Source organism: Ovis aries, chromosome X (assembly GCF_016772045.2).
Source record: "Ovis aries strain OAR_USU_Benz2616 breed Rambouillet chromosome X, ARS-UI_Ramb_v3.0, whole genome shotgun sequence".
Lineage (NCBI taxonomy): Eukaryota > Metazoa > Chordata > Mammalia > Artiodactyla > Bovidae > Ovis > Ovis aries.
The window spans coordinates 43,052,837-43,124,925 of NC_056080.1; the positions used below are offsets into that span (position 1 = coordinate 43,052,837).

The window sequence follows — 72,089 nt, forward strand, 5'->3', positions numbered from 1 at the left end:
TCGTGATCATTGATGGCTCATTGTCACATGGAGGTAAGGAGCAATCAGACCCCATACACTGAAATCAAAACTCTTGTGTTTCCAGAGGATTAATGCTATACTATTAAACTACGCACTGGAAACACACGAGTATTTAACACAAGTATTTAACATCTTAGTACTCTAATCCTCAGTACAACATTCCAGAAGCAAAACCTGATGAAGATGAAGATAAGGAAGAGGAATAAAGGGAAGAAGGAGAAAGTTTAAATAAAATAAATTGGTTGAATAAAAGAAGTCCATGGGAAAAGGGAAATTCATATTGTCATGGTTGGATTTTCTCCAAAATGTTCCCAGATTTAAAACTACAGCTGTACTACACGAAACAGAATGAAATTAGAACACCATGTGACTCAGATGGTAAAGCGTCTGCCTACAATGCGGGAGACCTGGGTTCGATCCTTGGGTCAGGAAGATCCCTTGAAGAAGGAAATGGCAGCCCACTCCAGTACTCTTGCCTGAAAAACTCCACAGACTGTCTGCTGAGGAGCCTGGTAGTCTACAGTCCATGGAGTCACAAAGAGTTGGACACGACTGAGAGACTTTCACTTAACCCCACACACAAAAATAAACTCAAAATAGATTAAAGGCCTAAATGTAAGGTTTGATACTATAAAACTCCTAGAGAAAAACATTAGGCAGACCACTCTTAGACATAAAGCACAGCAAGATCTTTTTCGATCCACTGCCTAGAAAATGAAAACAAAAGCAAAAATAAATAAACAGGACTTAATTAAACTTAAAAGCTTTTGCACAGCAAAGGATATCATAAACAAAACTAAAACAATGGGAGGAAATATTTGCAAATGAAGCAACCGACCAGGGATTAATCTCCAAACTATACAAACAGCTCATGCAGCTCATATCATAAAAACAAAAAACCCAGTCAAAAAATGGACAAATCTAAATAGACATTTCACCAAGAAGACATACAGATGGCCAACAAATGCATGAAAAGATACTCAACATCACTCTTTATTAGTGAAATTTAAATAGAAACTACAATGAGGTATCACCTAACAGTGGTCATAATGACCATCATCGAAAATCTACAAACAATAAATGCTAGAGGTGTGGAAAAAAGGGAGCCCTCTTGCACTGTTGGTGGGAATGTAAATTGGTACAGTCACTATGGAGAACAGTATGGAGGCTCCTTAAAAAACTAAAAATAGAGCCACCATATGATCCAACAAGGGCTTCACAGGTGGCACTAGTGGTAAAGAACCCACCTGCCAATTCAGGAGACATAAGCTACACAGCTTCGATTCCTGGGTTGGGAAGATCCCCTGGAGGAGGACATGGTAATCCATTCCAGTATTCTTGCCTAAAGAATCCCATGGACAGAAGAGCCTGGTGGGTTATAGTTCATAGGGTCTCAAAGGGTCAGACACTACTGAAGTGACTTAGCATGCATGCACATTAGGTCCAGTTATTCCACTCATGGGTATACAACTGGAGAAAATCATAATTTGAAAGTATGCATGCACCCCAATGTTCATGGCAGCACTATTTACAATATCCAGGACACAGAAGCAATGTAAATGGCCATCAAGAGAGGAATGGATAAAGAAGATGTGGTACATATATACAATGAAACATTACTCAGCCTTAAAAAGGGATGAAATAACACCATTTGTAGGGACATGGATGGACCTAGAGACTGTCATACAAATTGAAGTAAGTTAGACAGAGAAAGACAAATATCATATAATTTCACTTATATGTAGAATCTAGAAAAACGATACAGATGAACTTATTTGCAAAACAGAAATAAAGTCATAGATATAGAAAACAAACTTATGGTTTATCAAGGAGGGAAGGGGGTGGGATAAACTGGGAGATTAAGACTGACATATAAACACCACTGTGTATAAAACAGATGACTAATGAGAACCTACTGTATAGCACTCTACTAAGTAGAATTCTACTACTTGGTGCTCTGTGGTGACCTAAAGGGAAAGGAATCTTTAAAAGAGAGGATATATGTATATGTATAACTGATTCACTTTCCTGTACAGCAGAAACCAACACAACATTGTAAGGCAACTATACTTAAACAAAAATTAATAAAGAAATTAGAAATATAGAGAATGGCCCCCCAAAACCCAACAGCTGTAAAACCCCTATAGTTATTGACATAAATTTACTTTTAAAATGATTTTTTTTTTAATGAGCTCAATAGAAATAGCTAAAAAGAGAATGGTAAAAGTGAAACAAATCAACAAAATATGGAAATCCATTTTAAAGATGCCAGAGGCAAGATTTGGGTGCTGAAAAATAATGGAAGTATGCAAGCATACTACAGAACAACAAAGCTCTTGTCAGTTTCCTGACTCCTTATGGTAATTATCCTGAAAGGTCAGAGAAGAATTCTCCTGACTATGCAAGCTAAGACAATAAATGCTGTATTAAAGGCAGTAGAGGGCGCTGGAGAACAATAGGTTTGTGTCTGCAGGTCCTGGATAGGGCAGAGTAGGCCATAGGAGCTCACCCCTCTGGACTCTTCCTCCCTCCCTGCCTAGGAAATCTGAAAAAAGCCTGGTGGATTTGCTTGCTAGCTTCATTTCTGCAGCCTTCAGTCCCCACCATCCACCTCCCCTGGCAGTTGGGCCCCTTTCCTCTACACTTTGATGGCAAGTCTCTGACCAAGGTCACCAAAGACTCCCCATAATGCCACTAAATCCTCTAGTCTTCACACAGTCCTTGGCTGGATGATGCACTGCTGGCTACCCCCTGGATCTTCGCCAACTCCCACTTCCTCAACTCCTTCTTTCCTGATTTTGCCTCAGCATCTCTGACAGAAACCACTCAGATGTCTCCAGCAGGGCCTGTTTTCTACTTGCCCCTTAAATGTGGGTGGTTCTAGGGTCCTCTGAAAGGTTTGCTTATTCTCATGGCTTCCACTGCCATTTCTGTGCTGACTACTGCTATACCTGTGTCTGGTTTTGGCTTCCATCTTGCCCAGCCCAGCCAAGTGCTTCTAAGGATTTAGCACTCCACCTACTGCAGACTATGCAGGGAAACTTACAAGTAGTCCATTTTACCACCACCTCCAGAATCTAAACACCTAACTCATCTGCAAGTCATGTGTCCCTTCTCTCTCTATTCCTCCTCCCATTATGCCTTCATCTAACCCTTAGGAGATGACAGATGTCACCAATGAAAGAACAACCTTGGTCTTCAGGTATGATCACATCGTTCTACTAGTAAATGTGAAGTGTTCACTCAGATGCTCCCTGCTCTGTGAGTACTACCTTGTCCAGCCAATTTCAAACATCTTTCACTTCCCCACCAGCCTTCCCAAACCTTGCTCTACTTTTTCTTTTTTTCCGTAATACTTACCACCTTCTGGCATACTATACAATTAACTTATTGATTATATGCATTTTTGTTGTCTGTCTCCCAGCTAGAATGAAAGCTACAAAAGGGCAGAAATGTTTGTTTTATTCTCTGGTGTATCCCCAGTGCTTAGTGCTAAACTTTCAATAATTCATTTTTGCATGAATAAGTGAATAAAGCAATAACACAAGAGCAATTCACGAGGCATATGAGAATCAGAAAGAGATACAGGATGCAAATGAGTCCAGAGGATATGGTTCAAAATTCCATCCATTATAGTGTAATAAGCACTAGTAGGGTATTATTAGGGGGTTCCCTTGTGGCTCAGAAAGAATCAACCTGCAATGCAGGAGACCCAGGTTTGATCCCTGGGTCGGGAAGAGGGTATTATCAGTGACTATGCAAAAGAGAATAATCACTGAGCTTAAAAATGGCCCCAGCTAGTATATTAGATGAATATTTTCAAGTCAGAAATACAATGCTGTATTGTATGTTTAGATCCTGAAATTTGTGTGGTTTGTTAAATCCCACATGTCAGGTAACATGGTAGACAAAAGCTGATCACAAGAAGGAGGCTTTCCCAATAGTTTCCTGCTTCACCTTAAGTGGAGTGTCCAGGGTATATTAGTCATGTGTTGTTTTTTTTTTAATTTTCTGTATTTTATGATGCTTTGGCATCTTGGGACCTTGTGGACTTAGAGGAGGACTACTTCCTCCCCTAGGTTTAGTTAATTCCTAAAAATAGCAAACAACTTCCCGCAAACCAACCAATCCTAAGTCTATACCCTCCATCTACCTCTTTTTATCAGGATCCTGCCTCCCAAGACAATATCCCTCTGCCCTAAATCACTCCAGGGCTAGGTACCAGAAAACCAGGGACCATTCTCATGGCCCAGAGCCTGTCAAAATTATTCACACTATTCAAGCCTGCTCTGTTTGCCTACTCTGCCTCACTCATTCCTTTTCACAAAAACTGCACTAAAGGCTCTTGCTTACATTTCCCCCTGACTCTTTTTGCCTCCTGACCGACTCTGGTGCTTCCCCATGTGGCCCTGAATTGTGTGGAGTGCTTCCTCATTCTAGGAATCTGTAAGAACTTATTCTTTCATGGCAGTCATTTCCATGTCTGTGCGTCTTACCATAATTTAATAAAAGAAATCCCAGGAATGTTTTAAAATACAGGGCCTGTGACGCTTCTGGTCAGACTTTTACAACCCAGAATTTTTGACTAAGAAACCTCAGCTAAACTGAACTGGCAAATGTATTCCATTTGCTTAACTAAGTAACACAAGGAAGGTATTAAAAACAAGAACACTTTGGGAACGTTCTGTTTGGACAAGTGTACTGACAAATGTTGAAGGCTTGTGTTGCTCCAAATGGGCTTCTTTTCTTTTTTTAAGATCTTTGAAATGCTTAAGAGAATTTGATCCACTAAATGTTAGGAAAGTTTTTCACATTAGATTTGTAAATCTGCCTTTGTAGCTGTGAGAGAACCAAATGCATTAACTTTGTAAATATAGTTTGAAACACCTAAGATCATTCAATTAATTCAAGTTGAAACTGATGCTAAATATTGAGGAAAATTTGGTTTGTCAAATTTATGAAATAAGAGCATATTAATCAAATAACCAATTAAAGTGATGGTTTTTTTCTTACACAGAAATCACTTAGGTTATAAATATAGCTTATATGTTGAGCTTAAAAGCTGAAAAGTAATGGTTTTTATATTTATTATGTTGATAAATTAAATAGTAAGACACAAGTAACTGTAAGAATATTTTTCTGTGCATGAAAGCTCTTTGCAAAGAAAAGTCACTAACACTTAAAATTTTTCAAAGGCTTCACAAGGCACCTAAAATCAAGTCTAAAATCCTTAGCACAGTGCAAAGTACCAGAGGCAAGTCAGCCAGTGCATCCCTTTTCTTGTCATCCCTGTGCTCCTTTACCCTCTGCCTCACTTCCCATACCCAGTCTCTGGGGCTGCCTATTGCTGGCTGCCAGCTTCCCTATCCCCATAGGTGCTGGTGTCATCTTAACCTTTCTGTTCACCTGGCTCTTTTGTTCCCTTCCTTCAAGTCTCATCTTGAATGTCTCTTCCAACCAAGCCCCCTCTGAAACAAACACATATGGTACTCTGTATTTTGCAACTAAAATTAGAATTCCCACCTATGGGGACTTCCATGGAGATCCAGTGGTTAAGACTTCAGCTTCCAAAGCAGGCAGTGAGGGTCTGATCCCTGGTTGGTTAGGGAACTAAGATACCATGTGCTGTGCAGTGAGGCAATAAATAAATAAATAAGAAATAAGAATTCCCACCTAAGTGTTAATTTCTGTGTTCTTTCCTGGGCAGGAACAAATTCCCCAGAGTGGTGGTCCCTAATAGGTGTTTTTTAAAGCAATGAGCAAGACTCTTGTCTTCTGCAATTCAACAAGAAGACCACAAGTGACCCTTCAGACCCCCAGGACTAATCCCAACTACTGATGTTTGAGGCAAGACAATGCAAGCCCTCTGCCCCTCATATGACCACCCCTTCCCAATGTCCTCTCTGTCCAGTCTTTCATTTGAGTGCAACCTTTTGGCCAAATCCCTTCATCTATGAAAGATATGATGATTAGCATGATAATATTCTAAAGAAATGGAACTGGGCCAGTTGTATAGAAAACAAAGAGAAACTTAACTTCTACCTCACTCCATTCACACACACACAAAATTATTTTGGGGTGTATTATAAATTTAAAGGTAAAACCTAGGACTACAAAAGATTCCATAAGAAGGCCTAAGAGGATATTTTCACCACTTTGGAGCAGACAGATTTCATACACAGGACACAGAAAGCCTTAGTCACAAAGGGATGGTGTTGTTGAGTTTATTTAAATCTTTTATTCTGCCATACTGGTAAGCACAATAGGATATACTTGCCAAGCTGATATTTGAAAATTGATATATGATACAGACCCTTTCACTTCTGAAAATCCAAAATCTTAAAAAGCTCATACTTGTTAGCATCACCAGAAATGTATCCTAGTGGATCTTGGAATCAGAGGGAAAAAATAGTTACAAAGCATACCATTCGAATAATTGCTGAAATTTGAGTATGGAGTATATAATTTTACTCAAGTTATGTAAAGTAGTGAAAGTGTTAGTTCCTCAGCCATGTCTGACTCTTTGTGACCCTGTGGACTATAGCCCACCAGGCTCCTCTGTCCATGGAATTTTCCAGGCAAGAATACTGGAGTGTGTTGCCATTCCCTTCTGCAGGAGATTTTCCAAACCAGGGATCAAACCCAGGTCTACCACACTGCAGCAGATTCTTTATGTCTGAGCTACAAGGGAAGCCCCAAGTTATGTAAGAGAATGTCATTATTATGAAATGCATGATGAAATATTTAGGAATATAAGGATATTTACATGTCATTTACATTCAAATGAGTCAGGGGAAAACACATATGAGAAAGAATGAGAAAGAGAGAGACAAGACAGAGATAGAGAGCAAATATGGCAAAATATTAACAACTGAGGAATCTGGATCAACAACATATGAGTGTTCTTTGTACTATTCTTGCAACTCTTTGGTAAGTTAGAGATTTTTTAAAAAATAAAAATATATCAAATTTATTTTAGTATCTAGTTTCATTTTTCAATTAAAGCTATTGGATAGTTTTTTTGTAATTTAAAATTCATTATCAGAGGTGAGGAAAGAATTAATAAGCTTTTAACTATTGATGACAACTGAAATTATTAACCATGCATTTTTAAAAGCCATGTTAGAGTAAAAAGTTCCAGCTATGCTACTTAATGAAGGAACTATCCTTTAACTCTTTATTTCTAATTATAGTCTCATTTTGACAAAATGTACATCTTTTTCATCTAATCAATACTATGCCAAACAAAAATTTTCCAAATGTTGTCTTTCTTTACTATTTGTGAAATTTGACTTAACTGTTACTCTTTAAAAGTTCCTTAAAGGAAATTTGAAATTTTAATTTTCGCCGTGAACCTGTTTGATCAAAAAGGTAAAGCAAAACTGATATTTATATAATCAACAAATTATCTGAAAAAAATTTTAACTACTTCACATTTCTTCTTAGCACAAGTGAGAATAAATTGGTTCCAAGGTACTACAGGTTTGGCATTTTTACTACAAGCTTTAAATCATATTGTTACTATACTCAAATCATCTCTAAGAAAACGGTGGTGTTCACAAGTACAAAAATTATTATATCCAGTAAGTGGTATTCTACACAGTCAAGATAATAAGAGAATTCTTTACAAAATTATATTTTGAAAAATGCAGAATGTCTGATAATTACCAGTATCACAAAAGCTAAAATGAGAAAAATACAGAAAATAGAAGTACTCATTAAATAATATTATTTTGCTTTGAAGAAGCCAGAAATGATTCTATTTGAGGAAATAAGTGATAATGATAAGATGCAATTAATACATCCTATCTCTTTTAAGCCAAAGCCTGCTTTTCACCTCAGGACAATTCTGATTTTTGCATTCCTAATCTCCTTTGTCCAGAACAGGGCCCCATTTTAAGCCATTATTTGAATAGAGTTCATGATCTAAAGCCATTTTTCTCCACAGGATGTTTTCATTTTAGTATTAATACATAAGTTGCAAAAAGGCAAATGACTAAGTCAGTTACAAAGAATTTGTAGCGTAATAAGAGCCAATTTATAGTAACTGTCAACCGACTTCTATACTGAAGCAGAAAAGCTGCTACAGTACAGGTGAGAACTAACATGATTCTTCCATATGCTCAGACTTTGTTTATTAAAAAATACCATCATAAGATCTGAAAAGAAACCTTACTGGGTCCTTCCAAAGCTGAATAATTTTCCAAATGATTTTCCTCTGGTTGCAGAGCCTGTTCATGCCTTCAGTGTTTTTTCAATCATTTAGCTTTTGCAATATTTTTTTGATATTTTTGTTTCTTCTTTTGCTCCTTTTCCCAATCATCTTAGCCAATTTCCAAGAGAATATAGCGCTTGCTAGAAACAATGACATTAGGGCCAAAATAATTGTTGAAAAGAAGTCATATGGGTTTTTTGAAGCCCATTCCACAACATACTCAGCCTAAGCCTTTATATCAACTCTGCAACTCCATGGACTATAACCCGCCAAGCTGTTCTGTCCATGGAATTCTCTAGGCAAGAATACTGGAGTGAGTTGCCACTTCCTACTCCAAGGGATCTTCCCAGCACAGGAATCGAACCTGAATCCCATGCATCTCCTGGATTGGTAGGCGGATTCTTCGCCACTAATGCCACCTGGGATTATTAGCCAATCATAATTTCATATGATCCTTGGTTGGTTGTCTTCTTCTTTAGCTCTACCATAAACTCTGACTGAAGGCTTAAATTCTTTTTTTTTAAATTTCTGTTACTTTCTTTTTTTTTCTTTTTTTAAAATATAAATTTATTTATTTTAATTGGAGGTTGATTACTTTACAATATTGTATTGGTTTTGCCATACATCAACATGAATCTGCCACAGGTATACATGTGTTCCCCGTCCTGAACCCCCCTCCCACCTCCCTCCCCGTACCATCCCTCTGGGTCGCCTCAGTGCACCAGCCTCAAGCATCCAGTATCATGCATCAAACCTGGACTGGCAATTTGTTTCATATATGATATTATACATGTTTCAATGCCATTCTCCCAAATCATCCCACCCTCGCCCTCTCCCACAGAGACCAAAAGACTGTTCTATACATCTGTGTCTCTTTTGCTGTCTCGCATGCAGGGTTATCATTACCATCTTTCTAGATTCCATATATATGCATTAGCATACTGTATTGGTGTTTTTCTTTCTGGCTTACTTCACTCTGTATAATGGGCTCCAGTTTCATCCACCTCATTAGAACTGATTCAAATGTATTCTTTTTAATGGCTGAGTAATATTCCATTGTGTATATGTACCACAGCTTTCTTATCCATTCCTTTGCTGATGGACATCTAGGTTGCTTCCATGTCCTGGCTATTATAAACAGTGCTGCAGTGAACATTGGGGTACACATGTCTCTTTCACTTCTGGTTTCCTTGGTGTGTATGCCCAGCAGTGGGATTGCTGGGTCATAAGGCAGTTCTATTTCAGTTTTTTAAGGAATCTCCGCACTGTTCTCCATAGTGGCTGTACTAGTTTGCATTCCCACCAACACTATGAGAGGGTTCCCTTTTTTCCACACCCTCTCCAGCATTTACTGCTTGTAGACTTTTGGATCACAGCCATTCTGACTGGCGTGAAATGGTACCTCATTGTGGTTTTGATTTGCATTTCTCTGACAATGAGTGATGTTGAGCATCTTTTCACGTGTTTGTTAGCCATCTGTATGTCTTCTTTGGAGAAATGTCTATTTAGTTCTTTGGCCCATTTTTTGATTGGATCGTTTATTTTTCTGGAATCGAGCTGCAGGAGTTGCTTGTATATTTTTGAGATTTGTTCTTTGTCAGTTGCTTCATTTGCTATTATTTTCTCCCATTCTGAAGGCTGTCTTTTCACCTTGCTTAGAGTTTCCTTTGTTGTGCAGAAGCTTTTAATTAGGTCCCATTTGTTTATGTTTGCTTTTATTTCCAATATTCTGGGAGGTGGGTCATAGAGGATCCTGCTGTGATTTATGTCGGAGAGTGTTTTGCCTATGTTCTCCTCTAGGAGTTTTATAGTTTCTGGTCTTATGTTTAGATCTTTAATCCATTTTGAGTTTATTTTTGTGTATGGTGTTAGAAAGTGTTCTAGTTTCATTCTTTTACAAGCGGTTGACCAGTTTATATACTCCAAGACGGAAGCAGGAAGGCAGAAGCAGTGGCCTTCCCAACCCACCCACGGGCCAGTGCTCACCTGGATCCTAGAGTTGTTGTTGTTTTAATTTTAAGAACAACAACAACAACAACAAATTCTTGCTGAAACTGAGTTGAATCCTGTCTCCCAGAGATTTCCATCTCTTTGGATCTAATTCTGTCCCTTCTGTGATCTTTCTGGACAAACATGTTTTTCCACTATAATACCATTTCAGACATCAGAATGATGGTATCATGACTCTCCCAGCTTTTTCTCAGTAGATAATCTGGGTGGAAACTTCACCTCTTTCCTAATCTCTACCCTTCTTTGCTCTGTAGTTGTTCTTTCTCTTCCACTGAGGGCAGATATAAACACACGTACACACACGCAAACACACTCACAAGTGTATATATTAAGTGTGATGTCTTACTTTGGGAACCTCTGTCAGCTCCTACATATGCAGAGCTGTCCATGGAAATGCACAAGGAGTAATTTTCTTCCGTGCATAAAAATCTCAACCGTGTCAAAGGCTTCTCAATGAGACTGTGACACAGCCTGTCACTTACTGCATTGGCAAAGAAAAAGTAGACAGCAAAGCATTGTCTCTTTTGGCAGGACTGTGAGACGAATGGAGTCTCAGGAACTCACAGTGTGTGAAAAAGAGAAATAAGACATAAAAGCCCGCCATAGAAAGGTTGCTATGGTGTGATGTGTTTCCCCCACCCTACCACTCTTTTCAGAGGCAGAAAGAAAAATGAATGATGGTAGATTTCACCAATTCTTTCATAAGTGAATGAATGAGTCTTTCCCAAAGAAAACTGTCTCACAAAATGAATAGCTCCATTACACAAATCTGGTGACACAATCAGACATTAGGAACCAAGATAGCCACAAGTTCTACTCAGTGCACAAAGACACAGATGGATCTGAATTCTGAGGATGTATATTCATATTTAAAGTATTGACTGATGGCATGAATTGCATGAGATCTACCAAGAGTGAAAAGTGAAAGCAAAATTGTTAGTCTATCAGTCGTGTCTGACTCTGTGACCACATGGACTGTAGCCCACCAGGCTCCTCTGTCCATGGAATTTCCCCAGGCAAGAATACTGGAGTGAGTAGCCATTTCCTTCTCCAGGGAATTTTCCCAATCCAGGGATCAAGCTCAGGTCTCCTGCATTATAGGCAGATTCTTTGCTGTCTGAGCCACCAGGGAAGCCCCAAGACCACGAGTGGCTAGCCATTCCCTTCTCTGGGGGAGCTTCCTGACCCACTAATGTGAACCTGGGTCTCCTGCATTATAGGTGATTCTTTACCACCTGAGCCACCCGGTAAGATACATTCAGCATGACCAAAAGCTAGCTATAGCAATGAACGCCTCTGAAATGTATTTTTACCAAGATAGCTCCAAACCTGTTTGCCGGTGTGTTCCCAGGGCTTGGAACAGGAGGTTTGAAATATAGCTAGCTTCTCAAGGTCCTTTCTACCTCTTTGATGCTGAGCACAGAGTTCTTGCAGACTCTGTGTTAAAAGTAGAACATTAGCACCATCTAAAGGCTACATTCCAAATGTCTTGCCAGTGTAAGATATGTTGCCTGAAATAATGTTTATTGTGTATTTTTTTGGGTTCCAAAATCACTGCAGATGGTGATTGCAGCCATGAAGTTAAAAGACGCTTACTCCTCCTTGGAAGGAAAGTTATGACCAACCTAGATAGCATATTGAAAAGCAGAGATATTACTTTGCCAACAAAGGTCCTTCTAGTCAAGGCTATGGTTTTTCCAGTGGTCATGTATGGATGTGAGAGTTGGACTGTAAAGAAAGCTGAGTGCCAAAGAATTGATGCTTTTGAACTGTGGTGTTGGAGAAGACTCTTGAGAATCCCCTGGACTGCAAGGAGATCCAACCAGTCCATCCTGAAAGAGATCAGTTCTGAGTGTTCATTGGAAGGACTGATGCTGAAGCTGAAACTCCAATACTTTGGCCACCTGATGTGAAGAGTTGACTCATTGGAAAAGACCCTGATTCTGGGAGGGATTGGGGGCAGGAGGAGAAGGGGAAGACAGAGGATGAGATGCATGGATGGCATCACCGACTAGGTGGACATGAGTTTGAGTGAACTCCGGGAGTTGGTGATGGACAGGGAGGCCTGGCGTGCTGTGATTCATGGGATCGCAAAGAATTGGACATGACTGAGTGACTGAACTGAACTAAATGCTTTGGAGTATTGACTCTAAAAATTTTTGCCTACCGAGAATGAAGCAGTGGGCCAGTATCACATGCTATGTGTCTGAGATGGTTATATTTCTGGAGAGGTACATGTTGTCTGCAGTGCTTGCCTGTTTGAAAGAGTAGGCCTTTTAAAAATTTTTTATAGAAATATTGATTTACAATGTTGTGTTTCAGGTGTACAACAAAGTGGTTCAGTTATACCTATATGTATAAACACATACATTAATTTTTTTTTACGTTCTCTTCCCTTATAGGTTATTATAAGATATTGAGTAGACTTCTCCATGCTAAACAGTAAGTCTTTGTTGTTTATCTATTTTATATATAGCAGTGTGTACCTGCTAATCCCAAACTCCTAATTTATCCATCTCTCCCCTTCCCAAAAGTAGGTCGTGTTTATCAAAAGCTGTACTGGCTTGCTGTATTGTAGGGACCTGTTATTCCTTAGCTCAAACTGCCAGTGGGTCTAGTCTGAACTTGGCCATTGGTGGGAGGGAGGCGGTTGAGGGGCGGGGGACTGGGCGGTTATGAAATAGCCATTAGCCTGGTAGGAGAGATGGGGCTCCAGGTCTGCTTTGCTGTTTGCTAGGTTTGTGGCTTTAACCTCTCTGATCTTGTTAGGCATAAAGCAAGGTTGCTCCACTAGATTATCCTTAGGGACCTCTCCTTTTTTACCATCAGTGTGGCCCTGCGTTTTGAGACGATGATGTAACCTGGTCCCATACCTCTATTTTATATCATTTTGGGGAGCAAAAGAAAATGATCCCAGAAACTGTCTGTTATGTTAAACCCAGCTGAGTTGTACCCAAATCCTTTGGGTTCAAAGGCAAGGAAAGTCTGACTTAAAGTTTCTTTGGAAAGTTTCCAGGGCCCCAGTAGTAAGCTAGAGTCCCCAGATTCCCTAAAAGTTACTAAGGACCTATTAGAAATCGGAGCTGGTCTTTAAAAGACTTGAGTGGTAGGAGGATTTTACAATAGACTGACCATCTGATACAGTCATCCAATGAAAATGTGACTTCTGAGGGTCAAACCTTGGCAGGTGTGGGGACAGAGAGTGGATGCAGCAAAAAGAAAAATAATTTTAAGCTTAGTAGATAGAGATCTAGGGCTTCCCAGGTGGCGTTAGTGGTAAAGAACCTGCCTGACGATGCAGGAGTCGAAAGAGACGTAGACTCGATCCTTAAGTCAGGAAGGTCCCCTGGAGGAGGGCATGGCAACCCATCCAGTATTCTTGCCTGGAGAATCCCGTGGACAGAGGAGCCTGGTGGGCTACAGTCCAGAGGGTCACACAGAGTCGGACAGGACTGAAGCAACTGAGCACACGCACGTGCAGACAGAGACCTGTGGTTAGTTTGCCTCTGCCCCTTACTGGTCGTGAGACTCCAGGACAAATCACTCAAGCACTCTAAGCTTTGGTTTCCATGTCTGTAAAATGCACCTAACAACCAAGTTGTTGAGAGGATTAAATTAGACACTGTACCCATCTAGTCCAGCCCAATACTGGATGCAGCATAAATATCCCATGAATGATGTCACAAGCTTATTATTTTAAAAGCAGACTCTCCCGTTTAAGGCAACACAGTGAACAAAGAAAGGTTTGAGATTCTTGTGCATTAGCACAAGCCCCAGCAATAGATTTTGAGTCTCAGATCTAAAAATGCTTGCCAGGTTCCTCTGACACACAGCCCGGGTTCATGCTTTTGTCTTTCAAAATGGCCTCTTAGCTCTGTGCTTCTTGAGTGTCTGCCATCGGTTGCACCTTTCCCCTGCACCATCTTGCTTCTGCTTTTAGCACAGGTGGCTTTGCTGTCAGGGTATTTGAAGTCTTCCTTTGATGGCCCTGCAACTAAGCAACTTAATTATGAATGAGCACTCTGCCTAAAAGCCTGTATCGCTCTGCTCTTGTTTTTGTTCAAGTACCCCTGGCATATAGCCAGCGACTCAATACACAAAAGCAAAGGGATGACCGACCCACCCACCCACCACTGAACGACCCCACTCCCTTCCCATCCATCTGCTGCTTGCTGCCTTTGTTAGAAGGGAAGAGAGGAAGAGTGAGCTATGAGGAAAAGATCATGAAAATATAATACATTTTTGTGAAATATATTGATAACATATTAAACCTTTAAAAAAAAGTTCTCAAAATAAATGATGCATTATCAGCAATTCATTCTGTTCTAAGATTGGTCAAAGCAATGAGCTTATTTCTATTTTTAATCACTTATATAAAATATCACCCATGTACAGCTCTTGAAAAGAAGAAAAGGAAACATGAGAAACTCAATAAGTAAAAGTACAAGGTTTCTTTGTGGTGAAAGTACAGGAGAAACTTTATCTTAAGAATAGTTAAGTGTTAGAGCAGGGCTGTGTGTGTGGGGGGGGTGTGTGTGTAGAATATTCATGATATGGGAAGAGATCTTCATAATCTGGTCTACAAAACTGAGTAGAAGAAAGCATAAGTGATGCTCTCTGGATCACACAGCCGGTTGGTGGTGGAGCCAGGAGGGCATTTGGATTTCCTGACTCCTAGATATTATTGAGCAAGGCCATGTGGACAGTAAAGTCTCCAAAATCTCCAAGTAACTGTTGCTCGTGTTATTGTTGCTTTCGAACTGTTACTAAACCAGTTCAACCTCTTTTTTTGTTCCCTCAACCTCTTTGCTCTTATTCTTAGACTTGTCCACTACGTTTGCTCCCTTTTTACACAAAGATTTCAGTACATATATTTCAAAAATAATATATGGCTGGAATTGACATGCACTGTGAATGTAAAATAAGCACCAGATTTCAAAGACTTGATATGACAAAAAGAATGTGAACGATCTTAGTGATAACTTTTCTTGTTGATTACATGTTGAAACAATATTTGGGATAGATTGGATTGAGTAAAATATGTTGTTAAAATTAATTTTACCTGTTTAAAAAAATTTTAGTGTTGCTACTATAGGGTTAAAAATGATTTATGTGGCTCACATTACAGCTTTAATCATGTAGAATTATAACCTTCCAATTTGAATTAGATATTCTCCTCTTTGTTCAAATCCAAGATTTGCAACAAAGGCTTCTGGCTAAGGGTACATGACTACTGTTTTGGCAAAATAGAATTTAATGTAAGAAATAATTGACTTAGGTATATTAAACTGTGCTCATCAATAATTGCACTGTTTGGCGCAGATTATATAAATTATACTCATCCATAGTTGTACTATTCTGGTAAAGTAGAAATTAATGTAAGGCATAAATGATTTAAATGCGTTAATTTGTACTATTTACTATAATCCTCCCTTCCTTGTGGTGGAACATATAGTCCCTGACTCTCTGGTGTCTTTAAATTTAAACGTAACCAAAAATGTTGCCTTCATAAAGTTCTTCCAGCAGGCCACTGGTCAAGACATACCTCAAAATAGGCTCATTAACTCACAGCTGTAAGCTGTTATTAAAGGGTGGGGTGTGAAGCAGAGGGAGAGAAGACAGGCCTTTTGAGAATAACTGAATGATGGGAGGAAGAAAAGGCTGTACCTTACTTCAGAATAAATTAATTTCTCAGAAAAATATTAAAAAGCTTACACATTGTTTTCATCTAAGCCTGATTCATGCAAGGAGGAGGGCAAATAAAATGATCTAATAAGTGTCTTCTGCCACTTGAGTGAATGTAATTTTAAAGCAGAATACGCAAACTAAAAATTAAGCTATAAAATAGAAACCAACTTTGATTTATTTCTACCAATTTAGTATTATAATCTTAAAATGAAAACTTTTTATTGTATAGTAATATAACAGAAAGTCTTAGGAATGCATAAATTTTTCTGGGGAAACATATGGATAAGAATACCATTCAGCTTAGGCAAAGCTCTATTTGAGAAGCTGCAACTTGTTCTAACTCTGAACGCATAATGCAAATGGTTGCTAATACTCATGAGTGCTGCTCAGTGCCAGGTATAGTTCTGGGTTTCTACACATCATGTATCAGCGTACTTAATTGTCATAATAGAACCATGAATTCTATTCACAGACTCATCTGACCTTACAGATATGAAATCCAAGGCACAGAAAGATGGAAAAGTTTGCCCAGAAGTCACATGGCTAGTAAACAGCAGAACAGGGATGTAAGGCAGTCTTGCCTCAGAGTTCATGACCTTAACATACAACGAGCACTCTGAGTTAGTGAGTAAAAGTGGCCAAACGGTTAAAGAAAGTCTTAGAATATTGGTTTCAACAACAATAATGAAGAATTCATTTGTATGGATCATGGAAACCTGCCATGCAAGAAGAATCAAGGATTTAGCATTGGCCAATGGCGTGAGCCTTGGTTGAAAAGTCAGGAGACACAGGATCAGAAACCTCTATAAATAACAGTGGTCCCCAACCTTTTGGCACCAGGGACTGATTTCATGGAAGACAATTTTTCCATGGACCAGGCGGTTGGGGGGAGCAGTAGGAGGGTGGTTTCTGAAAGATTCTTATAAGGAGCATGCAACCTAGATCCCTCGCATGCACAGTTCACTGTAGGGTTTGAGCTCCTATGAGAATCTAATGCTGCCGCTGATCTGACAGGAGATGGAGCTCAACCAATAACAGCCATGAGGAACAGCTATAAATACAAACGAAGCTTCACTCCCTGGCCCATGGCTCTCCTCCTGCTCTGTGGCCAGAGGGAGGGGTGTGAGGGGGAACGATGGGGAGTTGAGGAACCCTGTTCTGTAGAGTGAGACAGTGGGATGACGTGCCCTGCATGTACCTTTATCAGACCAATTATTCTGTTAGTATTATGGTTTCTGAGAGCTTCTTCCAATGACAATTACCTAAAAAGTCATGAATCACAAATGAAGTTGTGCAATTTAATAAGGGCATGTGAAGGAGACTGTCCCAATGCGAAGAGGAAATAATTGGATGCTAGGATTATGGGGAAAACACTGCTGGTGTTGACCAAAATTGAAGAGGACACATTGTTAAGAATTTAGTTATTTAAAACCAAACGCAGGGTTTAGAATATCAGCTTTTACCAGGAAAGATCTTTACCTCTTTAAATTTTTTTTCCACTGCACATATGCATGGACAGTTACTTTAATACACTTTGTGATGATGATGGCAATATTAACTTTAGTGATTGTTTTGAAGATAATGAAGAATTCTCAGATACCAAAGAAAGTCTGAATGATTAGAAACCATAAGAACTTACTCGTACTATCTGTAAAGTGAGGGTAATATTTAACCTCACAGTCTGTTGGAAGGATTAAATGAGATAAAGCAGAGAAAGTGCTAAGCTCAATGTCTGCTTCATTGTGCTCTGCTAATCAAGTTTAAAAATGATGACAGCAACAATGATGATGACAATGACAGGCCACACAAGTCAGACTGCACTAAGGGAGCCATGTCTAACTCTCAACAATTTTAAAATAAAACATTCAGTTTAACATGTATACATAACATGAAAATATTGAAGCTATTCAAAAGATTACAGCCAAATATGACAGGATTTTAAACTCACAAGCTCAGCTTTGGTTTCATATATAATTTGAAATATATTTATTTTCTGCAGAAGCTTATATTCAAATAGCATATTCTCTAAAGTTCTATTGAATCAAACCCCTCATGCTTTGTGTCAACAAGCTCTTTACATTCTGGGATGGAAGTTTGCTAATGAGAACTGAGAGATGCCAACACAAGATGGTTTGGTGGTCATTGTCTTCTGTTTTCAAGTTTCAGAAAAAAAAAAAAAAGGTGTTACAGAATTGCAAAGAACCTCTGGTTTCTTATCCAGGAGATTTTTGTAGTAATTAATTTACCTCATAAGGATGAGATACCATCTGTGCAAGTGCTGTATCATTATAATGTTATTATTGAAAGTCATAGCCCCTTGGTTTAAAAACGGCCTCCTTAAAACCAAGCACACAAGAGCATCTGCTTGTGGATTATCTCTATGTGTCACCAGTGAACTTATTATAGTCATCTCTCACCCTCTCTAGGTTGTACACGTATGAAAATCAAGGCTATGGCTTTTTCACCTCAGTGTCTCCAGCACTTAGATATTGGTACATACGTTGAAGCTGTGCATTTAGAGGAAGTAGAAATATTGATTTGAACCCTAAATATTATGGGCCACCTCAGAAGACAAGATGGCTTAGATGCACTTGCTTCTTTTTCCAGGCCAATAAAATGCGTAGAAGTTATTGTTGCAGGTTTGGTTCCCAAGACTCAGAGGCTGAGATGGAGCTTGTGATGCAAGGTATTTATCAGGGATCATCACAAACACAAAGAGAGAAGCACGCCTGGCCAGAAAGAGAAGTAGAGCTGACATGCCTCAGCCAACCCAGTTGGACAGCTCTGGCTAGAGTTGTCTTTCATCAGAGTAATATAGCCAGGCTCTTATGACTCCACCTACATTAGTCACTGGATGTGAAAGCCACCCCTGGAAAAGCATACCCTTGGGCAAAGTGACTCTGCAGCTGAGGCAGTCTTGGAGAAGACTGACAGCTGAGGCAGCAAATCCTTCCTTAGTGCATGCATGTCCATGTCCACCCTGGTCACCAAATTTTAAACGTTCTGTCTACCATGTGAGAAGATGGCATTAACATGTCTTTAACCAACGAGAAATTTGGAATTACATTCATATTTAAGTTGAAGAATTTACCCGTGTTTTCATAGATTTCTGGTCGATTCTACCAAAATATTTCATAAATATAGTGAAGAGTTCAGGGAAAATTTGATTTGTTGGCATACGATGTCATTTTCACATGAACTATTGTCCTTCAGCAAGTGGTGGCTGGGTACTTGTTGATACATTAAAACAGATGTTATTAAGGTGTTTCAATGGGCAGTCTTTCTGGGATGTAACAATATACCTATGGCAGAGCTTGAGTAGAACCTTTCTGCCCAGATCCAAGCCTTTCCATTATTCTAGTTCCTGAAGGGAATGGGCTTGTCTGTCTACCCAGATATGGCTGTGTCCTGGGGTCATGAATCAGCATCAGCAGGGTATGGCTTCCATTTCTGATCTAAGCCTTCCCAACTACCCATGCATTTGGTGTTTCATCTTGTGTAGCTGTCTTATTCAAGTGTGTATGTTTCAATGGGGCCTGAAAAAGTAACCAAAAGTAAATCTGTATCTTAACTTCTCCAAGGTCACAAGAAAGAAATCAACTTACCCAAACAGTTTCCCAGTCATAACATGTAGGCACCACATTCTACCTAATAGAAAGTCATAGGTTGAGTGGATTAGCAAACACTTGAGTTTAGAAGAAAACCAATTGTTATTTCCTCAAGACCCAAACCAGTTGAATTGTTCTTCATTCTAAGTTTCTGAGGAAAGTTCAGGTGGTTACATGAAGAAAACTAAAGTGATTGGTCTGGGAAATTGAGAACTCGAGAAAATCAGTTCAGTCCATAAACCTCTCCATTATTATTAAATGCTTATAAATTATGAGGGTAAGATCAGCTTACCCTAAAGGAAATCCTTATCCTATCCTAAAGGAAATCCTTATCCTAAAGGAAATCAGCCCTGAATATTCATTGGAAGGACTGATGCTGAAGCTGAAACTCCAATAATTTGGCCACCTGTTGTGAAGAACTGACTCATTGGAAAAGATCCCGATGCTGGGAAAGATTGAAGGCAGGAGGAGAAGGGGACGACAGAGGATGAGATGGTTGGATGGCATCACTGACTCAATGGACATGAGTTTGAGTAAGCTCCGGGAGTTGGTGATGGACAGGGAAGACTGGTGTGCTGCAGTCCATGAGGTTGCAAAAAGTAGGACACAACTGAGTGACTTGAACTGAACTGAAGATCAGCTTATAAGAGGCTTGCCCTTCACCATTGTGGATTATCACACACATTTTAAAGATGTAAGTTGCTAAAATTATAACATAATTTCCCTTTATTCATTCAGAGAAAATGGGGAAGACATTCCTTCGGCATTTCAAGAATGCAGTGTTTTTAACTGATCAATGTTTTCATTTAGTTATCTCTCAATCCTTAGGGATAGACATTAACATATGGCTAAATATGTTTAATTTTTTAAAGATACAGTGCAAATTCCATAGTAACTTACTATCCAATAATGTCTAAATTCTCTCCATTCCCAGGGCTATTTTTAGGTCTTTTGGAAAACTATAACTCTTTTTCCTCTTTCTCAGCCTTGATATGCCCCATTAAATTTTACTCTGTCTCGCTATGCTCTTTTCCAGCCCATTCACCATAGTCAACATCCAAGATCCTGAGAAAAGCAGGATTCCTTTCAGGGGCAATGGGAAGGGAAGAACTCATGGTTGTGGAGAACAGGAAGTCTGGGTTCTAGTCTGAAATCCAAGACTAAGTGTATGACTTTGGGCAAATTCGAGGGTTTCTGCAGGTCTCCATTTGCTCAGAGAGAGGAGGATGGAAACTTTTTAATGGGCTTCCCAATGCCACTGTTCTCTAACGTTCCAAGCATATTCTACTTTTTTCCATGAGGGAAACTTTGACAATAGACCACGTAATAGAATTGGAAGGAAACACTTTCTATGGCTTTCAGAGAATTTGGAAAATATGAGTCATAAAACTGCCCCCATCCAGTCCCACATTGGTAGCAAGAAAATAAAGATTTAGTTTAGGGCATATGACTCTCAAATCAAATTGTTTTCCAAGCCAGGAAGAGATATTTTAAGACTAGAAACACTATTTTCACTTTTTGATTAGTGACATGAAAGAATAGCTATAAATGTGACCAGCAGTTAATACTTTCGTTATCAGTTATGAATTATAACTATTTAACTTTAGGTGTTAAATTTAATTCTTTTTTTATGACAAAATTTCTCCTCTATAACGGTCCAAATCACCACTTCACATTTGCCTTCAGAATGAGGAGAACCTCCAGTTTAGTGGACTGGCTGGCTCTGTCACCATGAAGGTTAAGATCAAGGTCAAGGTTTAATAGTATTAGTCTCATTCTGTTCCAAAGCCACAAATATAAATTTAACCCTGCTGGCTTTCTTAAAAAGTGTGAAATTATGCCAAAAAATGTATAAAACCATCATCACTACAGGAAATGTAATGCATGTGTTAACTGTACTAACAGTGGGATGCACCGTCATCACTGGTGAACCAAGACAGCAAGGTGTCATAGTTGCCTTGGAAGCTGAGTTGCCAGCCTGCGTTAGTGTTGTGATACTTAAAGTGGACACAGCACTATGGCAGCACTGTGAGTATTCTTGCAATGCTCCTAAGTACTATTGGCCCTGGATCAATGGGCACAGAATGGCACAGAAACCATTGTCTGTGAACTATTTGTTCTCCTTCTGGTTCTTCAGACTTCATTTATGGATACTTATTTTCTTCTGAGAATAGTGCCTAAGGGATGCACCAGATTTTGTGCCCATTCAATAAGCTAGATTCTGAGACTAAAAGCCACATTTCATAAGCCCCCACTACCCTAGTACATTGATTTTCAAACAAATGTCCCCACGAGTATCTTCTGAAACCTTATCTCCCTCTATTTCTGGATCCCCCTCACACACCATAGGGGATGCATCCTAGTAGTTGAGTAGGAAAAAAACAATCCTTACACTGTTAAGATTTTGAAGATACTCTCTTTTTATTTCAAAACATGGGAATAACTCCAATTTTGAGCCTCAAGGACCAAAATCTATTTGAACCAAATGTTAAGAAGATGAGCCAGGCCACCATCTTTGGCAGCAAGCGTCCCATGGACAAGTGGATATGAGCGAATGATGCCCATGACATGGCTAAAGCTATAGCACACCCACAAAGATATTTGTACTTGGTTGTCTAATTTGCATGCATGAGTATAGAGCATTTTCCATGCCACTAGTACATATATGCCTTTTTCAAAGTCAGTGCAGGATCCATATTTGTGCAGGTCTTTAAAAGTCTGCTCTCTTACCATATGTTACCATAATTTATCTGAGAGAGCTTCAAGGTGACAAATTCTTTATGCCACTTTTACTTTCCCAAAGTCACTTCTTAATAATAATGATGGCTATCAGGAGTTCCAGCATCACATAGGAAAATCTGCTTGTTAGTGATTTTAACATCAGTTAGCTGGCTGTGAATGAACCTGGCTAAACATATCCACATGCTTGGTGCCTGGAATTTGAAATTGGTAATATTTAGCAGCAAGGGCAACCTTAGACCCAGTCACAAGACTTAAAAAAAAAAAAAAAGCCAGAGGATGTCCCAGAAAGAATTTGGCTTTCCTGCTTTCCAAAGCAAATGCTTCCGTTATCAATACTAAAACTGTGACAGCCTGACCCACTCTTGCCTGGAAGCCCACTTTTCCCACTAATGCTGAATTGTTGGAAGCCCAGATGGCATTCAGCACCAAAAGGGGAGATGCCTGAATCTGAAAAGGAACCAAAAGAAATTGTACCAGGGAAAGGAGATGGGAATGGAAAACAAGTTCCCAGAGTATCTCTGTCAACAAGCATGTAGACTCTTTATTACTAGAATATGCAGAATCCCGTGGGAATTGCTACATACATACATATATATATATATATATATTTTTTTTTTTTTTTTTGCCTTAACTCTTCCCTCTCCAGTCCTTCCGTGGCTGGTTGAACTGCCTCAGCAAGGGGGAGGGTCTGTCCCATCCAGAAGGCACTCAACAGCAAGCCTCAGGAACTGCACTCCTCACAGTGACAGGAGAGGATGTACCGGTAGGTGGCCGTGAGTCGCATGCCCCCTGAGCAGCGCAGCCGCAGTGCCTTCAGCTTGGAGGTCTGGGGCCGGCAGCAGTGACAGGAGGAGCGGAAGGGCTGCTTGAGGACAGTGCTGAAGGAGACCAAGGGCTCAGACCGTGACGCCTGGCTGCAGTGTCCCTCACACCGGGCCAGGAGTACCATCTGGGGAGAGAAAAGAAGTGGTTACCCCATGTGCCTGCGTGCTAAGTCATTTCCATCATGTCAGACTCTTTGCAACTCTGTGGACTATAGCCTGCCAGGCTCCTCTGTCCATGGGATTCTCCAGGCAAGAATACTGGAGTGGATTGCCATGCCCTCCTCCAGGAGATCTTCCGGACTCAGGGATCGAACCTGCGTCTCTTATGTCTCCTGCATTGGCTGGCGGGTTCTTTACCACTAGCGTCACCCACGGGGAAGCCAAAATCTTAGCCAAGTCCCAAAGCATCCTTTAAAAGGCCCTAACACTCCTGGCTGGATGAGTTCCTGCTGGAAGAGACCAGTGTAAAAGTATTTACACACCTACTTTTAAGTCCACAGTTTAGCACTCTTATTGTTATGGCTTTAAAAGTTATAACACAAGATCTTTACATTAAGGACTGGGGGGAAAGATTCATTCAAAACAAAGCCTGATACATACATGCTTTTTGCTTCATTTTAAATACATTGATTTTTTAAAGTTCCTCATTTTTTCCCATCTAGTGGTAAAATGCTAGTGCAACTTTTCATCAAAATAAAGTTTACCACAGATATAAATGAATTTTTCCAACTGAAACTGGCCTTTCAGCTGCTATTCAATGAAATTTCCCAACCTAAGTGAAAAAGAATCTGTATCTGTCATTATACACGAAAATATGAAGTATGATAGCATCACCTGTGGTTGTTGTTCAATTGCTAAGTCATGTCCGACTCTGTGAGACCCCATGGACTGCAGCACGCTAGGCCTCCCTGTCCCTCACTGTCTCCCAGGATTTACCAAGGTTCATGTCCATTGAATCGGTGATACTATCCAACCATCTCTACATTGCTGCAAATTTGCTTCTAAAATGTCAACACTCAGGCCCCATCTCAGGCCAAGTGAATTTATATCCTCTGGAGTCGAGCCCAGACTTTCATGGTTTTCCAAGCTCTTTAGGTGATTCTGAAGGTGCACTGGGGGTTTAGTACCACTGGACACAGCCCACCACCATGATGTGCAAATAAAAACCAAAGAATAAAAGAAATTTTTACTGACAGGTGGTAGTTTGCCATTGGCTCCATGCCAGTTCCATCAGTCTCAAAATGTAGAAATGTCAAAATGTCATTCCAAATTGCAATTGGGGGGTAAATAAAGAATGACTACAGAAAAAGAAAAAAAAAATCTATCTACAGGAAATTACTAAAGAAAAAAGAATATGGTTTCTGAAGAAGAAAAAGAGAATAACCTAATGATGCTTAGGAAGAACTATTCGGGGCACTACAACTTGAAACAAGACAGTGAAATAGAAACAGGGGATGTTTTGAGACCTGGAATCACACTTCTGGGCATATATGTTGAAGGAGACTAAGGTTATGTGCAATTGCATTTTCAGAGTCGTTTAAGGCAAATATTAGGATGCATTCATTCTGACCATCTCCATCTCCAAAGGTAGGCTAGGGCGATAATAAAGCTTAGGTTTAAGCAGCAGAGGCTGTGTGTTCTTTATGAAACTGAAACTGTTAGTCACTCAGTTGTGTCTGAACCCACTCCAGTGTTCTTGCCTGGAGAATCCCAGGGATGGGGGAGCCTAGTAGGCTGCTGTCTTTGGGGTCACACGGAGTCAGACACAACTGAAATGACTTAGCAGCAGCAGCAGCAGTTGTGTCTGACTCTTTGTGACTCCATGGACTGTAGCCCACCAGGCTCCTCTGTCCATGGCATCCTCCAGGCAAGGATACTGGAGTGGGTTGCCATGCCCTTCTCCAAGGGATCTTCCCTACCCAGGGATCGAACCTGGGTCTCCCACATTGCAGGCAGATTCTTTACCACTTGAGCTACCTGGGAAGCCCTATGTTCTTTACAGGGGCTCTTAATGTGTCTTTAGTAAACAGACCCTTTAAGAATCTGATGCAAGCTACGAAAGTTTTCCGGCAAACAATGGATATAAGCACAAACTTATATTTTGCATACAGATTAAAAGGATGGAGCAGAGACTCATTTATGTGTACCATACATAAATGGTATCCTGGGAGTGGCAGTCACAGTGGGAGAAGGATGGGTAGCTTGATTCATTAAGCTATAGAACATTATATATTGGGGCACAGAAGGTGGTGGAAACCTGAGATTATTGGTCTGTTTATGTGGGAGGGTCTTGCTTGGTGAATTTCACATTAAGTGATGGAAAAAAAGTTGCCCTATACTTCCAGAACCCACAAAAACATAAAAAGTGGAACTATTCAAACAAAAGATTAAACAGTCCATAAATATGCATGAAACTGTTTGACATTTATCTCGTGGTATTTTAAGAATTAGCAATTATTATTGAAAACTCACCAACTATTATCTCGAATATCATCCTATAGGACAGAATTTAATGCCCAAGAATTAAAAGAAGTAAATGGCCTGCCCATCTTTCCAAAAGGAAAAGATGACTTCTGGTAATTAGAACTCATTAACATCAATATCTGAAAAGATACTGGGTGAATTCAATAATATCTTAGCAACCAACAAGAGAATATGAGACTAGCAGGGCTTGGTGAAGGATATGTTGGACTAGACCTATTGATTTATTTTCTCTGAAAGGTCACAGAGGCAGGGAAAAAATGGCAGCTGTAAGTAATTTTGATTGTATTAAACCTTTGATTCTACCCTGCCTCCTCTTCACATTGATAGGGAAAGCAGACATGATCTGAAACTGGTTTTGAGAGAATATGCCACAAATCTATATCACACATGCCAGTTATTGGTGCCCGCTCCATCCATCTAATGAGAGAAAGAGTTCAAGGTCTTCCCAGTCTCTTCTCACCCTTGATAGTACATGGGAATAGTTCCTTCACATCTCACTTTGGAGTAATGTTAAAATTGCTCATCTCTAATGTGGATCATCTATTAGGCAGATGAAGAGTTCTTCAAAGATCACCTCTACAAATGGAGTCTTTCGAGATTCAGTTTCAGTCTGGATGGATAGAGCTAAGCTGTGCCAGCAGACTTCATTCAGAAGGGCAAAGATATATGATGTGTCATGTCCAAACGAGACATGGAGATGTAAGAGAGGCGGGTTCCATCCCTGGACCAGGAAGATTCCCCTGGAGAAGGAAATGACAATTCGCTCCAGTTTTCTTGACTGGAAAATCCCATGGACAGAAGAATCTATGGGGTCTCAAGGAATTGGACACCACTGAGCATGCACACACCACCAACGATGGCAGCTAACATTTATCGAGTACTTACAACATGTTATTTCATTTAATTCTCATAACAATCTTCTGTGAAAGGTACTATTATTATCTGTATCATTATTACATAAGAGGAGACTGGGGCTTTAGAGAGTTTAAATAAATTCCCCAGACTCACCTATCTGGTAAAAGGCAGAGCTGAAATCAAATCCAGGTCTGTCTAAAACCAAACCCCTAGTCTAAGGCACTGTAATATCATGCCTCCTAATATTAAGATGCTTTCCTGAGGCATGAGCCAACTCACCCCTTACTGTTATCTACTTTGACCTGCCTACGGTATGGAGTCCTAACCATATAACAAGTCTGACCTTTTTCTTATGTATGCGCTTCTTGGGACCCATCATCACTATCTCTAAACTTAACCACAGCTGAATTTTCTAAGAGTGATGGCAGTCCTAAATAATATCTCCTCCACTGTTAAGTCTCTTGCCCAACTCCATTCCCCAGTCATTCAAGGACTCCCACCACCTCCCAGCAATTCATTGGATGACACCACACACCCTCTAACTGGTCACCAATCCATCCTTCAGTTCAATAGATCTTTGACACCTTCAAGCATCAGTTTACCTGGCAAAACACATTGGCCCCCAGCTTACGCTCAAGCACATTCCTCATACGTGGGTGACCTGGCTGTATTTTATTAATTCCTCTGCATTTTGCAGTGCACTTAACTACTCTTAATGGAGACCATACACACTGCTCCATTATGAAATCAAGAAATGAACATTTTTGGACAAAGAACCCACATGGACCTGCACCCCTACAGGAGTGGGTTCAATAGGTGGTTATTGCTCATACAAACTTCTATTGATTTTTCACAGCTTGTGTTGTCGGGGTGTGTGTGTGTGTGTGTGTGTGTGTGTGTGTGTGTGTGTTTGTGTAACAGATACATAGTATTTGCTTTTGGTCAGGTTCAATTTTTGCTATCTTATGGCTTGATGCTAGGAAGCTAAGCAACTTCTCCAGCAGCCTCATTGTATCTCCCCAACCTTGGAATCGCTTGGTTCTGGCTGGATGTGAAATCTAGTTCTTTTTAACATAAACAGAGCTGCCGGGTTCAGAGTATTTGCTCATGGATAGACTTTTTCATGTTCTAATCTGATTTCCATGTGCTGAGGCTAAGAGCAACGGAAGGTCCTTGGGTAGTAATAAAAGAATAATAATGATGATGATATATAACATGTATTGAGCATTTTCTAGGCTCCAGGCACTGTGCCAAGCCCTTCACAGGCAACTTAATACTTAACAACCATTTCAAAAGGTAAACTTTCCCCACTTTACAAATTAAGAAATTCAAAGGCAGAGGATAAGTTATCTGCCTGAAGTCACACAGCTGTACAATAGAGGGCCAAGACTCTGAACCAAGACCTCACGATTCCTAAGCTCTCTCTCCTAACTGCGGTGCTATATTGTCAGAGCATAAAAGTCAGCCTTTCAAGCTCTGAAGTTTCTAGCATAAGATGCTAGTTGGTCATAAACAAGTTCAGGCTACATTGTGAGGGTTGTAGCCAGCTGTGATTCCTGGGTCCAGCCCAAGGATTGCAGCCAGATACCTCAGGCTCCCACTCTCTCTGGTGACCTACCACAGTTCTTAGATAGTTATGTCTTTTGCTGCAATACACAAGCGTCTTCCAAGAGGGAGAAAACCCAAACACAGATGGTTTTCATCACCCCTGTTGAAAGACTCACCCTCTCCAAAGCCACTTTCTTTTCCTGTCATGTGGAGACGCCATGAATTCCTGGTGCAGGTCATGGCTCCATCACTATCAGAACAAAGACCCACCTGTTCCATCCTTCGCTATCATAATAGGGTTTTGGCTATTTTAGCTCAATCGAGTGAGAAAAATTTTTTGTGTCTTCTTAGCAGTGAGCATCCCTTATTCCATGGCACCCCTTGAAGCACCCCACTTTCTCCTCAGGAACATGACTCTCCTCTGCTTCTCTCCTTCCTCACCTCACCAACATCATTGATACATGACTGTTCAGCTCATCTCCAGAGACCCAAGTCAACCTCCGAAGGGTCCGTGTCAGGCTTAGGGCATCCACAAAATGGCACCCAGGGGGAGGAAGTAGTTGTGGGTGGTGGGGTGAGCTCTCATAGGGCGGGTGGAAACTTGGTGGATTCCAGCTAGAACCTGGTCCCTTCACTCCGGTTACAACTCAAACTGACATGAAGAGCCTTCTGCACACTGAATGCTTCCCTTTCCTCTCTCCCTGCTTTACTCGTAAGCCTGATGAGGGCAAAAATGTAGCCTGTGTTTTCTTTTAACTTTTGTGCCTCAACTACCCACCACAGTATAAATTTGTTCCTTTTTTTTTTTTTAATCAAGTCGTATCCGTCTAGTAGGCAATTGTGTTATAAACTCAATATCACTGATTCCCCTCATTTCTCCTACCATGTGGTGAGCTTCATGGGCAGCACTAGGAAATGGCTCAGGGATCCTAATCGCCTCTTCTCAACCTTGAGGCTCAGCCTGGGCATCACAGGCCCCCTTTCCTTAGGGAATTTCCCCAGGCTTTGTCCCCTGAATCCTCCTTCTTCTCCTTTGGCCGCTGCCTGCTTGCTCCTGTGGCCCTTCAGAGTTCACACAACCATATGCCTTTCTTCCCCACTCCTGGCTTGGTGCCACCATCTCCTGTTCCTCACCCAGCTCAGACTTCACAGCCCTGTCCTGTGGACTTGCTTTCCCAGCCTTGATTCCTGAACACCTCTTCTTGGCCTGAAACCAGAACATACCCTTCCAAGCCCTCCTTCCTCCGCTCACCTGAGACGGGAGGTCAACCGGCTCAGTCTGTTCCCTTTTGCCTTGGATCTTCCCTTTCAGCACCCAGTACCATGGCTTACATTTACTTTGCCCCTCTGCACACTTCCCCACCCCCACCAGGTCTCTGTAGTTAACAAGAACTGCAGTGAGCTTCATTTTCCTAATCCTTTAAGGCTGTAGGAGATCCCAATACTTATTGAGGTTTCAGTGGTGACTGAAATAGAAGAGTGAGTCTAAACACCTGTCCAGTTTAAAACTTCATCAAGATCACACTATCATTTATTAATGTCTATTAGATGCCGGATATTAAGCTGGATGCGTTACAAATATTACCATCAATACCCAGACCCATACCTTTTGGAAGACCATTAGCTTCACATAGGAAGAAACTGAGGCACCAAGGCATGCTTTCACTTGCCCCTAAGTCACCCTTAGTGGGTGTGAAGCTGGAATTTTACAAACTGGGGGACTGGAATTGAAAACCAGGTCTCTCTCACTTCAAAGCCTGGGATGCCTCAGTTCCCTTGAAGATTCCCCAGATAACTCATTCCCACTAACCTCTGACCCCTTACTTGTTTGCTCTACAACCTTTACTAAAAATTCCAGGGAAGATTGTCAACAAAGCTGCTACTCCCTGCATCTTTTACACCAGATCCTAGTAGGTGTTACTGAAAGTCAGCAGGTGCATCATAACCTGTGGCCACACTGACCTCCTTCGTGGACCATGGTGGCTGGTCCTCTCTGCTTGACTCGGTCAGCCCTTTCCAAAATTGCTAGGAGATAGGTGACAGGCCCCCAGGGCTGGCCAGCTGCAAGTTCAGAGTGAGGGGAAACAGTCTCATGGAAGGCTCCCAGAAAAGCTTTCCCTATTATTTTTTTATTTTTCTACAGATATTGTTGAGTGTAAATCATTATTTTCAGCAGGCCAGAAGTTGAGCCTAGACTTCTGAATACCAGCTCCCATTTGCAGCAACATGGATGGATCTAGAGATTACCATACTAAGTGAAGTAAATCAGAAAGAGAAAGACAAATACCATACGATATCATTTATATGTGGAATCTAAAATACGGTACCAATCAGTATATCTACAAAATAGAAACAGACTCAGACACAGAGAACAGATTTGTGATTGCCAAGGGGGAGAAGGGGTGGGGAGAGAAAGAATGGGAGTTTGGCATTAGCAGAGGCAAACTATTATATATAGAACAGATAAACAACAAGGTCCTAGTGTATAGCACAGGGAACCATATTCAATATCCTATGACAAACCATAATGGAAAAGAATATGAATAAGAATATATATATATATATATATACACATACATATATATCAATATGTATGTAAAACTGAGTCACTTTTCTGCACAGAAGAAATTAACACAGCAATGTAAATCAGCTATACTTCAATAATTTTTTTAAATAATAAAAAATAAATAATGGCTCTTACATTCTATTTGCGTATCTCCAAAATAGGAAGAGCCAGATGAAAGACGAGTGAATTGAATGAAAGATGAATTGATAGATGAACACTCCAAGGCAGACATTGCCAATCCTGAGCTAACTGACACTGACCAATCTACTTAATACTTTTCAGGTTTCAGCTTTCCTTACCAGTAAAATGGGGATGATAAAGCCTTCCATCATAGGTTTGTCAGCAATGATTAGATCATAGAGTATGAGGTGCCTGACACATTTTAAATTTTTAAGCAAATGCTCTTTCTTCCCTGAGCATGCGTCAAAAAGCTCCCCTTTATCTGTCTTCCAAAGACCAGACACCAGATAAACTAGCCTGAGTCTGTGAGAATTAAGACTTACAGAACATCTCAAAATGAAAAGCAATTTTTATTCCTGAATACATAGAGAAAATTTAATCCAGAGAAGGTCTGGGTAGTTGAGATTCTGCCAGGCATATTTTATGGCCAAGGAAGCAAGGTTTATAATTGCAAGCACAATTTACATAAAACTATTGCTATATTAGGGATAGTTTGTTATGTTTGAAAACAAATGGTTCCCATGAAATTACAAACGTTTTTCTACAATCACAATTTTATGCTATTTATCATGGTATTCTGGAAGAAACAGAGGTGAACAAAGGTGGACTAAAGTCTGTTTCTAAGACTCATGCTCAAGCACCATGAGTTTGTTGGGTTCGAGTTAAGGCTATCTCTCCTTTGACCTTTCCTTAACTAATTAGATAATTGCTAAGCCGCTCCACTATCATTTCATCAAATCTCAGCTTGTTCTTTAGTTTTTAGAAATGTTTCAATTTTCCTGTTCCTTCCTATCATCAAGTGAACACTTTCTTTGAAATAATTTTATTTCCTTTCTTTTAAACTTATTTTTGGCCTCATCTTGCAGCATGTGGGATCTTTTAGTGCCCCCACCAGGGATCGAACCTGTGCCCCTTGCAGTCAGAGTGCAGAGTCTTAACCACTGGGCCATCAAGGAAGTCCCTGATATTTTTTTTTTCTTTTTTTAGAAAGAATCATGATTATAGAGGACAACTCAGTAGAGGGAGAAATCATCCATGGAATAAAAAACACGAAGTACTAGTGCTCTCTGTAGGGGGAGTGGAGGAGAAATGAGTAATTGCTCTAGTCCATCTCACCTCAGCCTACAGCTTCTCAGCAATCACAGCTGTGAGAACATGTCCTATTGTTTTTTCTTAATTTGTTTTATAATCTTTCCTAAGAAGGAATTGCAGGCTTGTAAAATTTCAAGTTTATCTAGTTACTGCTTTTTTTTTTTTTTTTTAGTTCAACAAGTACAAATAAGAAGTTTTGGTTAAAGTGAGTTAATCCAAATTCTGATCTCCCTAAACTAAAACAAGCCATCATCACTGAGCTATACTCAGAGATGCTACGGAAATTTTAACAGGAGACAGAAGTCGTAATGTTTTTAAATGGAGAGGAGAGCCATTAACTTATATGGTCTCAATTTTAGTGGTTGATATTACCAAAACTTCTTAATTATACTGGTAATTTAAAAAATGCATGCCATAAGAGAATATTTAAGTGGTTTTAGTCTCAGGGTTGGAAATGAAAATCTCTGAGGTTGAGCTAAACAAATTCTTATTTACCAAATGTGGGAAAATTTCATTCATATGACTGAGGGCAGTGACAGTCATGAGAAGTCTCCTTCTGAGTCTATTTTTCCCTACTGTGTGCATCCCTCCTGGGTGGTCCATGTGGTTGGCCACTCAGTGACGTTTAAGCATGGTATTACTTCATACGCTCCATCTCAACACTGAGATATCATTTTTGCCTGTGCAAAAAATAACATATATATATAACCTGCACCAAACAAGAATGACTTGTATAATCAAGGTAAGATAGTAACTGATCAAAAGGCCATTTTTCTTTTGACTTCATTTTAACATAAACATGGCAGTAAGAGAAAGGCATGGGCCAGGAAACTATTTGAAGAGCCCACCAAGAAGTATGTTCCAATGTACAATCGTATTGCTTGGATTCCCTTCTTCTTCATTGTTGGTGGAGATAGAAGGAGTTATGATAATATGTAGACACCATTTTTCTTTCTTGAACAAGGACACCACTGCTCATCAATTTCACAGCCAAGGATAAAACATATCCCTCCCACCTTGAGCCTAGCATCAACTTTATTGTCGAAGCTTCCAGCCTTTCTTATTGACTTCGAGCAGTCTGAATAGAATGAAGGTAGCTGGGTATGTACATGGTCAGTTAGGCAGCTTTAGTGACAACAGTTGAAATAATGGTGGGAAACCCTAAAAGCGTGATTCTGTGGCAGTCCCTATGGGTCAGCCATATAGTTCCCCATCTCTTGTTATAAGAATAGGCCTTCTCTCCTGTTTCTGGGAGTAAGGATATCTCACAGAGATCTTGGTCTTACCTTGGAGCTACACTTGTATAGCGGGTGACTGATAGAATCAACATAGTGGTGCCTCATGCAGCGTCGAGGATCCGAGTCCATCATGAATGAGCTCTCTGTTTTGCTGCCTGTATCTCCCATTAGCGCCAGCAGGGAGAGCATAGAAAAGGATGCAGCTAGTACATGATTTCTCATTGTTGTAAGGGAAAACTTCTCAAGAAGAACAGCAGAGGGAGGCAGAGGACTAAAAATTGGAAATGCCTTCACCTCCTAGGCTCTAGTTCCTTTCAAAGAAAGGGCAGGATCTGGTTGGAGCTTTCTGCTTGTCATTGTCCTTTGTATGCCGGAGTTTCGTCTTACTCTTTGCACTCGCGGTCCATCATCACTGTATCTGCTGCACAACTGGAATGAAAGCAGAAATTATTTTCCCCAGAAACATTTATCCAGAAAAACTAATGGAACCCTGGAGGTACTGAGTAGAATTTTTTCCATGTCATTTATGAGTTGAGAATATTGGTTTCTAGAGTGTCATTATCATAAGCTCTCAGCCATTTCGTACCGCTTCCCCCATAGCTTATGGTATATATTTAAAATCATTTGAAGGTGGACACAATGGTTTAATGAAAGTAGATGTTGACTCTGATCGCTGGAGTCCATGTTCCAAGGAACAAAGATCGTTTGAACCCATAGTCAAGATTAACCATGTGGTTCTGGCCTTAGCATAACTCAGTTGGGTGGTCTCATTCTTACTCCTGGCTGGTGGGGGCAAGAGGGTCTATTTAGTATCTCAGTAAGCTTTGATGTCCATGTCAGCTTCCAGGGCTAGAGAAGAGGCAGGTCAGCAGTAACGAACACAGGGCATGTCCCACGGGAAGGAAGCACATTTTCCATGTCCAAGTCCAACCCACCCATCCACCTAGTTTTCCGCTTCTGCACTCTGGGCTCATCCTGTTTTTGTGTGAAGCTCCGCGCCACCCAGTGTCAATGATAAGCTGCATCGGAAATACACATTATGCTAATTGCTCTCCAGTGTGGTTAAGGCAACACATGTATAGTTGCCAACAAACTCACACATTTCTGAAGAGCCTTTGTAGCCCAAGCACATGGTATAATTTGAAAAAGTAAGTGGTTGTTGGAGCAGAGACTTGTCATTAAAGTGGGATCATACCATACCTGAAATTTGCCTCGTTTTTTTAAAGCATATACCTCTTGAACAAAGGACTCGGGTCCATAGTCAGCTCAAATCACTTCAGTAACCCCACCCCCAAGGCATGGCCAGCATTATCACACCAGAAGACAGAGAGCATCAAAAGTATTTTCAACCATTTAAGAAAATTGGAGGCATTCTAACATGTATACTATCATGTAAGAATCGAATCGCCAGTCTATGTCTGACGCAGGATACAGCATGCTTGGGTCTGGTGCATGGGGATGACCCAGAGAGATGTTATGGGGAGGGGAGGTGGGAGGGGGGTTCATGTTTGGGAACGCATGTAAGAATTAAAGATTTTTAAATTAAAATAAATAAATAAATAAATAAAAACTGGAAAAAAAAGGAAATTGGAGGACTTGACATTACATCAAAAACAAAAGGAACACAATAATTAAAGCTTCAGAGAAGCTTTCAGAGGTATTTCAGATAAAAGTTTGAATATTTTGCTTCATAGTACAACATTTTTTTAAGCTTCCTACTCACAGTCTGAATAAACATGGTAAAGTATTGATAAGATGAAATTCTAGTCCATATAAGTTGGTTACTCTTGCTCTAACAGAGTGGCCCCAGATCCCCTTAACCTCAGTTTAGCTGTCTTGCAAGTGTGGGACAGTGAAATCCCAGGTGGAGAAAGGTATGTGACACAGGGCTGTTTCAGAGTGGAGCATCCCTGGCAATGGCAAACTTGAGTATGTGTGTTTCAGGGAAGCCCTATAAATTGCAGGAAGGGCAGGGAACAGTAATGAGGGGACTCACCTGGATTCTAGCACTGCCATTCATTAGCTGGGGATCATGTACAGGATCATTTGAACTGTTTCAGCCCTGGTTTCCTCATCTGTAGAGGAGTTGGGAAAAAATGGCATCTGCAGCCCCCTCTTGATCAAAAATGCCAACATTTTACATACTTATGGATTCATTTACCCCCATCTTCATATGTAGAGAATAATCCTAAAGTTCAAGACACCGTATTTGCACGCAACTTTGCACCACTTTCCTTTATGTGCATGCTAATGGTAACATCTCACTAAAATTGATCAAATCTGAACCTAAAGCTCCAAATCAGCAAAAGATGCAGAAGAGCATTTTTGCTTTCTTTTCAGCTGCATATTCTAGATTTTCCTCTGCATGTTACACTGAAAGTCAGCAAGACTTCAGCTCAAAGAGCCAGAGCTTTCTTCAGTTCCATGTCAAGAGGCTGAGGTATTACTGACCATTTCCTGAGTTTCAATATGACTATATTTTCCCAAGTGGTTATCTGTCTCTTTGAAGCCTTAATTAGTTTTAGAAAGAGGATTTATTGGACTTCTCCTTTCACCACTCTGGTCTACAGATATTTCCCCCAGGAATCAATGGCAAGGGGATGAAGGGGAAAAGCAGACATTCCAGTCCTGGCCTTCCCTTTCCACTGCCAACTTCTTTTCAGAGCCATGGCCAGGAGGTATGGTTAAATGAGCAAAGCAAATGAAAGAAAAGCATGCATAGAATGATGGTAAAAACAAGTGACGACATCGACAACAAAATCCTATAAAAGTGTGTGTATGTATGGTGGTATGTGTTGGCATTTACATTTATTCCACAGAAAATGAAATATAACAGGCCCTTAAATATAGAAGATGGGCACCCTCACTTATATAAGAGAAAATTTCACTTATAAATGAAAATTAAAGTACTTTGAGATACTTTGTTCAACCAGTCAGATTTATAAAAATCCCAAAATCTAATTATGTACTCTGTTGGCAAGGCTATGGGAAAACAAGCCTATTTTGGAGACAGTACAGTAAAAATTGGTGCAAATTCTATAGAAGCCAATTTGGCAATATTTATTAAGCCAAAAATGTATATAATTTAGACCAGCAATTTCACTTTGGAGAACTCTCCTCCATGTGAGATCACATAAGCATATGGTTATTCACTACAGCATTGGTTGTCAGAGCATAAAACTGGAAACAGCACAAAAGTTCCATTAGTAGGGGGCTGGTTAAATATATTATACAACATTCATACACTCAAATAATCTGTACCTCTATACAGAGGAATGCAGAAATTCTACTGATTTGTGTTAAAACAAAGAGGGATAAGAATATATATTTATGTTAATTTGTATTTACATAGAGAAGCTCTGAAAGGATACTCAAGAAACTATACAGTTAGTTATGTGTGTGATTTGGAGGACAGGCCTGGGAAAAAGACTTTTTGCTATATATCTTTTTTTTAATTTGTAGATGTCTGAATTTGCAAATGTATTACCTATCCAAAATTTCATTAAAAAAATAATACTTTCTCTTTTCAGATCAAATCTTGGCTTAGAACTAGTAATGAAGTTAATGGATGTTTGATGTTTGTGCCACTTTGAATGTTTTAATAATATTAAACCTTTGTTCCTTAGAAGTATGGGAAGACGTGTTAGTCTCAAATAGTTTTCCTCATGGACCAGTTTGTTCTTGTGCACTACTGCCACCTAGTAGTAATATTCTGAATTGCAAGCACAGTTTAAAAAAAATTTTTCCCCAAAAGGTGAACAAAATAATTTTGTAACCAAATGTTATGACGTTTATACTGATAAAGAGCTAGTTAATGTCATACAAAACGTAACTCTATTATTTGATTTTCTCTTTAAAGATAATAAGCTGAGCCAAAAAGTAGTAATAAAGATAAAGTGTAAAAGAATGACAGAAGAAATATTGCTTCAGCATTAAGAAGAAATAGATGTTTTCATTTCAACACTCTCATAAAGCATGATACTTTTTGTTCAGTTGTTATATTAAACTCTGACATGAGAATGCAAGCAACAGTGTAAATATGCCACAGAACTCACAGAACCCTTGGAGCGTGAAAGTCTAATCCTTGCAACAGAACACTGGGATTTTTGCCTTGTGCTCAAATTGAATGAACCAACACTGCTGTGTTGAAGAAGAAGTAAGCAGAATGCTCAAGAAAAGAGTGATTCTGATTAAGTCAAGTTGCCTTAACATTGTGTTGGTCTGGATGTGCACAGGTGAAGGTGTACAGAGTGCCCTGGGAAGCACTCGCAAAGAGGAAAATCAAGAATGAAGGAGATTTACATCACTCGAGATGAGATCCCCCTTTGATGGCAGCCTAGGGGTATCTATGTCTGTCTTGTAGGAGCTTCTGTTATTTTTCTCAAAATTAAATTAGTTCTAACTTGCTTTAAAGCCATGTAGCATAAAAATCAAATGCTGCCAATGAAGACTTAGAACCTCAGCCCAGCTAGTGATGGATTGAGTGAGAAAGTGACTGTCTCATTGAACTTGGTAGACCTGGGCTGCTCAGTGCTCCGGATACAGTCTCTGAGACATGAACTTGGCCGATATACAGAGCCCACATTCTAATAGCTCCAATGTGGAGCCTCTGCCGGCAGGAGAGGCACGTAGGCTGGCGTGCCCGACTTTGGAGCTACCCTCCAAATGATACCAGTGGAAAAGAACAACTGGTGCCCAGATTTCCCCACCTGTCATCCTCAGCGAAATAATATAGCAGAGCTTACAGTGGGCCCAGCCTCCTGGGTGAGAGATGGTGTTGTATCCACAGATCAACTCACTCTTGGGCTGACCTTCTCCCTGGCAAAGGATAAAGTGCTGGTTTCACACAAGTTATTCCAGCAGTCGGCTAAGACAAGTGACATGTGCCCAGTGGCCTTATTCTTGCCCTGCTTGCCAGACAAGGGAGGGCGGTACTCAGCATCCATATTTCCCCCCTGGACTGTTTTTCGGTATAATACATGCAGGTTTTACCTCCTGGAGCTTATTTTTACAAATAAATATTTAACACATATTCACACTGAACAGCTACTGTGAGTCTCCTTTTGCTCTAGCAGATGAGACTTAAGGGTCAGGAAGAAAAATAGGTCCTATTCTAGTTCCTTCTTCCAGCTCACTGCATCCACTAGCAGAGTCTTGGCCTGCTGTCTCTCTGGGTAATCTTTTCGGACATGCTGATGAACTCGCTTAACATCTAATTCATATGCAACATCCATTGCATCATTCCTAAGAAGATCAAGTTAAGCAAATAAAATCTAATGACTTTGGAATGACGTCAGTGTGCCAGACTGAATTATTTGATGTTTACTATCATTTAAAACAATCATCTCAGGCATGAGTAAGGTAAAGATGGCAGAACGTAGAGCCTCTCTCAAAGGAATTGCACACACACAAAATCAGAGATTTAAAAGTGGAAGAAAGCTTGCCACTAGATAACACTTCACACTAGAATTAGAAAAACAAAAACTTAAAGTCTCATCAGAGAGTGTGAAGTGCTAAGTAGCCCCTTCCCAGGAACTCAAAGAATTCCAATTGGATCTAGTCAACCAGATGCCTTGGAGAATAAGTCAGATGCTCTTCCCAAGGCACTTAATTTATAAACTGTAAACAGCACGCTGGATTTTATAAAGCATCCCATGTGCTCAATGAATGGTTTTTTATATTATTCCTATCTGACAGCACATCAGTAGCAACAAAGAGGTCAAGCCTGGGCTCACCCAAAGGCAGCCCTCCAGCCTGCCCACCCCAGGTATCTCCAAGGAGGGGCAGCCCCAAGGTCAGTGGGGAGGGAGCAGCTCCTACCCCTGGCATCTCAAGTATGGTGTCTGTTCTACACTTAGAGGTGGCAGAGCATGGGAGGCAATGCTTGCCCCCACAGAGTCATCTTAGGAAAAAGATGACATTCTTGGGATTAAACAACAGCTCTCTAGTCTCGGAGAGCTCTTTTCTCCCAGTCTGCATTACAAGGCGTGCTCAGTCGCTCAGTCACGTCCAGCTCTTTGTGACCCCTGCACCGCATCCCGCCACGCTCCTCTGTCCATGGGATTTCCCAGGCAAGAATACTGGAGTGGGTTGCCATTTCCTTCTCCAGGCAGACATGGCCAAACTCAGGGGTGATGGTGAGAAGAGATGGAAACAAGCAAAGAGATGGAAAAAGCAAAAGGGAACAAGAAATAGAGCCCAAGAAGGAAGCAAGAAATCAAAGGCTAGGATAAAGAGGGATGTGAAAAAGGACTGGGAATAGAAGTAATTTCTGACCAACTGTCAAGTGGCGCCACCTGTGTGTGTGTCCTTGGATGAATAGTTTTACTGTCTGGGGCAGGACTGGTGTGGGAAGACTGGACTTGGAACCTGACTGAAACTTCAAATCCTGATTTTTCAGGAAATCCAGAGAAATCACTCACTGTGATCCAAACTCCCACCTATCTACAGTTTTCATCTCTTCCTCCCCAAAACTATTTCTAGCCTGTGTCCTACAACCCGGTGTCTTACATTTATTTATCAGAAATATTAGATAACTAGTCTACAACCTTCTGAAACTCAAAGGGCATTCTACTGCTGTCTGCTCTGGCAGAAGGAAGGCCATATTGAGGAGCTGAAAACTCTGAGCCCTACCTACTTTCCTGTCACTGGCTATGTGATCTTGAGCAAGTCAGTTGCCTTCTCTGGGGCTCAGTTTTCTCATCCACAAAAAGAACAGATTGGTCTAGATATTTTTATGGTTCTATCTGTTTCTAACATTCTCTAACTCTACCCAAGCTTATCAGAGTGTACGTCTGCTTTGGGGCTACATGGTCCCCAAATAAATACTACAGAAAAAGTTCTTTTCTTACTCAAGAAGTTAATGATCACAGAAAAGTCCAAACAAGTTCTAACGTGGGGCCTAAGCCAAAATTTGAAGGTCAAACTATGAGAATTTGACACTTGATGAGGCCATATTTGTGCCCAGAAATAAAAATAGCCCTTAATAATCAGTTGACTTGGTGTTTGAATGTACTATGATTTATAAATTAATAACATGTGGTTAATAATAGGAAGCAGTTAATGAAGATACTTAGCCAGTTCTTATTTCTCTTAAAGCTGTCCTAAAATTTGAAGTGTTTCTTTCTAGTCTCCACCAAATGAGGATAAGAGAAAGACTAAGAGTAGTCAATCATGGTAAAATTAAACTTCTTTCAACTGAGGATGTTGATGATGATACAGGCTGAGTTCAACCTTCTTGCACCTTTCCTGTGAATGACTCTTATTCCTAATGGATTGAGTCACAGATCTTCATGCCCTAGGGGGGCATTTGTGATGCTCTGGTTCAGGATAGAAGAGGAAGACTGGTTAGAAGAACTTTCTTCTCTGCAAATGTGGTCAAGAGCAAGGCACTCTGCTCAGTAAAGCATCTATGGAAACGTTGTGCTAGGGTTCCTGAAGTTCTAGGTTGGGCATTAGTTAGTGTTAGTCACTGAGTCGTGTCCAACTCTTTGTGACCTCATGGATTGTAGCCTGCCAGGCTCCTCTGTGAGTGGGATTCTCCAGGCAAGAATATTGGAGTGGGTAGCCACTCCCTTCTCCAGGAGATCTTCCCCACCCAGCGATCAAACCCAGGTCTCCTGGATTGCAGGCAGATTCTTTTACCATCTGAGCCACCAGGGAAGCCCTTCTAGGCTGCGAGTTGGACTAAAAGAGTTGTCCATTGGATATGGGTTTTGGATCCTACGCTAGGCTTCTGTAGGCTTCTATAGTTTCTATACAAAGACCTCACTTTTAGAGGACAAAGCTTGCATAAATTGGAAATGACCAAGTCTGATTACCCATGTGTCAAGAAGTAGGATACAGTTGAAGGCTTCTCCTCTAGAGGTTTGGATTGTAAATCCACTCCACTAAAAGCTGTAACTGATACGGTGATGAGCTATCAGAAGATGTATAAGGGTGGCCTTTTTGCAGTGCTAAAAATCAACAATAGTCCTAAACATGGAGCCCGCTTCCATTCTTTCATCAATAATGGGGAGAGAGGAAGCCACAAAGGGAGTAACAGGAGAGATGGAGGAAGCATAATTTTTATGTTTCAAACCTGTCACTGCCCTTTCAGTGACTTCAGATAGCAAAATTCTACAAGGGGATGGTTTCCTTCATTTCACCCACTCTTCCCCAGGAAGAGGCTTTCACATGAGGACTGAGACATACTCCACTACTCACCTTGTGTAAGACCCTTTGGAAGGAAAGCAGGGGAGTTCTGAGTTACCCAGCACAGGGCACTCTGTCTCATCAAAACGTGAATATGCACTCTCCCTGTAGAAAAGAAAAGGCTCCCAGATGTTCTGGGGACCCCCTGTGCTGATGTAATTCGATACTTGCTCTGCCACTGGACCACTATAGCCTCAGTAGAAGAGGGATAACCAATGTTAGCTCAGGGTACAAGCTCCTGTTCACCCTGGAGCCAAATGAGTATGTTGGCGTTTCTTCAAAGTGTCCAGCAAAGCATTTCCAAAGCTGCATTTGCATCTCCTCACCCACAACAGCGTTCTGGAATGGTGGGTAGTGATCTCACCTAACAGCTGTAGAGCCCTTAGTTAGAAATTGGGCATAAACAATAGAGCAACTCAGTATTTCCATTCCCCATCCAATTTGCCCTTTCTGCCTAGTGATGGGACTTGAATACTGAATCCCCTCCTGTGGCAATCCGGAAGCAACACTTGCAGACAAAGATTCATGTCAAAAGGGCAAGGTTAAAGCCCAGGGAACTCTACTCAGTATTCTGTAATAAACCATATGAGAACAGAATCTGAAAAAGAACACAGACAGACAGACAGACAGACAGACACATATGTGAAAGTGAAAGTGTAGTCACTCAGTCGTGTCCAAATCTTTGCCATCCCATGGACTGTAGCCCGCCAGGCTCCTCTTCCATGGGATTCTCCAGGCAAGAATACTGGAGTGGGTAGCCATTTCCTTCTCCAGGGGATCTTTCTAACCCAGGGATCAAACCTGGGTATCGTGCATTGCCAACAGATTCTCTACCATCTGAGCCACGAGGGAAGCCCGCCCCCACCACATACACACATATAATTAATTCACTTTGCTGTGTACCTGAAACTATCACAACATTGTAAGTCAACTATACTCCAATACCAATTTTTTCAAAGTGAAAAAAAAGCCAATCACATAAAAATGTGTTTCCCAAGACTTCCCTGATGGGCCAGTGACTAAGACTCTGTGCTCTCAATGCAGGGGGCCAGGGTTCGATCCCTGGTCAGGGAGCTAGATCCCATATGCTGCAACTAAAGATCCTGCATGCCACAACTAAGACTCCTGTGCAGCCAAATACATAAATATTAAAAATGTGTTTCCCTCTATCGCTAATCACTCTGAACTTATTGGCCTTTTGGTTTTCTGTTTGTATTTTGCTTTGCTTAAACCACACACACTTTGGTTATGTCTCTTGATTGCCAGCCCCCATGTGACACTTCTATTCTGCTGCCTTTAGATTTCAAACTTCAAAAGAAAAATTTTAATTCTGGAAAGAAGTCATTTCCCGTAACTGGGAAGAAGTCACAGAAATGTATTAAGCCCTTAAATACTGCCTTGAGCTTTAAAGAAAAATTGACGTTGATTAAGAATTGAATTTCTTTGACTCGTCACATCCATATTAGAAATGTGTGTGCCTACATCATTTTACTTAGATTTAAGCAAGGGGAATTTTTTTTTTCACCTGAAGAGTTGACTTCATTTTCTAATGACAAGTAAAGAAGGCAACTTCAGAGTTCAAGTCCCTCTTCTTGGCAAGGAATAGGTGAAATTAAGGGAAGCTTCCTTTTCTGAAATTATGCTATTTGAAAATCTCCAGTAGCAGATTTTGAGCATCAAAAATAATCCTTTCTCCTTTTTTTTTTTTTTTACTTCTCCCGTGGCCTACTCTTTTCCTATCTTTATTCTTTATTGATGAAAGGATGGGAGGAGACTCCATCTTTAGGGCTATTGTTGGTGGGTGGCACCACAGAAGGGTCACCCCTGAGCATTTTCTGACAACTCATCAACTTTCTTGAATGTATTAACCTGTTGCCCTTTCATTTTTAAAGGATATGGCAATCGGTTGGATCACAGCTTAAAAGAAAAAGTTGGGATTGAGCCAGGCTTTGGAAGAGAGAACATGGTATGAAAAGATTCTTAGCTTTTGTAGAAAAAAAAAAAAACAAAACAAAACAAAAAGAAAAACATATCTACTGGAAATCTTAAAGAACTGAGTTTAAGGCTATAGACCATGTTCATGTACAGATTTGGACATGAGGGCGAAATGCCCTCTAATTGGATGAATTCCTGATTCTAAGCATGAGGGATATATTGCCTCCTAAAGCTACCCATTCTTTGCATTTCTGAATCAGCAGTCTTTCTAACAAGAAAGTAGTTGTCCCAGACTGTGAACCCCCATCCAGGGAGTTACATTCTAAAGACTGAAAATGGCTCTGGTAAGGGGGGAGGTGTGATTCTTAGCAGTATAGTCTTACCCACCAGACTCTGAGACCCTCTGATGAGGGAGACAGGAAGGATGGATGGTACCAAGCAAATTATTGCCAGACACACAAGAGAAAAGCTTTGCAGATGTGAGAGCAGCTTGCATCAGAAAGCATGCTATGGAACAATCTTTCCTTAAAAACCCCAGGGTGTGGGTGTGTGAATTTGCCACATGCAACCTGCGTGGCCAAGTCAGCACTTGCTGAAGTACCAGCTACTCCCACCCAGCTGCATATGCACTGGGCTTTCAGCAGGATTCCCCACCCTTTGTTTTCTTCCTGGATGCCAACATAGAAGTTTATGGTTGCTGATCTGAAGGGTGAGGAGTGGGTACTACCAGCTGGAATGTTGCCACTGGTAGGGGCAGACAGGAAAATAGGAAGGCTCTTAATGTCCTCCCAAAGAAAACCTTTGATGGACAAAAGAGTGGTTGTATTTTTACCCTCTCTCTTCATGCTGCCAGGCATCTTTAAATAGATTCTCTAGACTAGGGACTTGTATGGAATAATTCATATTAAAACCCAAGAAGTGGCAACAGAGGGGAGTTGGTTCTTTCTTCGCTTTCTTTTCTTTTCCTTCTTTTTTTTTTTTCTTCTTGTCAAGCTAACAGGAAAAAAAAAGACTCATTTTAATTCAGCTGTGTTCAATTTTTCCTTTTGGGTCTTTTAATGAACTTTAGCTGATTCGGAAAGACTACCAAAGCCCCCAGGAAAAGAAAAGGAATAGGAAGCTGCGTTGTAGAGTGTTCCTTAATACCTTTTGGACCCGAGGACATTAGTAGCATCTTTAAGGATGCTGCACCTAGGAGGTTACACAGGCTCTTAAATGGGAATGTCTAATTGAGAAGTCCAGTCGTTCCATTTGCAGCTCATAAACCGATCTGTTGTTCTGCTGTTTAAAGAGAGAGAAAGAGAAGAAGTCCTCCCCACCTCCCTAGCCCCATGCATTTTTAGTTCCACTCAACCCAGGAACCATTTCTCCCCTCTCTCTTTCACAAAATGGGTTTCCTAAAGACGTTCAGCCCCACACTAGCCAAATTAAAAGTCCTGTCTGTCCTTCTTTTTCCTTGGTAAGGGAAGGATGTGGGAAGGACAGAGCAAGGGGGCGGGTCCAGGTCCAAGGATCCAGGGAGCTTTGTTTCAAGTCACTTGTCTCTCTCCCTGAAACGGAGAATAACCACATTTCTCTTAATGTAGGCCGAAGTGCATTCAGGCGTTCCCATAGCACTCCCACCCCCGGCCCTTTGCTGGAGATGTGCGGGTCACTGTGATGGTATGCCGGTCCCTGCCAGCCCGGGTCACTCCAGCCCTTCTCTCAGAAGCCTAAAGGGCAGCCTGAGCCAGGAGGCTGCTCCTCTCTGCGAATGGGCTCAGGCTCGGGGTGCTCCAAAAAGACCCCCGATCCCATCAGCCCGGCAGAGCTGCTGCCAAGAATGACATCCTGGGAATACTATGGATATGGAGAGACCTCATGGGCTGTTGGCCTTGGATGGGACAGGACCCAGGCTGTCTGCAAAGCAGACTGAGCAAAGAGCCAGCTCACAATGGAAGGAGCTCAGGCGAGGGGAATAGGGGGCGGGGTGGGGAGTGGTGGAGAGCAAAATCAAAGAAAAGCCACATGCCACCCAGGAAGATTCCAGGGAGGGCGGGAGGAGGTGGTGGAGGAAAGACTTGCAGGAAACCAGTACCCAGACATGGCACTGCCAGTCTAGCTGGATTCTTTTCTGAACTAGATTATGCGAAAGAAAGAGGGGAAATATATAGCCTGCCAGCTGTTCAAAGGCTTACAACCTTGCTTTTATTGTCCGGGTAAGTTGGTGAGGTGGGGCATCAGAGGAATTCCAAACATACCATCCCAGAGAAATTTTAATATGTTCCACAGTGTCATACACGAAGAGGAAATGACAGCTGATCACAGCCAGGGCAGGCTGCAGCAATCTGGGCCTTGGGGCTCACCCACCCTCCCATGGCCCAGCTTCCCTCCTCTCTCTGTCCTGCCACCTGCCGCCCCATCCCTCCTGCTCCCACTGGCTCAGCCAGGGGGCCTGGACAAAGTTGCCTTAGTTGACTGTCATGGGAAGAGGTGAGGATGAGCTTGAAGGCTGCTGGCCAAGAAGTTGAGGGCTGGCTAGGGTGAGTCAGCCCCCCTTCCCCCGCCCGCCAGGGAGTCAGAGGCATCTTAATTCAACCACAGGGGATTATCTGCTGATAAGGACCAAATCAAGGACTCTGGTGATGCTGCCTTCAGGGTACCCCCCCCCCACCCCAGTAACCTACTGGTGTCAGAAACAAAAGATTGGATTATTTGAAAGCAACATTGTTAGTGGCTCTGATTGAGACCTGGGTTTGGGCAAGGACTTCCAGCAACTTCTTCCCAGGGGCCTCTGGAATTTAGGCCAGGCCCAGAGGTCATTGGTTTCGATCCTGGGGGTGGGACAACTAAGTGGGGGGAGATACTGGCTACATCGTCCTCCGGGTGTGTTTCTAATTCAATGATTCATCAAGCAGCCCTGGTGTAAGCCACTGAGTAGGTGACTCATAGCTGTCCCTGATACAGACAGCACGTGGTCCTTTCCAAAGGGGGCTCAAGAGAGCAGAGAGAGGATAAACTGCCCTTTTGCCAGGCTTCTCCTAGCCAGGAGGCAAAGATCTGGGCTGTGCTAGCTGTGAGTGTCGTGTCCCCAGGATCCAATGATAAAGGCCTAAGGGGAACCCCGTTATCATAAACGGAAAGAAAACCGACCGATATGCGACCATCATTTCTAGTAAATCTGGGTACCAGCAGATATGTGAAATGGTTCTTTCTAACAAGGAACTCATTGACCAGTTTGCCCACTGGCCAAGTCCATGTCAGTTACAAAATCTAATTGGAAATAGCATAGAGACTGAGAATTAGGGCATGAGACAGTGTCTCATTCACCTTTGCATCCATCAGGAGTGGCATAACATTAAAAGAATGATGGCATGAATAATTAACCAATAAGAAAAATAGGCCTTGAATTGTAAATTCTCAAAATACAGTAAAAATTGCTGGCCACCACTGGTGGCTATAATTCCGAGAAACTCACATTTTTCAAGGGCCGAGGAAAATAAATGAGTTGGAAATTGTTAAATGTATTGAAAAATGATTTATTTTCCCCTTGACAGTGTCATTGGGACTCGAATTAAGATTTAAACCTCCACAGACGTGTTTCCATCTGTGGCTGTCAGCTGATGGTACATGGTCATCTAGAAGGTTTCAGCCAGCTCTCTTTCTACCTGAACCCAATGTACGCGAAAGTAAATGATGCAAAACATTGCGTTTTGTGCTCACACAGTCACATATTGTGGTCTGAATAATAGTTTAAAAAAATTGTTTTGATTTGGCTAAATGCTTTGTTAACAGCAGTAGTTTAAAATTGTATAGCAATAGAATCCATGGTCTTTTCTCAGACTTTCTCGAATAAATAATGACTCTCTCAAAGCTGTAAATTAGCTCATTCAAAAGCCAGATTTTCATTCAACAATGCTTGTTCGCTTCGTTATTAGAGAAAATCACACGAGTTTCCCCAGAAAGCACGTTCTTGCTCCACGATAAAAATTGGCCACTCGGATGCTAAAGTTTACTTTCAGAAGCCAGACGGATGAGAAGAAAATAGGAAGATATTTGCATTTGATCTAAACACACAACTGAGAAGCATCCGGCAGTCCCCATGGTAGGTATTTGGTAGACATCTATAGCCAACTCTGCATTTTAGGCATCCCTACGTTTGCAAATACATCTGACATTTAATTTAGGTGTTGAAGCAGTTTGCCAATGCCAGCTCCTTGTAATTAACATACACTAGTATAAATGAAAAGAGACACGCTTCGCAGCATTCGGATCTGCTATTCATGACAGTTTCCAAGCATAGAATGAGGGACTCCCCTCTTGCCAAAGAGTTTCCTTTCCTACACCTGAACCTCAGCAGAGAAAGAAGGCTACCTTTTTTCAAGCAGGTTTATCTCAGCTCCTCCCTGACAATGAGCCTCAGTTACAGGGCGTTCAGAGTCATTAACATTCTGTACACAGTCAAACTTCCCGTCCCCCAATAAAGAGTTATGCCCAGGCCTCCTACAGCCCAATTGTTCATTTAAAGAGAGAACTTGTATTCAGGAGCTTGAAAGAACCCTCTGAATATTCCTCAGGTGTTTGTAGGAGTCATCCCTACATGTCCTGGTCCCCGGGCTGGTGGGAGCATCCTTTCCCAGTTACTTCTTGGGCAAGGTAGCATCAGTGGAGCTGTAGAGACAAGCTGATTTACTAAAAATAACCCTTTGCAATAAGGCCAAGGCAAACAACATGCATTTCCCCGGACTTTTTTGCGGAATGCAAATCCTATAGTAAACCCATACTCCTCTCTCCCTGGCGCTCCTGACCGCATCTATGGAAGTGAAGATCTTGCAAGTTGGGAGAAAGGTGCAAAGGAACAGGATTCCTGCAAAGCGTGACACAGAAAGGTAGAAATAAATGTTGCCTATTGTTTGAAGTCATTCTAAGCACTCCGGCAGAGCCCTGGCAGGAGATCAGCAGCATACATAAGTAGTAATAAAAGTAAACAGTGCGCTTTTAAACTCGCAGGCTTGCCCGCGTTCACAGTGCCCCATTGTAAGAGGGATGAGGGCGGCGGGGAAGATAACCGGGGCTTCAGGAATCCATGTCGGCGAGTAGCTGCTTCTCAGTCTCCTTTCACGGGGACAAATAGAAGAATCATTACAAAGTTCCATCTAACTACGCAGAGTCTGAAAATCCAATCCCTTTCAGTCCAACCAAAGGAGATTTTCCAGCCTTTCTTGGAGGCTCCCCCGCTCTGTCACCGACTTCAAAGACCCGTTCATTTACAAAACACAATGCTAGCGCGCTACAGATTAATGCAAATTCAATTAATGCAAATTTAAGTGGTATTTAAAGGTTGTCTCTTTGTCTGAGAGGAGGATGAAACGCTCGCTTTGGAAAGAAGTAATTTCCTAGGCAAGCCGTCAGCGCTGTTTTCCTGCTTACCTTGGGGGAAACGCAGGGCTCCTTTCTCCCCAGACTTTTCTGAGAGCTAGAAAGAGGTCGTGCTACTTCCAATTGCTTTTGTTCTTCTGTCCCTCTGTCACATGGCTTGCCTTTTATATTTGCAACACACAAAAGTTAGGACTGTTGTTTAAGCGACACAGGGAGAGAGAGAGAGAGAGAGGGAGAGAGAGAGGGAGAGAGAGAGAGAATGTCAAATGGAAAAGAGCCATTGCAGTCATATATCAATCAGGCGTGCGGCCGCAGCAGCGCACTAGCAAATGGGAATGCCAGGGAAATGTGAGGCGCCCGGTATCGGGGACTCGCCGCCTCTGCCCACCGCTCGGCTCCCTTCCACCGAGCATCTTACGATGGGAACCGCATAGGACTAACAAGGGCAAGGAAGTCCCCACGCACCCACCCCCACTTCTTCTTCTTCTTTTTTTTTTTTTTTTTTTGGTGTTTTGGAAATATTTAATAAAGGGCTACATAATATTCGGGATTTAATTCTTTGGCAAGCATGCGGCTGCCCTAAAGAGGTGGCGTCCGCAAGAAAGACACAGAAATACAGAGTGGCACTCTGCTTAACGATTCAGCAGCTGACCAGGATGAAGTTGAAATTCTCAGAAACAGAGGAGAAACATGGGAATCCGAACTCCTTCTCAGGAGATGCTGTGGTAGCAAGTGCAAAAGGCTGCTCTGTTTGGTCACGCTGTGGGTGGGTGGTGAGAGTTCTCCTTTTCTGAGCTGTTTATCCAGTAAATGATTTTTTAGCAGCAGATCCATGATTAAATTCACAGTAGTACTTAAATCAGTGCCTTCTTTAGCGTCATTTGAATAAAACTCTAGATCTGATTTAGACACAATGACAAAGTGGGAGTCCTTGACTCCTGGAGTTCTCTGAGGGTGAGAATAATAACAGGTAAAGCCAACCCACTGCACCACGACTAGTAGAAAAATGACAAAGGTAACTATGTGTGTGGGCTAGATGCCTGCTAGCTGGATAATACTGTTATGAGCTGTGGGAATACAAAGGGAAATATTTCATAATTCTTGCCCTTAAAAGCTGAAAATTAAGACAGAAAACCATCAGCAATTTTTTGTGGAAAACACAAAGATCCATTTATAAATTTTTTTATGTCAGATGAACCCAGCTCCAGAATGTTTTTTTGTTTTTTTTTTTTTACAAATGAACACTGATGAAGAATTAAACTGAGGATATAAAAACGTGATAAATATGTCATAGAATTTCAGAAGAAATTTCTTGTGAGACCTCCATATAATTGTTGATGCTGAAACTGTTATGTTCAACTAGATCACATCATTTATTATTCATTCATAAATAGGCAATCACATTATTACTCTCCCACAGAACCTTTACTTCAGTCACTGAAGTTTATAAGGGGTGTCTTATATTTTTCAGTTTGATCTCCACACTTTTCTTTTGCTTTACCAGGAAAATCTAGTCTACCTGGGACCAGCCAGTCACAAAACAGAACCTACTTTCAAGGATAAAGGACAAATGACAAGCTCAAAGCCTTGAAAGGAAATCTGGCACTTGGCCAATGATGATATTGGCCGAAATGTCTCAAAAGCAGAAGATCAAAAAGCAAATGGAAATTGGACCTTAAAAATGGAAATAATCTGAAAGGGGAAATGACTTGTAGCTGAGTAAGAGCCATGGAAAGAGTCATGAACACATTTTCTGGCTCAATTCTGTGGGTCAGATCGGAGGGTGGATAAATCCTTTGGCCACCAACATTTTCAAATATCAGAGCTTGACGTCCATCCACCTTTTCACTTCTCCTAATAATTTGTGGATTTTTTCCTCAACATGTGGTCATCACTCCACCCTGCTATCTTTTGAGGGGTTCTCAGAGACACTCTATCTGTTCTGAAGTAACATGAAAAGGTGTGGTTCTTCCTGGTTGGAATTTTCCAGCCTCCTACAAGCAATAGCACCACAGAAAATGTAAAAATTGCAAACACATTGATTGCTTGGCCTCAGAAGACAGGCTGTCTCCCAGATGGAGCCCCACTGCTTCCTCCAGGAGTTATTCTGTTAGGGATGGCAAAGAATACCATCTGCTGCCCCTTTCAAGAGGGAGATTTGCCTCTGCTCTTTGGGCTCCAGAGGACCCATTTCTCAGTAGGTATCTGGCAACACGACTCTTTTCATCACATCACCATGCTTTTCAGAAAGGTCACTGTGCCACCCATGGTTACTTTACCAGCCATTATTAACATTCCTGAGAAAGGAGGACTCTCTTTACATTTCTATCTATGCCAAAGGAGGTGAAAACAGTCCTGCTGTTATTTCATATGTGCTCAGGATGGAAAGAGTTTTGGAGAAGGTGCTGTCTATAAGCTGGATGGGAAATTCTTCAAGGGACCCTCCTGACCCTTTTATTTCTGGTTCTGTTTTCAGCTTGCCTCTTCCTTGTTAGCTCTAGTGGATATTTACAGGAATCTCCCATCATCCAATTACCCCTGAAGGACGGGAAATCCCAAGGCTCCCTTCTCCCATCAGAACCTGTTCCCTCTTCTGAACAGCTGGAGAGTCAGGTGTGACCAAGCTTACCAGATGTGCCATTCAGGAGGCATGGTTAAGACCTGCAGACATTCAGAGGTTATTCCCTATGGGTGCACTGGAGGTCCCAGAGGATACAGCAGCCAATGTCAAGGGCAACAGAGCCCAGCATGTGACAAAGGGTGTTCTGTGGACAAAATCCATGATGGCATTCTGAGCAGCCTGGTATTTTGGGCTGCATCCATGTTTGCCACCATTTTATGAGTCTGAATCTCCAGCTTTCCTGGTGATTCTGTGAACTGCCTCCTTCATCATCACACCCACAAAGATCCTGCCAATAAATTCTTTTCTGCTTTAATTAGCTAGAGAAGTTTTTGAGGTTGGCAACCAAGAGTCCTGACCTGAACAGTCCATTTTCCAAGTTTAGGTAACTAACATCATTAACATACAAATGGGAATGTAGCCTCCTCTTCTTCCTAACTACTTTTCCAAACAAATAAATGGTTTCAGATTCATTGTCAGTCTGCTATAGCTACATTTTGAAAGTAGAAAATTTCTAGGTGGATGTATGATAAGATACACATATATACTGTGTGGACTTCCCAGGTGGCGTTAGTGGTAAAGAACCTGCCTGCCAGTGCAGGAGACATAGAGATGTGGGTTTGATCCCTGGGTCAGGAAGATCCCCTGGAGGAGGGCAGGGCAACCCACTCTAGTACTCTTGCCTGGGAAATCCCATGGACAGAGGAACCTGGCAGGCTATAGTCCATGAGTCCATGAGTCAGACATGAGTGAACCGACTCAGCATGCATGCATGAGTATACTATGTACTTATTAAGACGCTCACCAAAAACCAACAACATTTGACATCATGCCTACATGGATATAGATAGGTGTGTGTTTGTGTGTAAAATCCCAACATACCAGCATAGTCTGCCAAGCATGATTTATAATTATCTATGAGAATACTAGTCTTTACCATGCTCATGAATATAATAGTATTTATTCAAACATATCTATTAATAATAATAGCAACTATTTGATGAGTGTATACTCTCTACTGGGCTTTGTGAAAAATATTCTATATGGATTATCTCTTTTAGAGAAATACACAGAAATCCTATAAGGTAGATACTATTCTCTATTTTGTAAGTAGGGAAACTGGAATTCTGAGTTGACAGGTGATTTCCCTGAGGTTTACCAAGTAAACAAATAGCAGATATGAGTCCTGGCTTTACTGTCTTTTTTCAAAAAATAATAATGAATGTTTATTGAAAGATTGCTCTGTGCCAGGTACAAAGTGCTTTAGTTAACAGTAACTTGTTAAATCTTGAATAACCACTTAATGACATGTGGTTAGTTGCTCAGTTGTGTCCAACTCTTTGCAACCCCATGGACTGTAGCCCGCCAGGCTCCTCTGTCTATGGGGATTCTCCAGGCAAGAACACTGGAGTGGGTTGCCAATGTCCACCTCCAGGGTATCTTCCCAACCCAGGGATCAAAACCAGATCTCCCACATTGCAGACAGATTCTTTACTGTCTGAGCCACCAGAAAATGCCAAGAATACTGGAGTGGGTAGCCCATCCCTTCTCCAGGGGAATTTCCTGACTCAGGAATTGAAACAGGGTCTCCTGCATTGGCAGGTGGATTCTTTACCACTTGAGCCACCTAGGAAGCCTAAGCAACTATTGTTTCTTTAATATTTGTTCCAGCATACGTAAATTTTTTTAATCTTAAATATTTCTTTGCTTTGTGTATGCTTGGATGATTAAGCTTTGTTTTGTTTTCTTAACTGGTGACTTTTTAAAAACATCAGTCCTTAGATTTTCTAAGAAGACAGTCCTACTATATGATAACATACATACTACTATTATTCACATTTTAACCCCCCTTTTAAAAAATTCACTGGAGTATAATTGCTTTACAAAGTTGTATTAGTTTCTGCTGTACAGCAAAGTGAATCAACTATATGTATACATATATCCCCTCGCTCTTGAGCCTCCTTCTCAGCCCCTATTCCAGCCCTCTAGGTTGTCACTGAATGCCAGGTTGGGTTCCCTGTGTTACACAGCAACTTTCCACTAGCTACCTATCTTACATATGGAAGTGTATATGTGTCAATGCTATTCTCCCAGTTCATCCCAACCTCCCCTTCCCCCACTGTGTTCACAGTCTTTTCTCTACGTCTGCATCTGTATTCCTGGATGGACCTAGAGTCTGTCATACAGAATGAAAAAAAGTCACAAAGAGAAAAGCAAATATCTTATATTAATGCATATATATATCCACACACACATGAAATCTAGAAAAAAGTACTACAAGCTAAGTTACTTCAGTCGTGTCTGACTCTTTGCAACACTTTCAAGGCAAGAAACAAAAACTTTAAAGATCAATGGCTTAAAACATAAGGACATTTATGGTGCTCAATCAGGCAGTAATAACTTGACAGTCGGTACAGTAGTCCTGGTATCATCAAAATCTCAAGCTCCTCCCACTTTCATCATGCTCAATCAATACTGTTGGGTTCTGTTCTCCTCTGGAAGATCAATTCACATTCACAAGATGGCTGGTGGAACTCTAGAAATCATACTGAAATTTAGGAGTCAAGAGAGAAAGAGAGAAGAGCTTGTTTTGTTTTGTTTTGTTTTTTTCTCCTCTTCTTCAATCAAGAGGAAAGTCTTTCCAGAAACCCCAAGGACTTCCCATTGCATCCCATTGACCAGAACCTGGCCACATTCCCACTCCAGCAGTAATCTCTGCAATGTTGTTGCTGTTGTTGTTGTTTAGTCACTAAGTCACGTCCAACTCTTTGCAACCCCTTGGACTGTAGCCCACCAGGCACCTTTGTCCATGGAATTTCCCAGGCAAGAATATGGGAGTGGTTGCCATTTCCTTCTCCAGGGGATCTTCTTGACCCAGGGATTGAACCTGTGTCTCTGAGTCTCCTGCATTGGCAGGTGGATTCTTTACCACTGAGGTACCCAGGGAAGCACCAATCTCTGCAAAGGAGAGCACAATTGCCATGACTGGTCTGGCCCAATCATGATCCATGCCTTGGGGCTGGATGCATGGCAGACTAGACATAGATTCTTAGTGATGAAAGAGGATGAACTGTAGTATCTGCCGCCATGAGAAAGACAATATAAACACCAGGTGACAGCAGGGTGTGACAAATGCTATGAGGAAAATGAAATACTAATGAACTAGACAGTAACTGAAGTAGTACAGAAAGAGGAGTGAGTTAATAGTGTGCCTGACCAGAGTTGGTTTCTCTGTGGACATGACATTTGAATTTAAATGCTAAGAGCAAAATGGTCAAGCAGAACTGCCTGGAACAGAGTGAGAGGGGCAAGTGGTAGGAGATGTGATCAGAGATGAAAGCAGGGGGCACATATACAAGCTTTATTACATAAAGCTTGATTGGTCAGTGTAGGGAGTTTGGGGTTTTGTTCTTGGCTGAATTGTGTCTCCTCCAAATAAGATATATTGAAGTCCTAACCCCCAGTAGCTTAGAATGCCACCTTATTTCCAAATTGAGTTATTATAAAGATAAATAGTGAAGTCATTAAGATGGGTCCTAATCCAATATGACCAGTGTTCTTATGAAAAGGAGAATTTTAGACACAGAAACATACATACACAGAGGGAAGAAAATGTAAAGACACAAACAGCGAGAAGATGGCTGTGTGACTGTAGTGAAGCATCAGTAAGCTAAGGAGGATCAAGGGTTGCCAACAAACACCAGAAGCCAGAAGAGACAAGGAAGGATGCTCCCCTGAAGCCACCAGAGAAAACATGGCCCTGCTGACAACTTGATCTCAGACTTCCGGCCCCCAGAACTGTGGGACAATGTATTTCTGTAGCTTCTTTACTTTTTTTCTCACAAAGATGGCTCTCGATTCTTTGACTCCAATAGTTATCACTCACCACCTGAACATCACTTTTGTGTTTTCCAAGCAGCAAACATAGCCTGTTTCAAATAACCCATATTTTGATACCTATTATACTCTTAAGAGTTATTATGTAGTGCTTTAAAAGCTAACCACACATCTGTTCTCATTACAAAGCACATTATCAAATCAATGCCCTATAGTAGCAGTCACCATACATGTCCTCAGCAGTGAAAGATAAGGGCAGCAGCACGCACTTAATAACATCTTTCCCAGTACTAGTTCATTTGGTTTATTATTATATTTCTTATCATAATCTTCTCTAATAACTCAGTTGAGGCACAAAAATTATAAAGAGACAATTTTCATGTTGAAATGAAATGAAATCAGAGATAATATGTATTATCTCTGTGTTAAAATTTGAGACACTTCTTGAATATATACACATACCTGGATTTTTTTTTTCCTGAAAGAGGGTTGGATAACCATGGTGGCTAGACTAAAGCTTTTAATTGTGAGTCAATCTTCTAATGGCAGAAACTCCATTCTCAAAAGTAATTAAAATATGATCACACACAGGTAGATGGAATCACACCTCTATGTGGACTTGCAATCATAACTTGGTTATTGATCTCTATGTTACTTTAAAGTTGTTTTCCAAAGATAAAAACTTTTAATTGGCTATTTAATTGCTTATTTTTTATTATTTATTTTTTACTTTACAATATTGTATTGGTTTTGCCATACATCAACATGAATCTGCCATGGGTGTACACATGTTCCCAATCCTGAACCCTCCTCCCACCTCCCTCCCCATACCATCTATTTTTGATAATTTTAGCTTATTCCAAAAGGGTACATGCTGCTGCTGCTGCTGCTGCTGCTGCTGCTGCTGCTAAGTCGCTTCAGTCGTGTCCAACTCTGTGCGACCCCATAGACGGCAGCCCACCAGGCTCTGCCATCCCTGAGATTCTCCAGGCAAGAATACTGGAGTGGGTTGCCATTTCCCTCTCCAATTTCTGTAGTTTTAAACAACTTAGGTTTTGGTACTTTGATATGGCAGCCCTTGGAAACAAACAGTTTTGCTTGCAAAAAGATGGGAATTCACTGGTGGGTTTAAAGAAATGATTTACATTTTTTAGAAACTTGCTCTGGTTCATATGTAGAGATGGATCATGGGCAGATGAGGAAATGAGAAGTGACAAAGAGTGGAAGGAGAAGGGTCACTGAAGTCTCCCAGGGAAGAGAAAGCGGTGGTTTGCACTGTGGTTGAAGTAGTCCAAGTGGAGTGGAGTGGACAGGTTTTGGATGTATTTGGACAGTGTAGAATATACATGACTTGCCTCTGAATTGTATACGGAGAGTCCAAAAAGAGAAAACATCAGTCTTATGCTTGCCCCATGGTGGACTGAGAGAAGTACCGGTTGGTTGGATGATGTGTGGGGCTGGAATCATTCAATTCAATCAGAACAGGTTCAGTGTAGCATTCTTATAAGACATCCAAATTGAAACTCAGAAAAGATAATGTGATATACTAGTTTGGATTTCAGGGGCAATTTTAGAGCTGGAGGAAAAAAACATGTGGACATTGTCAACCTATGGAGGGTAGTTACAGTATGTGGGTGATGAAGATCACTGAGGAAGAGAATGTAGGTAGAGAAGAGGTGAGGAGGGACTTCCCAGGCAGTCCAGTGGTAAAGAATTTGCCTTTCAATGCAAAGGGTGCTGGTTTGATCCCTGGTCAGGGCACTAAGATCCCACATGCCTCCAGGGCCAAAAACCAAAACATAAAGCAGGAACAATATTGTAACAGATTCAATAAAGACTAAAAATGGTCCATATCAGAAAGAGAAAGAGAGAGAGAGATGGAGAACTAGGATAAAGCCCCAGAGCTCACCTACATTAAGTGAGATTGAAAAGATCAGAAAGGTCAGAGGAAAATCAGGACATTGGGCCATTACCAGAAAAACAAATGACAAGTTTTGTTTTCTTGTTTTTTAGGTATAGAAAGTTGTTGCCTAAAAGTAGAGAAAGGCGACTATGGCATTAGGCTTCTGTTCCTCCAATTACGAATTAACTAGAGAGTGTTACTAAGCAACTCACACACACACACAGTGTTAAAGTGCTGTTGCCCAGGCCTCACTCAGATTAACCAAAACAGACTCTTTAGGGGTGAAGACCTGGGCATTTAATATCCTTAAATGCTCTTCTTGCTTCCTCAAAACATAGGACTACCATATGATCCAGCAACATCACTCCTGGGTATTTATTTAAAGGAAATAAAAACAGGATTTCAAAGAGATATATGTACCCTCGTGGTCATTGTCAGATTACTTACAATAGCCTAGATATGGAAGCAACTTAGGTGTCTATCAACAGATGAATGGATAAAGAATATGTGATATATGTGTGCACGTGTGTGTGCATGTGTGTGAGTGTGTGTGTGTGTGTGTGTGCATCTGTGTGTATACACAATGGAATACTACTCAGCTGTGAGGAAGAAAGAAATTTTGCCATTTGGGACAACATGGACGAAATGTGAGGACATTATGCTAGGTGAAATAAGTCTGATATAGAAAGACAAATAGTGTATGATCTCATGTATATGTGGAATCTAAAAAAACTAAACTCAGAGAGTAGAATAGTGGTTATCAGGAGCTACAGATTTGGGGAAATAAGAAGATATTGGTCAAACAGCACAAACTTCCAATTATAAAATGAATAAGTTCTGGGGATCTAATGTACAGCATGGTGATTATAGTTAATCATCAGTTCAGTCGCTCAGTCGTGTCCGACTCTTTGTGACCCCATGGACCGCAGCACACCAGGCCTCCCTGTCCATCATCAACTCCCAGAGTTTACTCAAACTCATGTCCATTGGGTCAGTGATGCCATCCAACCATCTCATCCTCTGTTGTCCCTTTCTCCTCCTGCCCTCAATCTTTCCCAGCATCAGTCTTTTCAAATGAGTCAGCTTTTTGCATCAGGTGGCCAAAGTATTGGAGTTTCACCTTCAACATCAGTCCTTCCAATGAATACCCAGGACTGATCTCCTTTAGGATGGACTGGTTGGATCTCCTTGCAGTCCAAGGGACTCTCAAGAGTCTTCTCCAATACCACAGTTCAAAAGCATCAATTCTTCAGTACTCAGGTTTCTATATAGTCCAACTATCACATCCATACATGACCACTGGAAAAACCATAGCCTTGACTAGACGGACCTTTGTTGACAAAGTAATGTCTCTGCTTTTTAATATGCTGTCTAGGTTGGTCATAACTTTCTTTCCAAGGAGTAAACGTCTTTTAATTTCATGGCTACAGTCACCATCTGCAGTGATTTTGGAGCCCAGAAAAATAAAGTCAGCCACTGTTTCCACTCTTTCCCCATCTATTTGCCAGGAAGTGATGGGACCAGATGCCATGATCTCAGTTTTCTGAACGTTGAGCTTTAAGCCAACTTTTTCACTCTCCTCTTTCACTTTCATCAAGAGGCTCTTTAGTTCTTCTTCACTTTCTGCCATAAGGGTGGTGTCATCTGCATATCTGAGGTTATTGATATTTCTCCCGGCAATCTTGATCCCAGCTTGTGTTTCTTCCAGCCCAGTGTTTCTCATGATGTACTCTGCATATAAGTTAAATAAGCAGGGTGACAATATACGCCTTGACATACTCCTTTTCCTATTTGGAACCAGTCTGTTGTTCCATGTCCAGTTTTAACTGTTGCTTCCTGACATGCACACAGATTTCTCAAGAGGCAGGTCAGGTGGTCTGGTATTCCCATCTCTTTTAGAATTTTCCACAGTATATTGATAGGGATTACACTGAATCTGTAGATGCCTTGAATAGCATTGCCATTTTAACAGTATTAATTCTTTTAATCCATTAACACAGTATATCTTTCTACTTGTTTATGTTGCCTTCAGTTTTTTTTTATCAGTGTCTTATAGTTTTCTGATTATGTCAGTTATTTCCTTAGTTAGATTTACTACTAGATATTTTATTCTTTTTAATGTGATTATAATTGGGATTGTTTTTTAATTTCTCTTTTTGATATTTCATTGTTATTGTATAGAAATGCAACTGATTTCTATGTATTAAGTTAATATCCTGAAACTTTACCAAATTCATTGATGAGCTTTAGTAGTATTTTTGGTGGTGCCTTTAGGGGGTTTTGTGTCATGTCATGTACAAACAGTACATGTTTTACTTCTTCCTTTCCAAATTGGAATAAAATTTTCCCATTTGCAACAACATGGATGAGTCTGGAAGGTATCATGCTTAGTGAAATAAGTCAGACAGAGAAAGACAAATACTGTGTGTTATCACTTGTATGTGGAATCTAAAAAGTAAAGCAAATGAATGAATATAATAAAATAGAAATAGACTCACACATACAGAAAACAAAGCAGTGGTTTCCATGGGGAGAGGGAACAGGAGGGGGGCCAAATAGGGATAGAGGATTAACAGACACAAACTAGCATGTATAAAATAAATAAACTACAAGGATATATTGTACAACACAAAGAATATAGCCAATATTTTATAATATTTATCAATAGAGTATATTCTATAAAAATGCCGACTGACTACGTTGTAAACCTGAAACTAAAATAATACTATAAATCAATATTCAGTTCAGTTCAGTCACTCAGTCATGTCGGACTCTTTGCGACCCTGTGAACTGCAGCGTGCCAGGCCTCCCTGTCCATCACCGACTCTCAGAGCTTACTCAAACTCATATCCATTCAGCTGGTGATGCCATACTACCATCTCATCCTCTGTCATCGCCTTCTCCTCCTGCCTTCAATCTTTCCCAGCATCAGGGTCTTTTCCAAAGAGTCAGTTCTTATCAGGTGGCCAAAGTATTGGAGTTTCAGCTTCAGCATCAGTCCTTTCAATGAATATTCAAGACTGACTTCCTTTAAGATGGACTGATTTGATCTCCTTGCAGTCCAAGGGACTCTCAAGAGTCTCCTCCAACACCACAGTTCAAAAGCATCAGTTCTTCGGCACTCAGCTCTCTTTATAGTCCAACCCTCACATCCGTACATGACTATAGGAAAAACCATAGCTTTGACTAGATGGACTTTTGTTGGCAAAATGATGTCTCTGCTTTTTAATGTGCTGTCTAGGTTGCTGATAGCTTTTCTTCCAAAGAGCAAGTGTCTTTTAATTTCATGGCTGCAGTCACCATCTGCAGTGATTTTGAAGCTAAATAAATAAATAAAGTCTGTCACTGTTTCCATTGCTTCCCCATCTATTTGCCATGAATTTATGGGACCAGATGCCGTGATATTCATTTTCTGAATGTTGAGTTTTAAGCCAGCTTTTTCATTCTCCTCTTTCACTTTCATCAAGAGGCTCTTTAGTTCTTCTTTGCTTTCTGATGTAAGGGTGGTGTCATCTGCATATCTGAGGTTATTGATATTTCTCCCAGCAATCTTGATTCCAGCTTGTACTTCATCCAGTCCAACATTTCTCATGATGTACTCTGCATATAAGTTAAATAAGCAGGGTGACAATATACAGCCTTGACGTACTCCTTTTCCTATTTGGAACCAGTCTGTTGTTCCATGTCCAGTTCTAACTGTTGCTTCCTGACCTGCATACAGATTTCTCAAGAGGCAGGTTGGATGGTCTGGTATTCCCATCTCTCTCAGAATTTTCCACAGTTTATTGTGATCCACCCAGCCAAAGGCTTTGGTATAGTCAGTAAAGCAGAAATAGATGTTTTTCTGGAATTTTCTGGCTTTTTCGATGATCCAGCAGATGTTGGCAATTTGATCTATATTGTACTATATACTGGATAGTTGCAAGGAAAGTAGCTCTTAAACATTCTCACATAAAAAAAGAAACAGTAATTATGTGATGGGATGGAGGTGTTGATGTTATGGTGATAATCATTTTGAAAAATATGAGTATATCATATCAAATCAACATACTGTACATCTTAACCTTACACAATGCTATACATGAATTATATCTCAGTAAAGCCCAGGAAAAACCAAAGGAAGATGAAGAATGTAAATAAATACATAAATAAAGCTCCCTTTACAACATCAAAGGCACAATTCATTAAATAATTGAGCTGGACTTCATTAAAATTAAAACTTCTGCTCCACAACAATGTTAAGAGAATGAAAAAGAAAAAAAAGCCATGGACTGAAAGAAAAATATTTGCAAAAGACACATCAGATAAAGGACTATTACCCAGAATACACAAAGGAATCTTAAACTTAACAATAAGAAAACAAACAACCTAATTAAAAAATGGGCAAAAGACCGGAACAGATACCTAATCAAAGAAGATACACAGATGGAGAATCAATATATGAAAAGATTCTCCATGTTATATGTCATCAGGGAAATGGAAGTTAAAACAGTAATAAGATACCACTACATATCTATTATAATAGCCACAATCCAGAAACTGTCAACACTAAATATTGGTGAGAGTAATAGAAACTGATTTATGATGAGTAGGAATGCAAAATAGTAAAGCCATGTTGGAAGACGGTTTGGCAGTTTCTTACAAAACTGAACGTACTCTAACCATATGATCCAGCAACCGTGATCCTTGGTCACTACCCAAAGAAGTTGAAAACTTATGCCCATGCAGATATTCATAGCAGCTTTATTCATAATTGCTAAAAACTTGCAATGAACCAAGATGTCCTTCAGTAGGTGAATAGATAAACTGTGGTGCATCCAAACAATGGAATATTATTCAGTGCTAAAAAGAAATGAGCTATCAAGCCATGAAAAGACATGGAGGAACCTTAAAGGTGAATTTTAAAATAACTTTTATGTCAATTATATCTCAACAGAGCTGGATTTTTTGAAATGCATCTAACTAAGTGCAGGAAGTCAAACTGAAAAGGTTACATACCATATGATTCCAACTAAATTATAGTCTTGAAAAGGCAAAACTACTGGAGACAGTAAAAGATAAGTAGTTTCCAGGGGTTGAGAAGGGGAAGGGATGAATAGATGGAGTACAGATATTATAATGATAGATACACATCATTATACATTCATCTAAATCCATAGAATGTACAACTCCAGAGGTGAACCCTAATATACACTATAGACTTTGAGTGATGATGATGTCCAAGTTGGTTCATCAATTGTAACTTATGTACCCTGCAGTGCTGGATGTTGGTATTGGGGGAGGCTATAAAGGCAAAATGATAGGATACAGAAAGAGGAACTCCCCAGGTCATTAGGTGCCCAATATTCTACTGGAGATCAGTGGAGAAATAACTCCAGAAAGAATGAAGGGATGGAGTCGAAGCAAAAACAATACCCAGTTGTGGATGTGACTGGTGATAGAAGCAAGATCCAATGCTGTAAAGAGCAACATTGCATAGGAACCTGGAATGTCAGGTCCATGAATCAAGGCAAATTGGAAGTGGTCAAACAAGAGATGGCAAGGGTGAACGTTAACATTCTAATAATCAGTGAACTAAAATGGACTGGAATGGGTGAATTTAACTCAGATGACCATTATATCTACTACTGTGGGCAGGAATCCCTCAAAAGAAATGGAGTAGACATCATGGTCAACAAAAGAGTCCGAAATGCAGTACTTGGATGCAGTCTCAAAAATGACAGAATGATCTCTGTTTGTTTCCAAGGCAAACCATTCAATATCACAGTAATCCAAGTCTATGCCCCAACCAGTAATGCTGAAGAAACTGAAGTTGAACAGTTTTATGAAGACCTACAAGACCTTTTAGAACTAACACCCAAAAAAGATGTCCTTTTCATTATAGGGGATGGGAATGCAAAAGTAGGAAGTCAAGAAACACCTGGAGTAACAGGCAAATTTGGCCTTGGAACGCAGAATGAAGAAGGGCAAAGGCTAATAGAGTTTTGCCAAGAGAATGCACTGGTCATAGCAAACACCCTCTTCCAACAACACAAGAGAAGATTCTACACATGGACACCACCAGATGGTCAACACCAAAATCAGATTGATTATATTCTCTGCAGCCAAAGATGGAGAAGCTCTATACAGTCAACAAAAACAAGACCAGGAGCTGACTATGGTTCAGATCATGAAGTCCTTATTTCCAAATTCAGACTGAAATTGAAGAAAGTAGGGAAAACCACTAGACCATTCAGGTATGACCTAAATCAAATCCCTTATGATGATACAGTGGAAGTGAGCAATAGATTTAAGGGCCTAGATCTGATAGATAGAGTGCCTGATGAACTATGGACAGAGGTTTGTAACACTGTACAGGAGACAGGGATCAAGACCATCCCCATGGAAAAGAAATGCAAAAAAGCAAAATGGCTGTCTGGGGAGGCCTTACAAATAGCTGTTAAAAGAAGAGAGGTGAAAAGCAAAGGAGAAAAGGAAAGATATAAGCATCTGAATGCAGAGTTCCAAAGAATAGCAAGAAGAGATAAGAAAGCCTTCTTCAGTGATCAATGCAAAGAAATAGAGGAAAACAACAGAATGGGAAAGACTAGAGATCTCTTCAAGAAAATTAGAGATACCAAGGGAACATTTCATGCAATGATGGTCTCGATAAAGGACAGAAATGGTATGGACCTAACAGAAGCAGAAGATATTAAGAAGAGGTGGCAAGAATACACAGAACTGTACAAAAAAGATCTTCACGACCCAGATAATCATGATGATGTGATCACTAATCTAGAGCCAGACATCTTGGAATGTGAAGTCAAGTGGGCCTTAGAAAGCATCACTACAAACAAAGCTAGTGGAGGTGATGGAATTCCAGTTGAGCTATTTCAAATCCTGAATGATGATGCTGTGAAAGTGCTGCACTCAATATGCCAGCAGATTTGGAAAACTCAGCAGTGGCCACAGGACTGGAAAAGGTCAGTTTTCATTCCAATCCCAAAGAAAGGCAATGCCAAAGAATGCTCAAACTACTACACAATTGCACTCATCTCACACGCTACTAAAGTAATGCTCAAAATTCTCCAAGCCAGGCTTCAGCAATATGTAAACTGTGAACTCCCTGATGTTCAAGCTGGTTTTAGAAAAGGCAGAGGAACCAGAGCTCAAATTGCCAATATCTGCTGGATCATGGAAAAAGCAAGAGAGTTCCAGAAAAACATCTATTTCTGCTTTCTTGACTATGCCAAAGTCTTTGACTGTGTGAATCACAATAAACTGTGGAAAATTCTGAAAGAGATGGGAATACCAGACCACCTGACCTGCCTCTTGAGAAATCTGTATGCAGGTCAGGAAGCAACAGTTAGAACAGGACATGGAACAACAGACTGGTTCCAAATAGGAAAAGGAGTACGTCAAGGCTGTATATTGTCACCCTGCTTATTTAACTTCTATGCAGAGAACATCATGAGAAATGTTGGACTGGAAGAAACACAAGCTGGAATCAAGATTGCCTGGAGAAATATCAATAATCCCAGATATGCAGATGACACCACCCTTATGGCAGAAAGTGAAGAGGAGCTAAAAAGCCTCTTGATGAAAGTGAAAGAGGAGAGTGAAAAAGTTGGCTTAAAGTTCAACATTCAGAAAATAAAGATCATGGCATCTGGTCCCATCACTTCATGGCAAATAGATGGGGAAACAGTAGAAACAGTGTCAGACTTTATTTTGGAGGGCTCCAAAGTCACTGCAGATGGTGACTGCAGCCCTGAAATTAAAAGACACTTACTCCTTGGAAGAAAAATTAAGACCAACCTAGATAGCATATTGAAAAGCAGAGAGAATACTTTCCCAACAAAGGTCCGTCTAGTCAAGGCTATGGTTTTTCCTGTGGTCATGTACGGTTGTGAGAGTTGGACTGGGAAGAAGGCTGAGTGCCGAAGAATTGATGCTTTTGAAGTGTGGTGTTGGAGGAGACTCTTGAGAGTCCCTTGGACTGCAAGGAGATCCAACCAGTCCATTCTGAAGGAGATCAGCCCTGGGATTTCTTTGGAAGGAATGATGCTAAAGCTGAAGCTCCAGTACTTTGGCCACCTCATGTGAAGAGTTGACTCATTGGAAAAGACTCTGATGCTGGGAGGGATTGGGGGCAGGAGGAGAAGGGGACGAAAGAGGATGAGACGGCTGGATGGCATCACGGACTCGATGGACGTGAGTCTGAGTGAACTCCGGGAGATGGTGATGGACAGGGAGGCCTGGCGTGCTGCAATTCATGGGGTTGCAAAGAGTTGGACACGACTGAGCGACTGAACTGAACTGATGCATGTGCAGGGACAGGGGAATATGGGGACTCTGTACTTCCCACTCAATTTTGCTGTGAACTTAAAACTGCTCTAAAACATAAATTGTGAAAAAAAAAAATATGGCAGGCTCCCTTCTCTCTGCAAAAATATTACCCAATTAGAGTAGACAGCCTCAGGAAAGAAAAAAAAATTCCCCAGGCAATTCTAAAGCACAGTTAGAGTCAGGAACCAGTCTTGAGCCATTATAAAAGTACCCAGTCAATCAGCTCAATAAACAATTTTATAATGTAAATTCAAGGTAATGAACCTCTAGACATGTGCTAATTGTAGTGAATAATCGTTTTTGGCATCCTTTCCACCATTTTATGAGCATCTTCAAAGAGTTGAGAGGACATCTTTTCCCTACAACACACTGTACATTTCATCAAAGGCATAACTCAGTACAATCTTTGGTTTAAAGAAAGATGACGAAAGAAAGACTCTCAACTCTAAATCTAAGCACCTTTTGAACTTTATAAAAATTACTTAAAGAGCAACATAGTCAGTGTAATAGAAAAACTAAGATCTTTATCTAGGCCCTTTTAAAATAATACATCTTACTGTCCATGAGTTACTCCATAAGGATAATGAAAAATTATTTTACACTTCAAATTAAAAATGCAAGGATTCAAAACGTCCAAAAAGCATTTGAGAAAAGAAAGGACTAATATTTAAGAAGGAAACAAATCCTCTAACAAAATGTAGTGTCTTAATTCATTATGGTTCTAAAATTAGCCTTTCTTTAGTTTGGTGAGGAATAGGTCTATTAAAATCATCAGTACTCTTGCCAAATCGCCGAGGGGGTGGGGGCTCCTTGCTAGAAGTAAGAATCTCAATGTTCATTTTAATTCAAAGATCTTATTCCTCACCCCATAGAACTCAATAGTATCTAACACGAATGAGCGAGCAACTCTTCCTTAAAATTCTTCCTTCTCTTTGTCTTCATCATGTTATAGCAGGGGTCCCTAGCCTCCGGGCTCTAATGCCTGATGATCTGAGGTGGAGCTGATGTAATAATAACAGAAATAGAGTGCACAATAAACGAAATGTGCTTAAATCATTCTGAAACCATTCCCCCACCCGTTTTCATTGTCTTCCATGAAACCAGTCCCTAGTGCCAAAACCACTGGGGACTGCTTGTATAGGAACCACTCCTATCCTGGCATCCTTTCCTTCATGGCCTCAGTTCCTTCCTCCACAAACCCACCGGAGTGATTTATCTAGTTCATGGCTCAAATGTTACCCCCAGGTCCATTTCTGTTCTCAGTCTACTTTCTGAACTTCTAAACAAGAACTGCCACTTATTCCCAAGGACTCACCACTTAAATAATTCATTGGCACCTCTCACTGAGCCGCCAAGTCCGATTGATTATTGGCTCCTTTCTTGCTACTCCAGTATTTTGCATCCTTAAATCAGGTGTACCACAGTTGCCCCAGCCTGAAAAATCTTATTAGTTCTGCAATTTAGGAAAAGTTGTTAACTTCTTACAACCTCAGTTACTTCATCTGTTTTATGGGTAAAGAAAAATAATCTAAGAGGCTCAGTGTGAAGGTTATTTGAGACATTGCTTTAAATTGCGAAGATTATTGCTCTGTGTTGTTGTTAGACGAGGCCCTGCTGGAGAACACCTAAGGAAACAGTGAACTCAGTTTCAAGCTATAAACAGGGCCAAGGTCTTTGACTCCCATATTATGATGCCTATAAAACTACTGGCTGGCTAGGAAGTAATAACGTTCTCCATAGTGAAACAGAATGGTTTCAGTCATATTTGAACTTCAATTTCTTACATTCTAGCTATAAAATAATAGAGTCTACTGTCAAATCTTATTTTCTCAAAATCTTAAATTTCACAGGACTGAAAAATATTCCCTCCATTTAGTTTCAAAATGTGAAATTCATTTAAAAATGAAGGATTTTGGAGCTGGGAGTGGGGTTCAGGATGGTGGGACACATGTACATCCATGGCTGATTCATGTCAGTGTATGGCAAAGCCCAGCACAATATTGTAATTAGCCTCCAATTAAAATAAATAAAAAATTTTAAAAAAGAAAAAGAATGAAGGATTTGAAGGGAGGTGGGAGGGAGGTTCGGGAGGGAGGTTCAAGAGGGAGGGATCATAGATATACCTATGGCTGATTAATGTTGGTGTTTGGCAGAAATCAACACAATATTGTAAAGTAATTATCCTTTAATTAAAAATAAATTTAAAAATTAAAAGCAAATAACAAACAGCCTAAAATAAATAAATGAAAAAAATAAGGGATTTTTCATTAACTTTGCATATCTCAGAGATCATAGACAAACCATAGTCTCTAGAAGCTCTACAAATTCATGTTAGGTCAGTTTTAATCCTACCTGAGGTCAATTTCACACAGAAAGAATTATTGTAAGAGTTCATACTGACAGCTTGTAATTAATGTATGCTTTTGAAAAGATGAATAGTCATTGACTGGATGCTAAAAAAAGATTATATTTTTTGATCTTCCCACACACAGCAAAAAAAAAAAAAAAAGATACCACTCATCATATTTGACACTTTGTTATCTTTCCCAGAAGAATCTTCTCACATATTGAAGAGTTTGTCTTCTTCAAATTTATGATTTTTTCAATTAAAACTTAATTAAAAAAACATATTTTGTGGTTTAAGAAATAAATAACAAGCTTAGAGGCATTCTGTAGTTGTTCTATGTGATGAATAAAAGCAGCTTTATTTTACATATTTACTTATTCAATCTGTATTTATTAAACGTTTACTAAGCCCAGAAATTTCCAGATGTACAAGCTGAATTTAGAAAAGGCAGAGGAACCAGAGATCAAATTGCCAACGTCTGCTGGATCATAGAAAAGGCAAGGGAATTCTAAAAAAAAATCTTACTTCTGCTTCCTTGACTACACTTAAGCCTTTGACTGTGTGGATCACAACAAAATGTGGAAAATTCTTAAAGAGATGGGAATACCACACCACCTTATCTGTCTCCTGAGAAATCTGTGTGTAGGACAAGAAGCAACAGTTAGAATTGGACATGGAACAATGGACTGGTTCAAAAGTGGGAAAGGAGTACAACAAGGCTGTATATTGTCACCCTGCTTATTTAACTTACATGCAGAGTACATCATGTGAAATGCTGGGCTGGATGACTCACAAGCTGGAATCAAGATTACCAGGAGAAATATAAACAACCTTAGATATGCAGATGATACCACCTTAATGGCAGAAAGTGAAGAAGAACTAAAGAGCCTCTTGATGAAGGTGAAAGAGAAGAGTGAAAAAGCTGGTTTAAAACTCAACATTCAAAAAATGAAGATCATGGCATTTGGTCCCATAAATTCATGGCAAATAGATGGGGAAAAATGGAAACAGTGACAGATTTTCTTCTTTTTTTTTTTTTTGCCTCCAAAATCACTGTGGATGGTGACTGCATCCATGAAATTAAAAGATTCTTGTTCCTTAGAAGAAAAGCTATGAAAAACCTAGGCACCATATTAAAAAGCAGAGACATCACTTTGCTGACAAAGGTCTGTATAGTCAAAGGAATGGCTTTTCCAGTAGTCATGTACAGACGTGAAAGCTGTACCATAAAGAAGGCTGAGCACCAAAAAATTGATGCTTTTGAACTGTGGTGCTGGAGAAGACTCTTGAGAATCCCTTGGACAGCAAGGACATGAAACCAGTCAATCCAAAAGGAAATCAACCCTGAATATTCATTGAAAAGACTGACGCTGAAGGCTGAAGCTCCAGTACTTTGGCCACCTGATACGAAGAGCAGACTCACTGGAAAAGATCCTGATGCTGGGAAAGATTGAGGGCAAGAGGAGAGGGGGGCAACAGAGGGTGAGATGGTTGGATGGCATCACTGACTCAATGGGCATGAGTCTGAGCAAACTCCAGGAGATAGTAAAGGACAGGGAAGCTTGGCATGCTTCCATGGGGTCACAAAGAGTTGGATGGCGCTTAGTGAATAAACAGCAACCACAAAGTGTAGAAAACCCTGTCTTTCCTTGTCTAACTGATGAATAATTATATTTTCAGAAAGTTCCTCTGATTTTCCCAGGTTTCTGAGAAGTGATTTTCAGAACTTTTTAGTCCCACTCATTAGTTTTTCAAGAAATAAATTTTGAGCAGTGCCAAGCCCTGTTTTAGGCCTTGCACATAGAGTAGCAAACTAGACTGAAAGGTCCCAGCTCTCATGAAGCTGAAAATGTGTTAGGGAGACAGACAATCTCATGAGGAAATATATAATATACTTTCAGGTGATAAGCACAATGACAAAAAAAAAAAAAAGGATAAGGTGATCTAGAGTGAAGGAGAGTGCTACTTTAGATTGGATGGTTAAGAAGCACATGAAGGAGAAATTAGTATCTGAACTCCAGGATATGAGTGAAGTAAAAGTCATGCAAGGGCTGGCAGAAGACCATCCCAGGCAGAGAGAACAGCTTTGGGATGAAACCAAGCTTAGCATGTTCATGATGAAGAAAAGATGAAACCAAGCTTAGCATGTTCATGATGAAGAAAAGAGGCCACTGTGGCTGGAGCAGAGTGAATAAGAGCAAGAGTAGAAGAAAATGAGATAAAGACCAAATCATGTAGTACATTGTAGCCATGACTGGCCATTTAGAGTGTATTCTAAGTGGAACGGGAGGCCACTGGGGATATTAGAACTAGATGGTGACATGAGCTGATTCATGTTTATCAAAGATGACTGTGGGTCTTTTGTGGAAATAGGAAATGTGGTTAGGAGGCCAATGCAGTGAAACATGGTTCAATCCTGACTATATTCTGAAAGCAGAGCTCTTGTAGAACTCGATAATGGATTGGATGTATGGTTCAGATATAAAAGAGGAATTGACAATGACATTTAGTTTCTTGATATGAACTGGTGATTGATGCTCTCATTTAATTGAAATAAGGAAGATTGGAGGGTGAATACAGTGGATGGAGGAAGCAGAATCAGGAGTTCTTACTTAGACATAATAGAGATCCTGTTGTGCAACAAGTGCAAATGATCTGTTGTCAAGTAGACCAGACCTGTAAGAACGTCATTCATAGGAAAAATCTCAGAAGACAGGACAAGGGAAGCTATGTGGATTCCTTGCTGCCCCTCACATTCTGGGGTAGCTTCGCCACAGATGCCAGATATGGGAGAGAGACATGATTTTTGGAATGTGGGGCTTTTAATTTGAATGGTTAGGGAAGAATCAGGTTCTTCCCTGATATAATGAGGGGCTTGGATGTAATAGCAATATAACACAGTAAACTGTGCTCCATCCCCCTCCTGCCAGTCCCTCCTTTGGGGTGATCAGGGACCAAGATATAATGGCAATAGGATACAGCAGAAATGTGTTCCACCCCTATTGAAATTTGTATCCATCCCTCTTCTTCTGCTGTTGTGAAAGTAAGAGAAGGATCCAAGGTACCTGTTGCAGCTGTATGACAGAGAAAGGTAACAGCACAATTTGCCACATCAGTGCTCATAATTGGAGAAGTATCAGCCTCTTTTGGGGGCATGCTGGGAGGGCTGTGGTCCAAGCCTTGTGGTTGACCAAGATTGATTGCTTTAAGCACTAGCCTTAGCCAGTTTCTATGGAGATTTTCAGGGGGCCAATTCCTTCTCTACAGGGGATAATTCATGAACAAATTAACACTTACCTCTTCATAAAAACTTGGATTGAGTTGGTAGTAGTGGAGTGGTGAAATGTGATTGGATTCTAGAAATATTCTCAATGTAGATTTCCCAAAGAACTTGCTGGTGGATTGACTTTTCAAAGAGAAAGGAAGCAATCAAGAAGTATGTATAGGTTTCTATCCTGACTAACTGATTTAATCATAATGTCATTGACAGAAATAAGGAAGATTGAAGGAAGGTATAGAGGGGGTGGAGATGAAATCAAGGGTTATGATTTGGAAATGACTAAAAGACAGTCAAGTAAGGAGGTGGACAGCACCTGGAGTTCAGGGAAAAGATCTGTATGAAGGATATAAATTTTTGAGTCATTAGGATATAGGTGCCTTTTAAAGCTGTTACTGAGTGCAAGCTCATATTGCTCACCACATTACAGGCCAATAATTCAAGAGATGAGTTGTTGGGACAAGTAATAGTGACTTTATTCAGAAAGTCAGCAAATTGAGAAGATGGTAGACTTGTGTCCCAAAGTCAGAATTCAGGTTTCTTTTGTACCAAAAGGGGAAGGAGTGTGGCTGGTTGTTGGAAACTTCTTGTTGCAGGAATCCTTTGCTCTTGCAGCTGTCCATGTAGGTGTGGTCACAATGTTCCTATAAACCTTCAACAAGACAATAGCTATTTTCTGTTTTGCAAATTTTTATTTCTATACAAATGAAAAAGTGCTATACCTTTAAAGGTCAGAGCCCCAAGAATGGCCTATCCTGTACGTTTCAGCAGAGAAGGCAATGGCACCCCACTCCAGTACTCTTGCCTGGAAAATCCTATGGATGGAGGAGCCTGGTAGGCTGCAATCCGTGGGATCATGAAGAGTTGAACATGACTGAGCGACTTCACCTTCACTTTTCACTTTCATGCATTGGAGAAGGAAATGGCAACCCACTCCAGTGTTCTTGCCTGGAGAATCCCAGGATGGGGGAGCCTGGTGGGCTACTGTCTACAGGGTCGCACAGAGTTGGACACGACTGAAGCGACTTAGCAGCAGCAGTACATTTCAGGCTCTAGGCAACATTCTTTTATGAAGGTGCAGAGCCAGCACAAGCAGCAGAACACAAGAGTTAGAGCTAAGGAATAGATTTGATAGGGAGTCAGGTTTGTTCTCTGCTACAAAGCCATGGAACTGGTTAACTTTAGGAGCAAATATAAGAGAAAAAAGGACCTCATACTGG

General features: G+C 40.7%; 1 protein-coding gene and 1 pseudogene across 1 annotated transcript; both read right to left on the minus strand.

Annotated features, from left to right (window-relative positions):
- Positions 1-8,264: 8,264 nt before the first annotated feature.
- LOC105605674 (small integral membrane protein 15-like) lies at positions 8,265-20,657 on the minus strand (annotated as a pseudogene).
- Positions 20,658-21,944: 1,287 nt separating this feature from the next.
- Positions 21,945-48,696, minus strand: NDP (norrin cystine knot growth factor NDP). Its single transcript, XM_004022018.6, has 3 exons — positions 48,609-48,696; positions 33,120-33,500; positions 21,945-23,233 (listed from the first exon to the last, which is right to left on the minus strand). Exons 2-3 carry the CDS (start codon positions 33,291-33,293, stop codon positions 23,006-23,008), a joined length of 402 nt encoding a protein of 133 aa, XP_004022067.1. The 5' UTR covers positions 33,294-33,500; positions 48,609-48,696; the 3' UTR covers positions 21,945-23,005.
- Positions 48,697-72,089: the final 23,393 nt, after the last annotated feature.

Bases quoted from the DNA above. Each gene is read 5' to 3' on its own strand.
- NDP (XM_004022018.6), bottom strand. From the start codon at position 33,293: ATGAGAAATCATGTACTAGCTGCATCCTTTTCTATGCTCTCCCTGCTG. The intron at 23,234-33,119 runs GTAAGACCAAGA...TTCTCTCCCCAG, and splicing joins TATACAAGTGTAGCTCCAAG to ATGGTACTCCTGGCCCGGTG.